This window comes from Lytechinus pictus, chromosome 7 (assembly GCF_037042905.1).
Source record: "Lytechinus pictus isolate F3 Inbred chromosome 7, Lp3.0, whole genome shotgun sequence".
In the NCBI taxonomy this organism is placed as follows: Eukaryota; Metazoa; Echinodermata; class Echinoidea; order Temnopleuroida; family Toxopneustidae; genus Lytechinus; species Lytechinus pictus.
This window is the reverse complement of record NC_087251.1, coordinates 20,263,550-20,324,497: the sequence shown is the minus strand read 5'-3', so window position 1 is coordinate 20,324,497 and position 60,948 is coordinate 20,263,550. Positions and strand designations below refer to the sequence as shown.

Here is a 60,948-nt window from a genome sequence, read left to right as displayed (position 1 = left end):
TACAAAAATAATCAATATTACTCGAGGAGAAAGTGGTTAAATATTCTTTGAGAAAGAAAGTCTCACAATTCACGAGATTTTGCAGGGACATGAAATCAGCCACGAGAGGACTTGGATAATTTTTGCTCATTTAATTGCTCATTAACACAGGGGCTTGCGGACTGAAATTTCGCCTGTCCAGGGCCCTACAGTATTTTGGCTAGCTGTGCCCCCCCCCCCCCCCCTTTCACAATGCCAATTAACCCAAAATATAATATATGTCCGGATCCATGTCAGTGATGGTTTACCTATCCAGGATATAAATTCCCTGGCTTCCCGAGTTTTTGTGAAAATCATCGTGTGCATGGTTTTACCATAATTAATAGCTCCATGGTTTACTTTTACTATCAATTTTATCAGGTTGCCAGCGATTTACACGTGTACGTCAATGAGGAAGTGCAATGGCCCAAATGTGTTTGACTCTTGAACCAGTCGTTATTGACACAGAGAGTAGCAATGAGTTTGTCAGCAATCTTGCGCTCACATGCACAGCATGCAGGAAACACAATTAAGCGTGCGTTAAGCATGAACTGATAGACTATATACCGGTAGGCCGCCCTTTATCATTTTATTGCGATCATCGAAGTACCATATTACAACACTGGAGAAAATGTATCCAAAACGCGAAGTTTTGATCATATTATTCCTCATATTTGTATTTCGATTTGGAGAATCAGGAAAGACACATGTTGTGAAGATTACAGACAAGAATTGGTCAAGGACGCTGGAAGGGGAATGGCTTATCAAATTGTACGTACCGGTACCGTAGTCTCTAACGTTAGAGATGGTTAAAAAATTATTTATTTTCACTTCAGTCCCAACCATGTAAAGTCATGTCAGTGTGAAGGGGCTTTCACAATTGGGCGCTAGTGTAGTTTCGCACCTCCCCGTTTAATGGTTTTCAAACATGTACAATCTCACCCTAAATAATTCACAACCTAAAATACTTGCATCTGAGCCTCCAAAGTCCAGTAGAAGTTGAATATTTGCCGTTTTGACACTTTTTTTTACAAAGTTTTAGGCCCTACACCTATTTCGGAATCACTCGGTCGCTTGAAGCTCAGCGCTGCACATAAGTAAGCAGTCGGTACGCGTCATAGTGCTATCTCATGGGATCAATGCATCTCGCGTGCGAAGGATTCATATGCACATGGTGCACGCGAATTTTTCACACCCTTTTTACTAAAATAACTATGCCATTCCTCTTAAAATAATGTTTCTAATTGTGCTATGACTAGGGTGTCTGGAGAAAAAAATTATTTTTCTTATTTCAAGAAAACATCACATTTTCTTTGTGAATTTGAAGAGAAATGACCTTCAGACTGACAGAAATGTAAAAATTTTGAAAAAAATCCAATTATTGGCTGCAAAAAAGAAGAATGAAATTAGGTAAATTTTCAGCATTTCTCTGCCATAGACTGTGTAGTTAAGAAATGGACACACACAAATCCAAATTTTTAGCTTCCGAGAGCTGTTATAAATTTATTATTAATGCCAAAAACTTGTCCATAAAGAGTCCAATAGGATTTTTTATGCTCTATCTGATGGTATGATTTTCATAAAGATTTGGAAACCAGATCACAATGAAAAATTGCGACAAAGTGAAAAAAATTGTGCAAAACAGAAATTTCATTTTCCCATAGAAAACGCATGGAGAAATGGCAATCTCAACACACACAAAAATAAGGGTTTGCAATTTATCTCTAAACCCTTATTTAAAATGATCATATAAACTTGTCCTTACTGTCAAAAGATGCCCCTGAATTTTCTCTTTCCATACATGCCAAACACAAGTTAATAATCAATTCAGATCACATTTTTCTAGTAGCCTGAACTTCCCTGAAAAAATGTGCCATATTTTCCCCTAAATTAGCCTGTTTTATGCTGACACTTTTCAGTGTGGCTTCAGACACCCTACTATGACACTTACCGAATCATATGGATCGTTTCTTGTCTTCTCTTTGGTGTGTTTTTAAGAAAAAAAAAGCATTTTCTCGTGATCTTCACGTAGATACCGCAGGGTCATTGTGGTTGTAAACTTTTGCTTAAAGAGGGCGCGCGATATTATTCACAAGATGTTTGTTTACGGTTCTGCAGCTTGTACTGCTAGCTGCATTTTAGACGCTCAGCATTATTTTCCTCTTTCTGTTTTTTTTTTTGCTGTCAAGCGGTATTTTCTATTGTAGCGCCATCAGCGATGATGAAATGTAAAGAGTCGCCTTGAAATGAAAAAAAATTATGTCACATTAATTCGTTAGTTTGTTTCCTATTTTTTTGCACTTTTTTCTTCTTCCTCATCTATGATCAAAGGTGAATACCTTTTTTTGATATCTGCTCTAAAAGCTGGACATTTTAAATATTTTGTTCAAGTAAATAAATCAACAGGATAGTAATCAAAATGCGATAGAGCTGCCCGAGCTGAAAATTCTGATACAAGGACTTGAAAATAAAACATTCTGAGCACTTTTTATAACCATGATGAGGAGACCTATATATATTTTATGGCCTCCTTTTCCCTCTCTCTCCTCTACTTTTCCCCCTCCCCTGATCTGTCTTTTATTGTCTCTCCTTTCCTTTCCCGCCCCCTCCATTCCCTTTCTCCCTTTTTCCTTTCCCTTCTTTTCTTTCCTTTCTCCCTCCCCTACTCTTTTCTCGCTCTTTCCATTTTTCTTTCTCTCTCCCTTCCCCTCTTCCTTTCCTTTGTTTTCTTTCTATTTTATGGTCTCCTTTTCCCTCTCTCTCCTCTACCTTTCCCCCTCCCCTTTTCCTTTCCCTTTCCCTCTCCTTTTTTGTGCAAACATTAACACGAATATCTTGCTTCCTACACACACACACAAACGCCCGCAATCTAACACACGTAATGCGAAACAATCGGGACATTATCATTTTGTTCATATATATATATGTATATTTTCTCAATGAACATTTTCATCTATTTAAAGCTTTGAAAATTATTAAACAATGATTCCATAGGCGAAATCTCAATGATCATTAGGAAGGTACTTTACCCATTTTCATTTTATGTCATTGTGATTATTCCATACTAAGGCAACATATTTTGGATATAATAATACGTGAAGGATATGTTCCTCTTCTGTTTTATACTTTAACAGAAAACATTTTGTTCAACCAAATTATGATTTGTATTTCCAAGTTCCATGTAATATTTTCATTGGAAAATCTCTTAAAGGTCAAGTGCACCCCAGAAAAAATTGTTTGAATAAATAGAGAACTATGTTGATTTTTGGTACAATTTCCTATTATGCGCCGACGACTTGAATCGAGAATGTTCGATAGGAAAATTTCGCATTTCGATTGTTGTTTGCGTAATTTCCACCGCAGTACGAAGGATGACTAAGGAGGGACCGAGCGAAGTATCCTGGTTGAGATTTGGAGGTAAGCGATAAAAACACTTTAATAAATAATTTATAATTTTTTTTCAAATAAACTTAGACCATACGATCAAGATTAACATAGTGGACAAATATTGAAAGGTTTGGCGTAGTTTAGTCCCTCACATTCGTGTGATGAAAGAAAACGTCAAAATGCACTATGAAATCACATGTGTTGTGCGAGGTTAGTATACTAACCTCGCATGTTGTGTGAGTGAGTCCATAGAGATGTATACTAATAACGCTAGAGGGCGTACTTCGTCAAATCGCTGTGATTACGCGGAGACCGGCCGCCATTACTCGATAGGTCTTTGAAGCCTGCCATGCGCCACTCACACGTATTGCGAGGTTAGTATTAGTATACTAACCTCGCACCACGAACCGCGTTTGGCAGTGGATTTCTAACTAGTGGGTCGCGCATGCTGGGATCTCACTTCTTGGGTCCACAACACACGACTTCTATGGCTTGAATTTTCTGTGCGCGGCGGCATGTAATGAACCCTTGGGTGGCCATGCGCGTACAGTACCTATGGGGCATGTACAGTGATAGCACAGAAACGGAACAAAATGATGGCATATGAGCTCGAAAGCAAATGGAAAAGTTAAATAGTTTTGAATATACTGAATTAAAGTTTAAATTAACAAAAAATCTAACAAAACGAGAACAAAAATGCCTATATATATATAGGAATATCAATAGCGCATATACAGGCCAATGATGCATCCAGAGTTGCTTTTGCTTTGGTCATATTAAACATTTCGATAGGTCGCTACATTTATTTCTATGACTTTTATTTTCTAATGATTTGGAAAGAATATTAAAAATAACATGTAGGCCTAGGCATATCCATGATGCTGATAATTTATTTCTTCTGTTTTTTTTTAATAATTGTCTTATTTTTTTCCATGTACTAGATCGACACATAGACATCAGAATAGGCCATAACTCCTTTTCCCCATGGGTTTAAACGTCGAACCGTCATCACAATAAATCGTGAGTCATAAAAATGACATTTTATTGATAATATTTGAAAATGATTTACGCATTGGTCCAGTTAATTGATGAATCTATGAGTTATATGATTTAGATTTCCAATATTGGCAACCATCCGATCATTTTAATTACTTTCTTACGTGCAAATCAATGTAGAAAAGTTTGTTGACAGCAAAATTTGCATATCAAAAACGCGCATGCAGTTGTACAATTTTGTAATGTACAGGAGGCCTAATGGGGGAAATTATGTTTACAGTATTGCCTTGCAAATAACATGATAAACAAATTACAATGCGTGTTTAAAGCAATGTAAAAGAGTTTCTCTTTGATTTTCTGGAAAATCTAGACTTGACAATATTTCAATATTTCATTTTCGGTGCGATATAGGCCCCGCAGATTTAGGGAATTTATCATGTTCCTATGAGAAAAAAAAAACAAGTGCACTGAAAACCCAATATAGTTTTACCATTGATGGTGTAACGGAAGGCTCACCATGATGTAAAATTAATACGATGCCCTTTAAATACTCTATACTTGCTAATAAAATAGTAGTCAAAGATCAAAACACTTATATAAATTATTGTACATTAAAAAAAAAAATAGTATATACTTCATACAAATTAATGCAAGTTACATGTACTTGGCCATTTATGCTCAATTTTACTAGGCCTACTGGGTTTTTACGAGATAAGAATGTTCATCTGTAAACTTGTAGGGCCTATCCGATTTATATTACTTTGTATTATGTTTGAATGAAAATGAAAAAAAAAAATGAAGTGAAGTGAAATGAAATGAAACGAATAGAGTTGAAATGAATCAAAATTACAAAATTATATCCATCACTTGGTCATGAGAACACGGAATAATGTGGACGAAGGAATGTGCCAAAGGATGATGTATCATTAAAGCCAAAGATAGGGAAGTTCAGAGAAGATGGGCTAATTCACTGTCTTTTGAAATAATTGTCAAAATTTACTTTTAATGTTGTATGTTTTATTTTTTTCTACTTATTTATGTCATATTATCAATATTGTTATCTATATTATTAGGCATGTGGCAGGTAATCGTAAATGCCGCTGTATAGAGAATTTCATCCCGAGAATCCAGATAAAAAGACAAATGAATAGCACAGGGGTTCTCAAACTTTTTCTTTGAAGGGCCAGATGAGACTCCAAGTAAACCTGAAAGGGCCAGGGTGAAGTGAAAACTTAGAAAAAAATGTGCGCGAAGCGCAAAGACACTTGCGGTCGGGTCCGAGATGCTCTCTTGTTCAATCTGGTCCTTATTTTGGGAGCATTTAATCCAACAAATTTTTAACAGATTCATATGGAACGCAGGCAAAATTAGAAAAGATTTAAAAAAACATCGAGAGTCAATATGATAACAAACTTGTAGTACTTTGTTAAAAGGAATATAGATTGTACCTATACATACCTGGTATTGGGAAGACAGATAATGTCTTGAAGTATCAATATTTTTTTGGATTCAAAGTAGAATGAATAATAGAGCATGTCTGTTGTAGACTATAACAAGGATGTCAGTCTCCTATAGAGTCACTTTCAATATGGGAAACGTAACAGCAAGTTGCTTGCACCTTGGCACAAAAGGTGTAGGCCTAATTGCCAGACGAAGGCACTGGTGCAAATGTTCACTGGTCAAGCAGGGGCCGCGGAAGCGGGGGGGGGGGGTTTGTTCAGCCCCCACACTTTTACAATTTTTTGCAAGGTGCAGCCACCTCCCCCCCCCACATTGAAAACCGTTCCGCGGCCCCTGTCAAGGTACTTCGGTATGAGTTAGTTCTTTAAAATGTTCAGAGTGGAAAATACACTTTCGCACCTGTATGTAGATCCAAACATGGTGAGAACAGCGCTGGTCATCTAATATAGATCGAACAGACAGAAAAGACTCCACTAAACTTTGTTTAAAAGTCAAATTAATTTGACTGCCATTACTTTTATTACGGTTAGGTCTACATGGATACACAATGTAATCATATTGAGCTATGTTTCATATTGTGACTTAAAAGTTATTTTAAAAAACCCAGCAGAGTCTCGCGGGCCGGATTGAGAAGCTCAACGGGCCGGATCCGGCCCGCGGGCCGTAGTTTGAGAACCCCTGGAATAGCAGAATCCCCATGTAATCACACTAATAGTTTATTGAGATGCAATTTGTCATTCATATTTTCAATTGTAATTAGGTTTGATTCCTTTCTTCAAGATAAAAGCCGGAGACAGCATCCCTTTTCAACAGCGTTACAACGTACGAGGAGCTATGGGTACATCCGGGTGCTTTTGCGAATCTAGACCTATCGAGCAATGGCCGACCATCTTCCGCGCAATCACAGACGTTATGTACGCGCGCCTATGGCGACTCCGCACTCTAGCGTAATTAGTATACATCTCTATGGTACGCGTACAGTACGTACCACCCACTGACAGTGGTACCACCTAGTGAAGTGCAAGAAGAGCGAGTTTTTCTATGGTATCTTCAAAAAGATTTTTTCCCCTCTTTCAGCTTGCACCAAGTATTACGGTAGTGGTTGTGCAGAGTGGTTGATGTTTGTTGTGTGAAGGTGTGTGTGGGGTGTGCGTGTGTGTGCTTGTTTGAATGAAATAAGAAATGTGAAAAATGTGAATACACGTAGATTTAGCGATGAAGTAAGAAATAATAATGTAGAGCCTTGTTTTGAACTCTAGGTCAGAGAACTTTCCTTCAGTTTACAATTGTATGCTATGTTGATTTCATGCTAGTAGATTACATTTTTCAATTTTTCACACGCCGTACCATCTCCATCCATACCACCTGGGACATGCAATGTACATTTCATCCTTAAAAAAACCACTCTGCACAACCACTACCGTAATACTTAGTGCAAGCTGAAAGAGGGGAAAAAATCTTTTTGAAGATACCATAGAAAAACTAGCAGACTCCTGCGCAAAAAATGCTTTATCAAACAAAATAGAAATTCATAATCAAATAACATTATCAGAAATTATGAAACTTATTTCAAAAAGTTGTAAGATAATTTGGCAAGAAAGATGGAATAAAACTAACTCAGCACTGAAAGAACTGCAACCATCAGTGCTATCCACATATGAATGTAATCTAGGGAGACAGGAAACTGTACTCCATCGTCTCCGTTTTGGAGTCGCTGGTCTTAACCAAGATCTACTAAGATTAGGGATCCATCAAACAGGGCTTTGTGATAGATGTCCTGAGGTAGAAACTGTCAGACATTATCTTTTACATTGTCCAAAATATACAATTGAACGATCAATGCTCCTTGCAGAATTGAATGAATCACAGCCTCGACAAATAATGGAGTATTTAAAAAAAGATGATCCAGGGATACAGAAAGCATTTGTACGTTTCGTTTCAAGAACGAAACGTTTTAGTAAGGAGTGATATGTGCTATTATTATATTGTATTGTTTATAAGAAATATGAAAGGATATGCTCGTATATAAAGTTCTATGTGAAAAAAAAAAATATATATATATATATACATACATAATATGTATATATAATATGTTCTGCACTTTTAACTAACCGAGCCCACAAGTGTTTTCGCCTTGTTGTTGTTGTTGTTATTGTAAAAAAGTATTAAAAAAAATATTAATGTTTAACCCATCTGTAAGCACAGGTACACTAGCGCCCCCTTGTCTATGCATGGGTGACCTAGGCATTTTATGTCCGAAAAATCGGCACAATGTACCGTGCTGACCGGTATGATTGCATCTTAGAAAGGGCAGGGCAAGCGCAACTAGTTGGAACTGGGCTGAAGATAGCGGTTTGTTTTTGGTGAAGATTTGTTTATATGCCATTTTGACAATAGTTAAGACAAACTTTTGTAGACCGGTATACTATATTCATCATTTTTATAATAGAAGGATGCACAAGAAAAATATTTCATATATGCATGTATACATCATATTGGTAATAATATGAGAAGTGAGATTTTATAGATAAAGTCAATGGCGACAATAGTCAAATATGACTAATTGCCACTCAAACCAACATAAGAAGAAGAGAAGAGCTCTTCTTGCACTTCACTACTGTAGGTGGTACGTACTGTACGCGTACCGACTGCTTATGTGCAGCGCTGAGCTTGATCAAGCGACCGAGTGATTCCGAAATAGGTGTAAAACTTTGTAAAAAAGTGTCAAAACGGCAAATATTCAACTTCTAGTTCTACTGGACTTTGGAGGCTCAGATGCAAGTATTTTAGGTTGTGAATTATTTAGGGTGAGATTGTACATGTTTGAAAACCATTAAACGGGGAGGTGCTAAACTACACTAGCGCCCACAATTGCCCGTGCAATTTGAGTGCAGATCGTTTGCGAGCATTTTTTTACTTAGAATTAGATCTAGGCCTAGGCCCAGTCGTCATAATACAGGGGCCGCGGAACGGTTTTCAAAGTGGGGGGGCTGAGCCAAAAGTGGGGGGGGCTGACCATGCTAAAAATCACAATCATATGGTCATTTTTAAGTTTTTGTACACGGTTTTGGAAAAAAGTGGGGGGGCTGAAGCCCCCCAGCCCCCCCTCCCCCCCGGTTCCGCGGCCCCTGTAATATATGTTGCACATAATCGCAACAGTTGCAAGCAGTCGCCAAACGGGCTTCTAGAACATAAACTTTTGTGAAAAAGGATCTGTTTTCTTCTTCTTCTGGAAACAGTACAGTCCACCGTCTGGTGTATTGTCGTACTGGTGAAGTGCAGCGTGCAAGTGTATGTACATTATTCGATAAAAAATTGCTTACAGCGTGCAGCTACTTCAATAAAGAGAGTTTCTTTGTCAATTGTCATTAATGTAAATGTCTGATCTTACTTTGTATTTTACTAGTTTTGAGTTGATATACATTGCCACACCTCCTCTGCCTCTTCTTTCAACATGTAAGTATTGTAACATGCGATAATTAGGTATATTGTATATGTCTGGGAAGTGGGAACAGCCAAGTTTCAGAAACACCAATAATTAAAAATGAAAACGTGTTTAGGGAATTTAAAAATGTTTCTACAGAGTCAAAATTTCTACTAATACTTCTTGAATTAAAATGTACAAGACTGAGATTATTGCACAGTACAAAATGTATATCATCATTCTGAAATAACTTATCATTTGATTCAAAAGCTGATACAAATTCTTGGGAGGTATAATAACTACAATTTCGAATATCATTTCTGTTATTTATTTGGTCTATTTCATCAAAATTAGAGGTCATTTAAAAAGGTAGGTGACACCTGTAAGGACCAAGCGTGAGGGAAGGTGTCGGGGTGTTGTGCAGAGTGCATGTAGACATGTTTGAACAATTCTAATATTGAAGGGAACATAACAGTTACAATGTGGTCTCAAAAATGTTTTGTTTTGTATGTGTGGGACTTCGGGTGTCTAAATCGTATCTACACACGAATATACATATTATATATGATAGTACATCAATAATGTTCTTTTCATGCTCAAACATTTAACAAAATAAATTGAGCAAGATACAAAATAACATGAATTAAATATATCAAGTACGCCTAATGTATCAAGGATAAAAACAATTCCAGCACTGAGGGGCCGAACAATGGATCCGTTTCCAATCCAAAACTCATTAAGATCCAATCTTTTATTTTTTAAAGTACACATTATCTGATATCATATTCAACAAGTTCAAAGCATTAATGGTAGATGATCCATGTGAAAAAAAGATAAATGGATTTTGCTCGAGAAGTCGTAAGTAATAGTCCATTTTGCAGATGCCTTAATTATTAAAGACAAAAAATTGGAAAAATATAAAGGAGCTTAGGAAGAACAGCTGAATTACATTCTATGGCAATTATTGAGCAGAACGTCATACAGTCAAACATAAAAAAATAAAGAAGACGCTCTAGTAAACCGTAAGTGCAGTATACAATTTGAAGGTGGTAAAGATTTTCCACTATTGAAAATAATGAGACTAAATTAATAAGAATTTGCTTTGAGCTTGCGAACACAAGAACACTATATCGAGCCAGCGAAAAAAGTCAAACAATTAAGTTACGCAATTTAGTTTAAAAGGAGGCAACAAAACTTAAAGCTCAATAGTAACTACATGTTTCATCGAATTGTGAGACAATTTAGTTACTTGGCAGCTGCTCTATAACTGTATAATGTAATCTGCAAGTTCCATACACCTGAATTCAGTTGATATGTAATTTAATTGATTTGTGGATTGTTTAAATAGACTATTGAAATTAGTAAAAATCAACATTCCATAAGAAAAAGAATCGGGTAAGAGATTAAGCACGAAATAGTACAATTCAGAGGGAATCACTTGACCGTGTTAACATCGTCTCTATAGTGACAGTCACCATCGATACTCATAACATGCATTTAAGGACACAGTTCATCGGTCAATGATTAGATTTAACTTACACAACGACCAAACATGAAAGAATGTGTTTACAGTATATAGTAAGAACAGCCGTATTATCATGCACACATATTAGAGCTCTCCTGCAAAAGGATGTCTTATTCACTTCGGAAAACGATTTATTTGAAATAGTGTTTACCTGGTTTTATACATGCTTTTGTGGAGAATGATATTACAAGGTGCATAGTTTCACATATACCTTTGAAAATCGAGCGCTGTACCATTTCCATGAAGAAAAAAAAAAGAGTGGCAGTTGAATAACGTTCTTATCAATGATTGAATTTTCAAGTGAATCTAACCTCTTCTGTAAAAGAGTCGTATTAGTAATAGAGATATCGACGTTATACTCAGTAATGCCATTTATCTAGATTATGTGATATTCTGTGATATCTACCACGACTTTTGGGAGAAAATTGTACAACTTTTTAAACATTATGGTAGTTTTAGTGATTTGTTTTCAGTATCAGTAGTTACCACATCTTATATATTCGCTGGCGTATATAATATGGTAATTTCAAAAAATGGTATACACACATTGTTCATGATAGTACTTTATACTTTTATATCAGATGCTTCAGTATGCATTTACTCAAACCAGAGGATATGGATTATGAGCTTCTCACTCTTTTATCCAATTTTATACTTTAGTTGACTGGAAAAGGCGGAGTTTTATAGACATTCTTGCAATAATATAGATTTCAGTGCATTGGTCCTTCACAGATTGATTAGGAAATTGATAAAGAAAACTGAAACAACTAAGACTTTAGGCTGATTACAATGTGTGTATCATCACAAACATCTATTGTTTGTCAATACGTAATAATGGTTATAACACTTGTTTCATGAATGAACAATATCGACATGATATCTTCATGACTGTCGCAGACCTGTAAACAGTCCAGTTCATTTCGAAGATAATATCAAACAAAGAGAGAGATTCAAAAATATATGTATCACTACTGTACATGATGTACATGTAGATGATAATCTACGGAGTATACAGCGCATACGATAAACGTTGCTATATCAGCTTAAAATTGCTAGAAAGATTGTTGACTGATCACTAGAGTATTATTACTCCGATCATGGAATATTTTCCTTCAAAATTTAGAAGAAAGGTACGATTTTTTGACGTAACTGTCGGTATGTTAATTTCTGTATTCTTTTTAATATCAGTATCTTAATATTTTCATATCATTTTCGCTGATCTCTGTTTACAGAACTACTGGTCGAGTAATGCATACATTGATCCAACGGACAAGGTCCTGTATATCATTTTCGTGTTGGAAATACATTTTTTTAAATGTATATTTTGCTATGATGTATATTAAGGATTTATGAAGTTATAGAAAATAAGTCGTTGTTCTAAATGATTGTTATAGAGAAGACAGGTACTCGAAAGTATTATTAATTCCGAAGTTAGAGGTTAGGTATGAATATTCTCCTCTTGATAGCATCTAGACTTTTTCAACAGAAGACTGTGTAAGAGCACGTTAAACATGTCACTTCAAGATAATCGGTATGAGTAAATTCCTCCGGCCTGTCGCCACTTCCCGGAGTAGAATCTTAATTTTGTTCCTTTGTTGTACATTTCTTGGACTTGCTTGATCCATTTCTTTTTTTCTTCTAGATCTGTTGGCATGAGGTCATCTGTGATGAAGTATCTTTCATCTTTCAGGGTCTTGCATGATATCTACTTTCTCTCTGTACGACAGGAACTTCAGAAGGATGTGCATTGGACGACCATCATCCTTTTTGCCATCGCGATGAGCTCTTTTGACTTTCGTTTTCACCTTGAATTTGGAGTGAAGAATTTCCTCGACCATGGTGACGGGATCTTTGCGATCTCCTTGAGGTGCTTCCGGGATGCCAACTAATCTAACATGATTTCTTCTAGAGAACCTTTCACTTTTATTTACTGCTGCTTTATTGATCTGGACTTCTGAGCAGAGCTCAGTGATTTCCTTTTCCATGGATTCTATTTTGCTCTTCATTCTATTTTGATTTTCCGTCAGGTCATCCACACGCTTACGCTCAAATTCAAACGATGCTTCCATCTTTTACTTCCAATTGCTGTAATTTTCCAACGAAGCTTTCCACTGCATTCAGTCGGTAGAGCGGGGGATTCGTATTCTGGTGACCCGGGTTCGATTCCCACTTGGTGCGCTAGTGCTCTTTGGTAAGGCATTAATCCTCAGTACCAGGTCCTTCGGAGAGGACCTTAAGCCGTCGGTCCTCTGGTTGCTTGCTTACAAGCATTCATGCTTTCTTAGCAATCGGGTAAAAAACCACCACACCACCACCACCATGTATGCTCAAATCTTGCCGTTGTTTTCGTAAAATAGTCGTCCAACGTAAAAGATGATCTAGTGTCGGCATGGGGAGAGTGCAATGTAGAAGGCTGATCAGTCCCAGAAATGGCGCCACGCGCCATGGTGATGACGTCATCGTCCTGTGATTCTCCATCGCTGTTGTCTGGCGTCGAGGCTGCACTTCTCACCGGGCTTGTAGGCCGTGTATTTGATATTGGCGGGCTGTTACGTGTAGAAACTGGGACTGATTGGCCCTTACGAGTAGATTGTACATACGTTTTTGGCTTTGTAGCAGCTTGTCTTTGAGGCCTTTTACCCTCTGGTGGATCCATATCTGATCTTAAAGTCACAAATGTCACGATGCTGATGAAATAACTTAAGCTTGATGATTATGAAGTCCCAAAATAAGAAAAAAATAATGACGATTTGAGACGAACATTGAAATAGATTGTTTCTATTCCATAGCGCCCTCTTTTTTTGTGCTTCTTTATCTCGGAGACGTCCGGAGTACTTCCATATTCCAACATAAATGATAACATAACTTTGCTGACATTACCAATATTTTTAGTATGGCCATACAATCGTAATAATTTAACAATAATTTACATCCAATAATCATTCATATGAATTTAGAGCTCAATTTGAGACATTTGTATTTATTTTGGTCAAGTCAGTGCTCTGCAATTATCCCGAGTCTAAAAATGGATTATCAAAAATATAATTATCAGGTTGAGTAACCTCTCTTCACTTCATCCTTCTACTAGTACTCAAACCATTGCTACTCAAGCCATATTCAGCTCATCTCATCTGGTTTACAGTCCTTTTCAGGACTTCACTCACTTTCAAGAAAGAATACTTCTAATTTCCTCTTTTCATCCTATCTCTTTCAGTTTCAATCTTTCTGCCTGTATTTCCTTCCCTTCTTCACATTACACATGGTGAACCATAAACCTACTCCACGTTATGAACTCCACCATGCAAACCTACAAAGATCATCTAGCGTATTTTGTATGTAGACTCTAAGGGGATCACTGTCTAGCAAGCCATCTATAGGCTTTTGTTGTAATTCCCATAGACATTTTCATGATTTTATTGTATATCTGCTTTGCATTTTATGAATTCTTAATAAATTGAATAACTACAACAAAATAGAAATAAAAACACTTGACAATTCACCACGCCGACAAGCCTTGATGCCATCTATGTGTGCATTTACCACGGGTGCTGATTTTCTTCAAATGCACCACCCTGTACTGTATATGCATGAATGACGCCTATGAGGTCATTAATGTTATGTTTTGACCTCATACTAGGAGTGGCTTAGGCCAGGGACTAGCATAAATGTAAATTGTGATATATCTTCTCGAAATAAAATTAGACCTCGAGACTGAAGACGTAATGCCATTGAAAGTAGCACACATACAGATTGATGGAGCAATTTTCTTTTGTAAGTATGACAGAGTGGAACCGACTCCCAAGCAAAGTTAGATAGAATATCACCAGAGGTATTTTAAACCAAGATTAAGAAGGTAACAGGTTAAGATCATCACATTGAAGAGTAAACATCTTCTGGGCTTGCTAATACATTTTGCACTCTACTATACCTGAGTCTGCGTGGATTGCAAATTATATATATATTTTCAAATGCCTTTGTGGAGATTGAAGTAATTTTCCAGACCAGATTGTGCAAAACATGCATATTTAAGTTGAATAGAGTCCCATCGAAGTACAAAGAGCTGCTACAATGTGGTTTTCATCGGTAATATAATACCCTTTTTTTGTACAATAACAGTTTTCTTTTCATTTGTGTTAGAATGAACATCCAGGATTCCTGATAAAAGTTGTTGCTCAGACTTTGTTAAGCTGTCTTACATAAAGAGCAAGAAAATTCTTAGTCCAAACTGATTTTCTAATCTAAATATGCTTAAATTTCTTCTTTCTTTTTTTCCAGTTATGCTCCATGGTGTCCGGCATGCAAGTCCATTATGCCTGTTTGGAAGGAGCTGTCTGATTGGAGTCAAGAACTTAACGCTAACATTGCTGAGGTTGATGTTACAGAGGAACCAGGATTGAGTGGACGTTTTGCAGTTACATCCTTGCCAACAATCTTCCAGTAAGTGCATATTTCTTGGGGGGAGGGTGAAGGAGCGAAGAGCAAAAAGCAAGAACATAGAATGAGAGGGGAAGAGTAGCCTATTATAAAGAAGTAGATCAAGTCAAAAAGAGAAGAATTGAGAAAAATCAGAGGAGGCTGTTCATGTAGAGGGTATTCGTGCAGTTTTGTGAATATGATCCCATTAAGAATAAATACTTACCTGAAGAAAATATACTGTTTCCTGGAAGTCTTCTCAAAATTAATTCTTTTATTTCCTGTTCAATAGGATTAATTCATTTCCTGTCCCTTTCAACATGGGGATTACACATCTACAGGAACTGTTTTCCTTTACAGTAGTCATGTAATTTGAAGCCATTGAGGTACATGTAAAAGCCTGCAACAAAACTCTAAGGCTCGAAAATCACAAAGGTGGTTTTGAAAACTATCGGTTGAACCCATGGTTTATGGAGATTTCCTGTACAAATTACGCTTCATTTACTGTATTTCTTCAATAATGTCCAATGCCGATGCACCTCTTTTTCACAGCTAAATTGACACCTGCTGCCATGGTTATGCACACTATTTTATTCACGATTTCACTGTTTTTAATTGATGAATCCACTGTTGCATCAACAAAAAAGGAGCAATGAGAATATGTCTTACTCTTGAGATTATTCCAACCCAAGTAAAAGTTATTCTAGTATAATATCTAGAGTCATATTAAACGCGTGATATCCTCTCTACAGTTTAAAATTGATTGAATATTGGATAAGTGATGCTAACAAAGCTGTGGAAGTTTAAAGTGTTTTGTGGAACATTGATTTGCATAAATGCCTATGAGTGAGCTGGTGCTGTCAAATCCTCATGTAATTATTGATATGTTGAAGTATAATTTAACCGAGTGATTGTTTTAGCCTATATCAAAAATTTATTTATTAAAACACATAATGACTATTTCACTCTCTTTTTCATTTTAATGATGTATTACAGTTCCAAAGATGGAATTTTCAGAAGATATCTTGGACCGCGCACCAAAGATGATCTCATTAGTCTTGTGGAAGAGAAAAAATATGAGGAAATTGAACCTGTAGCTGGATGGCAGTCTCCAAACTCTATTTCGTAAGAATTCAACTGTTATCCTACTTACTGACATTAGTCTGGTCTGTTAGCGAAATTATGTGGACAAAAGCATGAATTTTTCTCCAGACCTTTGTATATCATGCTTTTGTCCATGTCCAGAAGTAGGGTATTTTTTTACGCTAACAGACCAGACAACATATTCAACGGGGATTGATGTCTAGTTTGTGTGGGTCATACAAAATGAAATCAAATAAACCATCAAATATCTGTCAGGATTGTAATACAATTAAACTTGCATATTTTAGAATCAACCTTCCATTTAGTCAAATGTTTGCCCAAGTTGGAGCAATTTTTTTAGACCAGGTAGGTGTTTCATAAAGCTGACTTTAAGAACGACTGGTGAACCTTTCTTACGCGCTAAAAATCAACAATGAACATTTTAATGTATATGTGTACCATATACCACAAGAAAGGATCACCAGTCGTTCTTAAAGTTTCTCTTAAGTTAACTTAGAAACAGCTTTATGAAATGGCCCCCTGGGCCCTATAAAACAAAGGTTAGCAATTAATCGCTAATTTAAAGAGCAATTCTGATTGGTTCCTAGTCGAGTCTACTGAGCAAAGTGTGCATGCAACGATGATCCTGATAGGCCAATTCATTTTGTGATTGATTGCTAACCTTTGTGTTACGGGCCCAGGGGCCCGTTGCAGAAAGAGTTGCAATCAATCTGCAATCAATCGCAACTCTAAAAATCATGCGTAACTTGATTTTCTACCAAGCAACAGCGCGCATTTGGGACTTGCGATTGATTTTTTTACTTGCGTTTAAACGCAACTCTTTCTACAACGGACCCCTGATCATGCAAAACTTTTTCGAAGTAAAAATTCTGTTAGGTTAAACAGATATTTTGTGGTCAAAATAGATACAATAAAAGCTAAGTTTCAGGTCAGAAATCTAAATGTTCCAAAAAAATCATCTAGAAAAAAGGAGAGAAAAAAATAAAGTGAATTCAATCCCATGCTAGATAGAGAGAATGCAGAGAAAAAAAATTGAGATACAAAAGTTATAATACTACATTGCATTGTGGGCTTCTGTGTAGTTATCAGTAAGATAAATTGTTAAGTAGTATTTACTTGTTGTCGCACCGCAGATTGTTTGACTATTATTAAAAACAAGAACCAGATATGTATAACACATGTTTTGCATAATCTGTTTTTTTTTAATGATTAATGGGAGGTTAACTTATGCAAGTTCTACCTGTATTTGCATTGGCATTTGATTATGATTTAAAGTTACACCTGATTAACTCATAAAGTACTCCTTCCTCATTCCATAGCTTTGAAATGTATTTGTTTAAAATATCATTCTTTTACATTGCTTTTGTTTTGCAGTATGTCAATTCTATCTTGGGTCTTTAAGATGTCAATGCTTGTAAGGGTAAGTCAATAAGTGAAGATCAAGTTATGTTAATGTTAATAAAGCAATTCTAAAGTGGAAGTTCACCCTAATGTCATGTTGTTGAAAGCAGAAAACTTAGAGAAATAATTGATATAGGGTTGACTGAAATTCATCAAATAAAGTCAAGAGTTGAGGATTTTTTTTGAAGGTTCAGATTTGTGATTTGACTGATTTCGCGTGTGAACAGCCTCCCCCCATATGTCCTGTCATACAAATTTCTTCAAGTGCCCCTTCCCTCATAAAATTGAAAATGATTGAAATGCATTTGATTTGGTATTACGTAGTTCACACTGTCACGATTTACGCCATGATTGAAACGGTGGTCTTTGTTGTGGAGTAATGGTACTTATTGAATCAGATCGTATCTGATCAGATCAATCGTAACAATCGTATTCATCTGAGAAAACTTTTGAATGGTTCCAAAATTTTTGCGATGAGTTAACAATATGTTAAATTGAAGCGTTCGTAAAGGATCGCACGTGGGAACGAGGTATTATGAGACATCTCATTCCTCCCAATGAAAAACATATATGTGTAGAAATCTTGGTGTTATGTTTGATTCTAATATGTCTGTCAAATCAGGGGAGCGTTCCATAAACATTTATGTCCGACAACTTGTCAGAGCTGACAATTTTCCCTGATTCTGATTGGTCGAGAGGCACTGTTAAACTATGGTAACTGTTGGATAAAGCAGGAATTGTCGGATAAATAATCTCACAAGTCCTTTTATGAAACGCTCCCCAGGTCTCAAGTATATGTTGATCTGTACAGTATCAACTACAGAATTTAGGGTTCATTAGGGAGTATGTCACTAAGTCTTGCACAGAGAAGATTGTACATGCAAATACTAGTTCCCTTCTTGATTTCTGTAATGCTCTACTATATAACAATCATCGTTAGATCACCTTAGGAAATTACAACATCATGCTGCCAGTATAGTTACCATGTCCCCTAAGAGGAATCACATAACCCCTATACTCATATCTCTTCACTGGTTACCTGTTGTACATAGCATAATTTTTGAATTGCTCTTACTTGTTTTTCATTCATTACACGGAACTGCACCACAATACAATCCCTCTCGCAACCTTAGGTCTGCTAGTTCATCCTTACTTGCTGTACCACAATCTCATAATTCATGGGGATCGATCATTTCAACATGCTGGGCCATTTCTATGGAATATAAACTTCCATAAGACATCCGCAATATTTCTTGTCTCACAACTTTCAAAAGTTATCTGAAAACCTGGTTATTCTCACAAGCTTATTATTCTTCCCCTTGTTTAATAGGTTTCTATTTTCTTCTTCCTTTCTTTTCTTTATTGCGCCATGAGCATCTTTTTATCATGGATACCGATGTATTACAAACGTTCACATTATTATTTATTTCTATTATTATTCTATCACTGTGAACCATAAAATGATATCAATTTCTTGACTTTGTATTGTATAACAGCATGTATGTAAGAGACTACTAAAAAATTATCAGCATGACCCTATACTTTTCGGACATATTTTCACAGTGCTAATAAGGTATTTGGCAAGGTGTTTATTTGCTTTTGCCACTCACTACCCAGGTGTAGTAAATGGGTAGTCGGTAGAAAGAAATCCCTTCAATGCTTGAGCACCCGATAAGAGTAGCCATGCTGAAGCCAGGGTAATTGTATGCAGCGCTTAGTAAACATTGTTTCCAAAAGAACAACACAATATCAAATTAAAGATGAAAATAAGGAAAAGAACATAACATTTTAATATAAAGCGGAACATGTTTGGAGGATCACACCTCATCATCAGTCTAAAATCTAAAAGCACTGGTATTTATACATTTTGGATATCCTGGAAATTTCAATGTACCTGCATTCTTGAAATTACCTTGATATCCTAAATGTATAAATACCAGTGACTCCGTCTGTTTATGATTTTAGGCTGATGATGAGGCGTGAACCTCGAAACATGTTCTGTTTATTAAAGTGTTATGTTCTTTTCCTTATTTTTGTCTTTTAGTAAACATTGTATTAAGCGCTATATAAAAATTTTGCATATTGTTATTAGTTTTCTAGGATATTCTCCCTTGATACAAAAATAATTTCAAAGCACCAAATATTTTAGAATTTTTCCATTTTTCCAAACTTTGATATAATATTTGCTCATTTGTTCATCCTAGGTTACCCATACAATACTAACAGAAGAGTATGGCTTTCCCTCTTGGAGCTCTTATGGGTTTTTTGCAGTGATGACAGTTATGCTTGGTTTAGTACTAGGAATGGTAAGTAAAGCACTCTCTCTCTCTTTTTCTCTCTGTACTGTATAAGGGAATGTACAGTGCAGCACTAAAATTTATTGTTGGGTCAGAGAGAGACCACGACCTAGAGAATGATACCCAAGACAGAGTGAGTGTAACACTCATGTCCAGAATAAGCAAAACTGAGATAAGACACAAGACACAACTATGGTCTTGAGACTGTATCATGATGCCAAACAACGCTCAAATCTTACATTGGGCTGTTCGATAATTTTCAAAGTAATGCCACATAATATCATTGATGAATGCAGGAAAATTATAATGAATCCACTAATATCCCATACCCCAGTCTTATTTCCCAGTATGGAGTACCACCTCTTCAAAGTTGAAATTTCTACAGGTTCGAAGTCTCTGGAAGGAGGTTGCCATTTTCGCAGGGATAATAGAAAATTATGACATCAGCAAGACTTAAGCGCTTTTTTTCCGATTGATTAATGCTAGCTAATTTGTCAATTTTAAAATGGTAGATGAGGGTGTAAAATTTATCATTAAAACTCATTAAATAGTTGTTTTTTTTACTATGATATAACCTTTAACAAATTTTGAATAACATATTAATGAGTTTTATATGTATATTTGATTTGTTATTAGTAAAATAGAATATATAACAGGCAAATGTAGATATCTACTTACAGATGTGGTTCGTCGCTGTCACAATTTTGATCTAAACCCTGCGAAAATGGCGACCTCCATCCGGACACTTCGAACCCAAAGATGCCCCACTTTGAAGAGGTAGTACTCCATACTGGGAAATCCAATTGGAGTATAAGTGGATTCATTTTGATTGTCCTTTATCAATGATATTATGTGTTATTAGATATTGGGTTTCATATTCCTTTAAGTAATGTGTTACAGATAGATCTTAGACTAGGCATAAATAAATGTCTATCACATAGAGTAGGAAAGTGCATTTGCCTGTTCATAAGGAAAACAAAATCGTGTGAAGTGTCTTTGAATGGATTCCAAGAAAATCACAAACCATCTCTGGAATCCATTCAAAGACGCTTCATACGATTTTGTTTTCCTACTCTGAAAGATTACAAAAACTTGATCTTTCTCCACTTTACAACCAGCTTACTTATTTGTCTATTAGTCTCGTTATAAAATGTCTCCGCTTGAAGGATATACCTGCCTACCTCTTGCCAAGTCCAAGAGTTTGCAAAATGAATAATCTCCTTTTTGTTCACAAATTTTCAAGAAGTAATGTTCTGAAGTTTCTTGTTTCATGCTTTCCCAAGAATATGGGATTCAATACCATCTGACATTAGAGATCTTTGCCTAGAATCCATAAACCCTATCCTCGAAGCTTTGTTTCCCCCCATTGAGAATGCAACCTGATTTTACAGTAATAATAATCCTTAAAAATTTATGATAACAACTTTGTGATGGTACAACTATTAGTTTTATACTTATATGCAGTGAATTTGTCCTCAAATGTACATGATGAACACTCACCTTACTGATTAAATTTATAATTATCCCCCTTTTCCACTCAACTCTATTTCTTTCTTTTTTATTCACATTGTTATATCAAATTAAAAGATAAGGATAATTGTATCCCCCGAATAGAGTTCGGAGGATACTGTGGATTTGGCCTCGTCGCGCCGCCACGTCCGCCGCAGAGATTTCCTTGTGAGCGCTCTATCAGCTGCATTTCTTCTCCGATCATCTTCAAATTTGGCATGAAGGTTAAGTATGGTATAGCGAAGAAGCCTATCGATCTTGGTGTGGGCAGAGACATCGTTGCAATGGTAACAAGAGTTTTTGTGAAAAATAGCAGAGATGTCCTTGTGGGCACTCTACCAGCTGCATTTCTTCTCCAATCATCTTCAAATGTGGCATGAAGGTTGACTGTGGTATAGCGAAGCCGCCTATCGATTTTGGTGTGGGTGGATACATCGTTGCCATGGTAACAAGAGTTTTTGTGGAAATAGCAGATGTCCTTGTGAGCGCTCTACTAGCTGCATTTTTTCTTCGATCATTTTCAAATGTGGCATGAAGGTTAAGTGTGGTATAGCGATGTTGCCTATCGATTTCGGTGTGAGCGGAGACATCGTTGCCATGGTAACAAGTTTTTGTGGAAATAGCAGAGATGTCCTTGTGAGCACTCTACCAGCTGCATTTCTTCTCCGATCATCTTCAAATGTGGCATGAAGAATGAGTGTGGTATATTGAAGCCGCCTATCAATTTTGGTGTGGGTGGATACATCGTTGCCATGGTAACGAGTTTTTGTGGAAATAGATGAGATGTCCTTGTGAGCACTCTACCAGCTGCATTTCTTCTCCGATCATCTTCAAATGTGGCATGAAGATTGAGTGTGGTAAAGCAAAGCCCCCTATTGATTTTGGTGTGGGCGGAGACATCATTGCCATGGTAACAAGAGTTTTGTGGAAATAGCAGAGATTTCCTTGTGAGCGCTCTACCAGCTGCATTGCTTCTCCGATCATCTTCAAATGTGGCATGAAGGTCCATTATGGTAAAGCAAAGCCGCCTTTTGATTTTGGTGTGGGTGGAGACATCGTTGCCATGGTAACAAGAGTTTTTGTGGAAATAGCAGAGATGTCCTTGTGAGCGCTCTACCAGCTGCATTTTTTCTCCGATCATCTTCAAATGTAGCATGAAGGTTGAGTGTGGTATAGCGATGTTGCCTATCGATTTTGGTGTGGGCGAAGACATCGTTGCCATAGTAACGAGTTTTTGTGGAAATAGCAGAGATGTCCTTGTGAGCACTCTACCAGCTGCATTTCTTCTCTAGTTCTCCGATCATCTTCAAATGTGGCATGAAGGTTGCGTGTGGTATATCGAAGCCGCCTATCAATTTTGGCGTGGGTGGAGACATCGTTGCCATGGTAACAAGAGTTTTTGTGGAAATAGCAGAGATGTCCTTGTGAGCACTCTACCAGCTGCATTTCTTCTCCGATCATCTTCAAATGTGGCATGAAGGTTGAGTGTGGTATAGCGATGTTGCCTATCGATTTTGGTGTGGGCGGAGACATCGTTGCCATGGTAACAAGTTTTTGTGGAAATAGCAGAGATGTCCTTGTGAGCACTCTACCAGCTGCATTTCTTCTCTAGTTCTCCGATCATCTTCAAATGTGGCATGAAGGTTGCGTGTGGTATATCGAAGCCGCCTATCAATTTTGGCGTGGGTGGAGACATCGTTGCCATGGTAACAAGAGTTTTTGTGGAAATAGCAGAGATGTCCTTGTGAGCACTCTACCAGCTGCATTTCTTCTCCGATCATCTTCAAATGTGGCATGAAGGTTGAGTGTGGTATAGCGATGTTGCCTATCGATTTTGGTGTGGGCGGAGACATCGTTGCCATGGTAACAAGTTTTTGTGGAAATAGCAGAGATGTCCTTGTGAGCACTCTACCAGCTGCATTTCTTCTCCGATCATCTTCAAATGTGGCATGAAGGTTGAGTGTGGTATAGCGATGTTGCCTATCGATTTTGGTGTGGGTGGAGACATCGTTGCCATGGTAACAAGTTTTTGTGGAAATAGCAGAGATGTCCTTGTGAGCACTCTACCAGCTGCATTTCTTCTCTAGTTCTCCGATCATCTTCAAATGTGGCATGAAGGTTGCGTGTGGTATATCGAAGCCGCCTATCAATTTCGGCGTGGGTGGAGACATCGTTGCCATGGTAAAAAGAGTTTTGTGGAAATAGCAGAGATTTCCTTGTGAGCGCTCTACCAGCTGCATTGCTTCTCCGATCATCTTCAAATGTGGCATGAAGGTCCATTATGGTAAAGCAAAGCCGCCTATTGATTTTGGTGTGGGCGGAGACATCGTTGCCATGGTAACAGGATTTTTTGTGGAAATAGCAGAGATTTCCTTGTGAGTGCTCTACTGGCTGCATTTCTTCTCCAATTATCTTCTGATTTGTCATGATGCTCCATTATGGTAAATCAAAGCCGCCTAATGATTTTGGAGTGGGTGGAGACTTGTTTGCCATGGAAACCATATTTTTGTGGAAAATTTGGTAAAACCTGTAACGTCTGCTTTTTTTCCAGTTTGTCATAACAGTTGGCACACAGAAGCAATATTAGAAGGTGAAGCGAAGGTGCCTATCATTTTTGGTGGGGGGTCTTAGGGTTAGGTTTATAAAATATATCCAGATTACTCTATAATTGTATTCCCCAACAGGTGATACTGGACATATTTTAGGTTCTGCAGAGTCATGCTGCTACGTCATATTATTGTCATCATATTTGGTACCCACAGGCAAAATGTGGGCAGGGTCATTGTCGCCATGACAATTGTATTTATTTGTCAAATATCTGTGAGAGCTCTATATATCGCAATGACGGATGATGCGGTGGGTTCGGGGGATACATATGCTCGGCTGCGCGACCCACCGAGCATGTCTAGTTATAATTATGTATTTTATATTGTAAATAGCTCTTACTAAAATCTAATTTGTTTTACATGTTCCTACATGCTCCTCCTTGCTTCAATGTTTTTTTTTTAGATATATCTAAATGTGTTTTGATGACATTGAAATCTTTGTATTTTTATTCATTTTAATGTTTATAATGGTGTCCTTCAAAGCTACCCAGTGTCACATCTTTTTTCTCCCTCAATGCAACCTGGTGGGTGTTTCATGAAAGTTGTCAGCACTGACTAAATTGTCAGTGCTTACTATTTTTTGTGAAATCCTTGCTTTTGATTGGCTGAGAAACACTGGCCTCTGACTGTTACTATGGTAACTGTCAGAGAAGGACAACTTGTTAGTGCTGACAACTTTCATGAAACAGACCCCTGATTTTCCTTTGTTTAATGGGTCAATCCACGTCAAATCAACCAATTTTTGTCTCGCCTGCATAGCAGAGCGAGACTATAGGCGCCGCTTTTCCGACGGCGGCGGCGGCGGCGTCAACATCAAATCTTAACCTAAGGTTAAGTTTTTGAAATGACATCATAACTTAGAAAGTATATGGACCTAGTTCATGAAACTTGGACATAAGGTTAATAAAGTATTACTGAACATCCTGCCTGAGTTTCAGGTCACATGACCAAGGTCAAAGGTCATTTAGGGTCAATGAACTTAGACCATGTTGGGAAAATTATTTTCAAAATCTTAACCGAAGGTTAAGTTTTTGAAATGACATCATAACTTAGAAAGTATATGAACCTAGTTCATGAAACTTGGGCATAAGGTTAATCAAGTATTAGTGAACATCCTGCTCGAGTTTCAGGTCACGTGACCAAGGTCAAAGGTCATTTAGGGTCAATGAACTTTGGTCAAGTTGGGGGTATTTGTTGAATTACTATCATAAGTTTGAAAATTTATGGATCTAGTCCATGAAACTTGGACATAAGGTTAATCAAGTATTAGTGAACACCCTGCCTGAGTTTCAGGTCACATGACCAAGGTCAAAGGTCATTTAGGGTCAATGAACTTTGGCCAAGTTCGGGGTATTTGTTGAATTACCATCATAACTTTGAAAATTTATGGATTTAGTTCATGAAACTTGGACATTAGGTTAATCAAGAACCACTGAATATCCTGTGTGAGTTTCAGGTCACATGACCTTGGTCAATGGTCATTTAAGGTCAATGAACTTTGGCCGTGTTGGGGGTATTTGTTGAATTACCATCCTAACTCTGAAAGTTTATGGATCTAGTTCATAAAAATTGGGATATAAGAGTAATCAAGCATCACTGAACATCCCCTGTGAGTTTCAGGTCACAAAACCAAGTCAAAGGTCAGTTAAGGTCAATAAACTTAGGCCATGTTGGGGGTAATTGTTGAAGTGCCATCATAACTTTGAAAGTTTATGGATAGAGTGAATGAAATGTGGACATGGGTGTAGTTGACAAGTCTTAAGTCACCGTTCAAATGTCATCTATGGTCAATGAACGTGGTATTATATCATTATATGAATGGTGTTTTTGTGAATGATTATTTTATAGTAGTTTTCAAAGTTAGCACTGCTGCTATGTTAAATTGCGTAATGCAGGCGAGACTGCCAGAGGCGTTCCACTTGTTAGACAATTTGTCACCCGACCCCCTTCGATTTTCTTTAAACTCGCACCAAATGTTCCCCCAAGTGTCTGACGGAAAAAAATGAAATATTTTGCCCCAAGGTCAAACGGTTGCTAAGTTATGGCCTCCCTTAGCAACCAATGTCTTGTCAAACAATAAAGTTTAAATAAAATTAGCTATTTTTGATTGACTGCTGGAGCCAAGTTTGATGACGCAGTGTTCTAATTTTCTGTAAATTGGAAGAACTTTATAGTCTTAACACACACAATATAATTAGACGTGGATCTGACCAGCCGTTATTGCGCACAAGGTCGCCGAACATGGTGTTAAGCATCCAAGTCAATGTTTTTGGGTGCATGTTTGGAGGCTCATAACTTCCAAATTCAATTAGCTTAGAACCCAATATTATGCATATTTGAAGACTATGACTTGCTCAACAGACCTACAAAAAATTGGCCCTACCATGCGTGTCAATTTCTTGTAGGGCGCCCTCAGAGTTGGATTTTTTCTAAAAGTTGCCAAGTTCAAGGTCACAAATCACCCCTCGTCCCATCCAAGTGCGACCCCAATTTCTGTATACTGATAGACATTTACCTATATTTTCATGGGATACTTAAAATTTTTTGTGACCGAAATGTTTAATAGCTGGTTTACGCATTCGAAAATGGTCGTAAACACCCCAAAATCGATGTAAAACGACACGTACAAGTTTTCAGCACATTTCAAATTAGGATAAATCCAAAATGAAAAGGGAGAAATCACTGGTATTGTCTGTAATGGTAGTCTGTAATGAGTACTAAAAGGATATGCATCACAAATAGTTTGTCTTATTTGCAATGACCTTGAAAAACACAGCTGAAAATCATCCAAAACAATAAATCGGGTCAATTTTCCGTAATGATAGGGCGTTAAAATGTGTTTACACCCACTTTCACTTGTTGGTCATTTCAATACTAATGGTGACTTTAAGCTGATAATTGCAAATCATGTTCCTTTCTGGTTCTATTTTAAGCTCCAAATAATATATAAAGTCATATCTTTATCTTTTGACCTTGACATTGATCTAAAAATAGCTATAAATGCCCTAACATTAGCATATTCACAACACGTGAGCTTTACAACACATTTCAAAATTGATTTTCTCACAGACTGAATGCTTGATCATATGGATATTTGCAGTATTGGTAGTCCATAATGAGTACTTTGAAGATATAGTATTAATTAATTGTTCTTACATGACAATGACCTTGAAAATACAGGTGAAATCCACACAAAAATTCAATAATCCGCCGATATCCCATTATTATAGGTTGTTTACACCCACTTTCACTTGTGTGTCATTTCAATACTAATGGTGACTTTAAGCTGATAATTGCAAATCATGTTCCTTTCTGGTTCTATTTTAGGCTCCAAATAATACATAAAGTCATATCTTTATCTTTTGACCTTGACATTGATCTAAAAATAGCTATAAATGCCCTAACATTAGCATATTCACAACACGTGAGCTTTACAACACATTTCAAAATTGATTTTCTCACAGACTGAATGCCTGATCGAATGGATATTTGCAGTATTGGTAGTCCATAATGAGTACTTTGAAGATATAGTATTAATTAATTGTTCTTACATGACAATGACCTTGAAAATACAGCTGAAATCCGCACAAAAATTCAATAATCCGCCGATATCCCATTATTATAGGTTGTTTACACCCACTTTCACTTGTTGGTCATTTCAATACTAATGGTGACTTTAAGCTGATAATTGCAAATCATGTTCCTTTCTGGTTCTATTTTAAGCTCCAAATAATACATAAAGTCATATCTTTATCTTTTGACCTTGACATTGATCTAAAAATAGCTGTAAATGCCTTAAAAATTGGCATATTCACAACACCCGTGAGTTTTACAACACATTTCAAAATTGATTTTCTCACAGACTGAATGCCTGATCATATGGATATGTGCAGTATTGGTAGTCCATAATGAGTACTTTCAAGATATAGTATTAATTAATTGTTCTTACATGACAATGACCTTGAAAATACAGCTGAAATTTATACAAAAAATCAATAATCTACCAATATCCCATTATAGGTTGTTTACACCCACTTTCACTTTTGTCTCATTTCAATACTAATTGTGACTTTTAGCTGATAATTGCAAATCATGCTCCTTTCTTGTTTTAAGCTACAAATAATACATAAAGTAATATATGTATATTTTGACATTGACATTGATCTAAAAATAGCTGTAAATGCCTTAAAATGTGAATATGCCCATATTAAGGCATTTACAGCTATTTTTAGATCAATGTCAAGGTCAGAAGATAAAGATATGACTTTATGTATTATTTGGAGCCTAAAATAGAACCAGAAAGGAACACGATTTGCAATTATCAGCTTAAAGTCACCATTAGTATTGAAATGACACACAAGTGAAAGTGGGTGTAAACAACCTATAATAATGGGATATCGGCGGATTATTGAATTTTTGTGTGGATTTCACCTGTATTTTCAAGGTCATTGTCATGTAAGAACAATTAATTAATACTATATCTTCCAAGTACTCATTATGGACTACCAATACTGCAAATATCCATATGATCAGGCATTTAGTCTGTGAGAAAATCAATTTTGAAATGTGTTGTAAAGCTCACATGTTGTGAATATGCTAATGTTAGGGCATTTATAGCTATTTTTAGATCAATGTCAAGGTCAAAAGATAAAGATATGACTTTATATATTATTTGGAGCTTAAAATAGAACCAGAAAGGAACATGATTTGCAATTATCAGCTTAAAGTCACCATTAGTATTGAAATGACCAACAAGTGAAAGTGGGTGTAAACACATTTTAACGCCCTATCATTACGGAAAATTGACCCGATTTATTGTTTTTTATGATTTTCAGCTGTGTTTTTCAAGGGCATTGCAAATAAGACAAACTATTTGTGATGCATATCCTTTTAGTACTCATTACAGACTACCATTACAGACAATACCAGTGATTGCTCCCTTTTCATTTTGGATTTATCCTAATTTGAAATGTGCTGAAAACTTGTATGTGTCGTTTTACATCGATTTTGGGGTGTTTACGACCATTTTCGAATGCGTAAACCAGCTATTAAACATTTCGGTCACAAAAAATGTTAAGTATCCCATGAAAATATAGGTAAATGTCTATCAGTATACAGAAATTGGGGTCGCACTTGGATGGGACGAGGGGTGCTTTGTGACCTTGAACTTGGCAACTTTTAGAAAAAATCCAACTTTGAGGGCGCCCTACAAGAAATTGACACGCATGGTAGGGCCAATTTTTTGTAGGTCTGTTGAGCAAGTCATAGTCTTCAAATATGCATAATATTGGGTTCTAAGCTAATTGAATTTAGAAGTTATGTGCCTCCAAACATGCACCCAAAAACATTGACTTGGACGCTTAACACCATGTTCGGTGACCTTGTGCGCAATAATGGCTGGTCAGATCCATGTCAAATTATATTGTGTGTGTTAAGACTATAAAGTTCTTCCAATTTACAGAAAATTAGAACACTGCGTCATCAAACTTGGCTCCAGCAGTCAATCAAAAATAGCTAATTTTATTTAAACTTTATTGTTTGGCCAGACATTGGTTGCTAAGGGAGGCCGTAACTTAGCAACCGTTTGACCTTGGGGCAAAATATTCCAGAATTTTCCGTCAGACACTTGGGGGCACATTTGGTGCGAGTTTAAAGAAAATCGGAGGGGGTCGGGTGACAAGCATCGGTTGATTTGATATGGATTGACCCTAATACAATAGTCCATAAATTTCTGATGCCTCATATTTAGAAATATAATTGTGGTTTTTGTTATGACACCAACTATTAGTTTTACACTTATATGCAATAAATTTGTCCTCAAATGTACATGTATCATACATGACACACTCATCATGACACACTCATCAAGACTTTAAGCTGGGATTAAAGCTGGGATGCTAAGAATTGACAAATTTTGCTATCCAAAGTATAAAAATTTGTTTTAGTATGTACTTATGCATGTAATTATGTACATAATGTATGGTATTTTCAATTTTTCTTTCAAAATGCGCACCTGGTAAAATACACATTGTCTCCTTTCGGATAACATAAAATGAGATATCTTCCATCTTACTTGAAAATTCTTTTAATATTTGTGGCATTAGGACATTTACTATACATTCGATGGATAAACAAATTTAAATCGAAGAATTTAAGTTGCGTAAAAAACTTCAAACTATTGATAGATTTCACAAACTTTTATTTTGAGGAAATCGCGATTTTATGTTTCACTGTGCCATGTATGTGTGTGTAATATTCAAATTTGAAATGCATATTTATGAGACTTATAATTTGAAACTTCAAATAAAACAATTGCATATCAAAGATGAACATTTTAACATATTCCGTCAAAATATCAAAATGCGTGATTTTCGACATTCTTTCAGATTTTACGCTAAAAATGACACTTTCACGCAAAATTGCGCTTGGCATCCGCCCGTACGCACTTCTTAGGTATTTTTGCAAGACTTTTAGCTGGGATGCCAAGCATTAGCAAGCATTAACAAATTTAGCCGTCCAAAGTATAAAAAATTGTTTTGGCCGGTCTACTACATGTACATGCTCCTCATTGCTTCCATTGCTTCAATGTTTGTTTCATAACTAAATGTGTTTTGATGAGATTTAAATCTATGTCTTTTAATTCATGTTCATGTTTATGTTTGTAAACTATCGACTGGTGATGGGAGAACCTTTTATAGGAACTAGTGTCCTTTTGGCTATCCTTGGCCTTCGGTCGATGGGTCTTTTGATTTTCTTGAATTTGTAATTTCTTGTATTCCTTTTGCCAGAAATAAAATAAATAGATAAAAAATAAATAAATATAGAAAGATTCAAATATTCTCATTTTTTATGTAATATTTAGATCCTAGTGGTGATAGCAGACTTCTTTTGCCCTGTGAAACCCCCAAAGCGAGAAACTCCAGACACCCCACTATCGCAGCACGAAGACATTTCAGAGGAAAGGAAAAAAGAAGAAGAGGAAGAGGATAATGAAGAAGAAGAGGATAATGAAGAAGTTAAGGATGAAGGGAGAAGTGGTGATCAGACGGTTCGGAAAAGGAAATCAGACAAGGACAATACACAGTCAGAAACAACATCATAAGTCTTTTTTTTTTCTACTTTTATTTTTTTCCCCAAGGTACATGAACATGTATGTGTCATTTGAAATACAGTATTTTATATCCATTTCTGAACTATATTTGTAATAATGGGTTTCCTGATGACACGTAAAAAGGGAAGAACAGCTCTGATGCATTGCCCATTAATTGTAGACATTTGCATTTGATCTCAGCTATGGATTTTTACTGAGAATTTGATCTATAAAAGACACTTTTCCATTTTGAAAGGGAATCTCTCCCATTTGAGACAGTTTTTATAGCTTTGATTTTCACTTTCCAGGGCCTGGTAACACAAAGGTTAGCATGTGATCATAAGAGCTGATTTTAAAGATAGATTTTATTGATTATGATGTACAATCATATACACTTGGCAAAAAAAGTTCTTGGACACTTATAAAAGTTAAAATATTCCATATAGATATTTGATTAAAGGCAAATTATTGTATGTCAACATGACCAGACAATATTCCTCTTCCAGTATGACATGACATTTTCATGTGAACAGTCATGCATGGGTTGTTAAATGCTTTAAACAATAGCAATGTCAGTAAAAGAAAATTGCAAGAAATGGACCATTCAAATGCTAATGATCATGGCCACCCTGTAGGCATACATTCAACAATTTCAACAGGGGGTTATCATTTGAATTGAATGCTTAGGGATGCATCATGAGATGCATAATGAGATGGATCATTTGGAGACTCACTTTCAAGATGAAGCTTTCCAACCAAGAGCGTGCAAGAGCAATAAGAATGCATTCTGGGCAGTCATTTAGACGAGTGGTTCGATATTTCCAAGTTTCACCAACAACAATTTCAAATTTGAACCAGCGGTATTTGGCTACTGATGAAGTTAGAGACCCCCCTAAGAGTGGTCGACCTAGGGCCACCACCCCTGCAGAAGATAGGAGGATAAGGATGCTTGTGTTGAGAAGGCGATGTGTCACTGCACCAACTATCGGATCTGAAATTCATCGACTAACTTTGACTTTAAATTCCAGTGGAATAGTGATGCCCCGAGTGATGCGTCCAAGGTGGATAATTTTCTCTTCTCTCTTAGAGTGGTATTTGACTTTAAGTTTGCTTTTATCGTTTAATGGATATTTATGCCACATAAACTTTCACAACTGAAAGAATGACTGATCATTTTCTTGCAATTTCCTGTTACTGACATTGCTATTGTTTAATGCCTGTAACCAGCCATGCACTGACTGTTCCATTTCTTGCAATTTTCTTTTACTGACATTGCTATTGTTTAAAGCATATAACCACCCATGCATGACTGTTCACATGAAAATGTCATGTCATACTGGAAGAGGAATATTGTCTGGTCATGATGACATACAATAATTTACCTTTAATCAAATATCTATATGGAATATTTTAACTTTTATAAGTGTCCAAGAACTTTTTTTGCCGAGTGTATGTCTGATCAATCGCTAAGATTTGTGTTAAGGGCCCTAGAACATTTAACTTTTTTTACGATGGGAGGTATTGTTGCCCAGAAGCGGTAATTTTTTTCTTCTTTTCTTTTAACTAAGTAGACCTTTTTTTTGCTTTGTAGCCTTAAATGTTTGTTGTTCTTTTCCTGTGCTTTAAAAGCTTTATATCAACTCAATATCAGTAATATGTTATATATAACTATAGCAGCTTCTTGTTGATTACATACAATAATTAGAAACTTGAGTGAATCGTTTATTTTAATTAAAGTTACCTTGAACAATGATATTCTGCACAATAGCTTTTTGGTATGGCTTATCACTTTAATCATTTGCTTATCAATAAGTTAATAGAGTTTGATTAACTTTCCTTCATGGAATACTTAGAATTTTTTTGCTCAGATTGGTTAGAGGTTCTTAAAATTTTCATGAAGCAAAAATGAAGAGCAAGAACATTAATAACATATTAATAACAGAAATGCTGTGAAATACATTGTAGCCCAGGGGCAGCACCATGTCATTTTGAGTGGGGGGGGGGGGTAGAAAGACCAAAAGTGACATCAGACTTTCTTCAATTGAATAATAGGCATGTTATAGTTCACTCAAACCTGTCTTTTTTTACCCTCCTTTCTCCTTTTTTTTTTCTACCCCCCATCTAGTTCTTTTCTTGTTTCTTTAACTACACGTACTTTTGAAAGTCATAGGCTAAATGTCACTCCTGCCGCCCCCCCCCCCACGGCACCACCCCTGCTGTTGCCAATTTTCACGAGTATTGCTTCTTCCGTATTGTGATAAGCAATTCTCAAAAATCATGCACCTACACCTACACATAAGCAGTGGGCACTTACTGTACTAATATTTTGGGACAGCAGAAATTTGTTTGACTGGGGAAAAATTTTACATAAAAGAATTATATTGCTGTATTATTATTGCACATGCTTTGCATAATCGGATCTAAAATAATCATTTTGATGCATATTCGACTTAGGGAAGGTCAACTTGAGCAAGTTTACCTATATTGCCTATTTCAGTTGCCCTCATTTACATCATATGTGCAATTTATTGATTGTTTGGATGGGTTACATGTTATATAAGTATGCAAATGTTATTCCTGTTAAAAGGAATTGTGTAGTTTTTATGTGTATTTCTGTTTTAAGAAAATTGTAGCACTAGATTAGGTCATTTATTTTCATTCCAGTTCTTAGTTCATCATTCATAATGAATTTAATTCAATATCATGCATATAAATTTGGATAATGCTTCTAAATGGGAAAGGGATTATGTTTGTTATTTGGTAAGTCCAGAAAAAGACTTTTGGAATGGAGAGAAAGCAGGAGACAAATTACTAATGTGTATATTAGGATGTGGGTGGATGTGTCTGTGTGAGAGAGTGTGTGTTCAGTATTCTACCTTCACATGTGGTAAAATCATGCAAAGAGCTAATGGTAAATAAGTCTAGCTACCTTTTAAAATTCACAATGTTCTCTTGAAGAATTCATCCAATTTGAGGAAAGAATGATTGCATCCCCATGCCCGTTCGTTCCCTGGGTAGGACTCACCACGTGTTCGCTCATCTGTTTCCAAGTTGTCAATACCATTCTACAATTGTCTTTACATATTTTCTCATGCACATGCACTGTTGTGTGCTCTGTAGAAGTTTTAAGTAATATGTTATCAACATTTTGTCAGTCATGTACATGTATCTGAAATAATGAATGATCATTGTCTTCCCCTTTTTTGGAAGGAAAATATGAACAAATTGAAATGAAACAAAGTACTTGTGATGATACCTTTATTGTTGTACATGGTAGATTAATTCCAAAGAACAGTGATGATAATTTGCTATTTTTAAGTGCTGTAAATCATGGAATAAGAGCATCGGATATAAACTATTACATATCCTCTTATAGAAGGATTTCAAGAGCAGTGTTAACCTTTTGGTGATGGTATTGGGCCAGTTTTTACATCAGTACATCATTTGGTTGTGGAATGAACTGCACTGGATATTGAGTCATATTATGATTTGAGTAAGTTTTGGAGTTAGAGACGGCAATCCAAATTGCGCTTCCAACACCAACACTGAAGTTTAAATCCCCAATCAGACGCAATCAGTCTTGCCCCACTCTCTACAGACTCAATTTGTGGCATGTCAAGATAAATCTCCCAACAAGGATTCAGTTCTGAGTTCTGTTGTAAAACTAACATATGGAACTACATCACCAGGGGCAGTTTCAGGGTAGTTTGATGAAATAAGAGGTATGATAGGTTTACACTAATCAGACCTCTTTATTCTTTACATTCTTTTTTCTTTCTTATCTTTTCTCACTCCCTCCTTTTTCACTTCTTGATAAATCATAAGGGGTTTGCCTCTTCTTGTGGCCCTGTTTTGTCACTCTTCATCACCCTGGTCTGTTGATAAGAATCTGAGAAGGGTTTCATATAGCTGTTTGTAACATTGTGCATACCTTTATGAATGATTAGAAGCCTTGCTGATTCAGTGAGATTTTTTGTCTGTTTGGGCTGGGGGATAGGGGGAGGTGAGATGATCCTATCTTACAGGCTGCTGTCTGCGGTACAAATTCAAAATTTGACGAATGAGTACCCCCCCCCCCCCACCCAGATCCTTGCCCATAGTGAAGTCAAGTCTCTTTTGTCATGGCAATCTTATTTCCTGTCAAAATATAAATGAAATCATGTGTACTCTGTTTTAAAACATCTAGAAAAGCTTTAGGGGCTTATTGAAACAGATTTTAAACATCATTTCCAGTTGTAGTGAAGTCATGCATAAATTTCCAGACAAATTGCAAGAAATACCCCTGGGTATAACTATTCATTTACTGTTCTGAGAATTATTGATGTCTGTCTACACATTTCATTAAAATGAAACAAATATTCATCCCATAACTTAGAATTTGTACTGTAAAGAATACAGAAATTTGACGTTCTTACATTGGTTTCACACACAATTTTAAAACCATATTCACGTATTTTGGTGTCTAGTCAGTTATAAGGATTTTTCCTTAGAAGCACATTTTATGAAAATAAACATTGGATTAAGAGTAAGACGCTTATGCTCTTGGATTTTTTTTATTGAACTTGAGCATCCTTTTCATTTGCACCAACCTGTGTAGTTTGCCAGTGCATTTTGCAGTGGAATCCAAATGAGGCAAGGTATTATGCAAAGAGCGTATCCACCAAGAATCATGAATTGAGTTCACCCAATTGTTTGCTGATTCCACACACAAAAAATAATAAAATTAAAAAAGAGTCGCTTAATCTTCCTGTTATTCTATTTTTGTGTGTGTGTTATTTTGCCCTTCCTATGTCATCAACACATTTTAAACATGTTCAAAATTTCCGCGTGAATTTGAATAAGGTGTACGAACCCAAACACGAAGGATAAATACATTGGTCATATTTGCTCTACGGCGGCAGTACGGCGAGTCGAAAACTATGAGGCGCCGAATGTACCAATATTATATAGAACAATTATTTGTTATATAATCATTATTTATTAAATAATAACTATTATTTATATATAATTTACATTTTATTTGTAAATAACTACTATTATATAAAATATCATTTCTAATTATTTATATATAATTCCAAGTAATACTTCATTATTTGTAAATAATAATAGTTCGACATTCCATTATTTATAAATAATGATTATTTGTTTTTCATTATTTATAAATAATGATTATTTGTTTTTCATTATTTATAAATAATGATTATTTGTTTTTCATTATTTACAAATAATGATTATTTGTTTTTCATTATTTATAAATAATGATTATTTGTTTTTCATTATTTATAAATAATGATAATTGGTTTTTCATTATTTATAAATAATGATTATTTGTTTTTCATTATTTACAAATAATGATTATTTGTTTTTCATTATTTATAAATAATGATTATTTGTTTTTCATTATTTATAAATAATTTGTTGAGTTTTCCATTATTTATAAATAATGATTATTTGTTAAATAATGAAAACGTCTACTTCATTATTTATAAATAATTTTTTCGAGTGCACCATTATTCTCATTATTTATAAATAATCATTATTTAATGTTCGAGTTTTCCATTATTTATAAATAAAGATTATTTGTTAAATAATGAAATATCTACTTCATTATTTATAAATAATAATTTTGTTTCAATATCCCATTAATCATTATTTATAAACAATTGTTACAGTTTGCCATTATATACAAATAATCATTATTTATATACAAATAACCATTATTTATTAAATAATGCCATTATTTATTAAATAATGCCATTATTTATTAAATAATGCCATTATTTATTAAATAATGGAAAACTCGCTATAACATGCAAATGTGGGACCGCCCATGATATGAATATTCATGATGCGATTTCCTTTTTCGTGATTTTTCTTCACAAATTTTTGTCCATTTCCTCTTCATAATGACATTTCTTGAAGCAATTTTCTAGGGATATGGTCTGATTGTAATATTCTTCATTTTCTATATAACTTCGTCTTCGTAGAAATATCAAAAAGTGTAATTTTATACGATTTTTCCTACAGTTCACAATCCCCATAGGCGCGCGTGTACGGTAGGGACAACCGGTGAATCGACGGAGTGCTCTTCATCGAAATACTACGTTGGTTGGTCCCCGGAAGTGGCGGGCGGAATTTAGCCCGAATCCTCGATGGAAGTCGATCAAGTGCATATGAGCTGAGAGAGTGAAATATCAGTGTACTTGTACAGGCCCTTCTACTTTTTATAAATATTTCTTGTTGCTTTTTTTGTTAAGTTAATTTTTCCTGGTGTAGAGATAAGTTTCAGTTCTAATAATGCACTTCAAATACATTTTGGAGTGTCTGTTTGAGGCGTTTGGGGCGATTTCACCCTGGCCCCAAAATGCTCGCAACGACAATACGGGGGCATGATGACCCCTAAATTTTTAAAAACTTATTTTTCTATAAAATTATCACAAAATTCACCAAAAGTGTGCACGAAAGCCTTCGTATTTCACTTTTAAAACTCCAAAAAGTGCCCAAATGACAAGCTTGGTCGCTTGGCTGTGTCGCTTTCAACTTGAGAACGTTTACGCGTCTGCTTCCCCCCCGGCGCGGGCCCCCCTCCTCCGAAAGAAATTATGTATACGGCCATGCTCTAAAGAGCCTGGTACATTGATTTATGTATACTTCATTTTCATTATTTTTATCTCATTATCATCATGGCCTTACGCAGAATTTTTTCCGGGGGGGGGGGTGGGGGGAGCAGGACGCGCGTAAACTTTCTCATAAAAATCTTGAAAAAGCGAAGCGACCAAGCTTGTCATTTGAGCTTGGTCGCGTCGCTGTCTCGCTTTCAAGATTTTTTTGAGAAACTTTACGCGCGTCCTAGCTGCTCCCCCCCCCCCCCGGTAAAAATTCTGTGTAAGGCCATGATGATAAAAAATAATGAAAATGAAAAGTACATATAAATCAATGTGCCATATGCTCTTTTGAGCATGGCCGTTCACAGAATTTCTTTCGGGGGGTGGGGGCAGACGCGCGTAAACGTTCTCAAGTTGAAAGCGAGACAGCGAAGCGACCAAGCTTGTCATTTGGGCTTGGTCCCGTGGCTGTCTCGCTTTCAAGATTTTTTTGAGAAAGTTTACGCGCGTCATGCTCCGGCCCCGGCCCCCCTGGAAAAAATTCTGCGTAAGGCCATGTTGATAATGAGATAAAAATAATGAAAATGAAAGTATACATAAATCAATGTGCCAGGCTCTTTAGAGCATGGCCGTATACAGAATTTCTTTCGGAGGAGGGGGGGGGGGATATATCGAAGCAGACGCGTAAACGTTCTCAAGTTGAATGTGACACAGCGAAGCGACCAAGCTTGTCATTTGGGCACTTTTTGGAGTTTTAAAAGTGAAATACGAAGGCTTTCGTGCACACTTTTGGTGAATTTTGAGATAATTTTCAATAGAAAAATAAGTTTTTAAAAATTTAGGGGTCATCATGCCCCCGTATTGTCGTTGCGAGCATTTTGGGGCCAGGGTGAAATCGCCCCAAACGCCTCAAACAGACACTCCAAAATTTATTTGAAGTGCATTATTAGAACTGAAACTTATCTCTACACCAGGAAAAATTAACTTAACAAAAAAAGCAACAAGAAATATTTATAAAAAGTAGAAGGGCCTGTACAAGTACACTGATATTTCACTCTCTCAGCTCATATGCACTTGATCGACTTCCATCGAGGATTCGGGCTAAATTCCGCCCGCCACTTCCGGGGACCAACCAACGTAGTATTTCGATGAAGAGCACTCCGTCGATTCACCGGTTGTCCCTACCGTACACGCGCGCCTATGGGGATTGTGAACTGTAGGAAAAATCGTATAAAATTACACTTTTTGATATTTCTACGAAGACGAAGTTATATAGAAAATGAAGAATATTACAATCAGACCATATCCCTAGAAAATTGCTTCAAGAAATGTCATTATGAAGAGGAAATGGACAAAAATTTGTGAAGAAAAATCACGAAAAAGGAAATCGCATCATGAATATTCATATCATGGGCGGTCCCACATTTGCATGTTATAGCGAGTTTTCCATTATTTAATAAATAATGGCATTATTTAATAAATAATGGCATTATTTAATAAATAATGGCATTATTTAATAAATAATGGTTATTTGTATATAAATAATGATTATTTGTATATAATGGCAAACTGTAACAATTGTTTATAAATAATGATTAATGGGATATTGAAACAAAATTATTATTTATAGATAATGAAGTAGATATTTCATTATTTAACAAATAATCTTTATTTATAAATAATGGAAAACTCGAACATTAAATAATGATTATTTATAAATAATGAGAATAATGGTGCACTCGAAAAAATTATTTATAAATAATGAAGTAGACGTTTTCATTATTTAACAAATAATCATTATTTATAAATAATGGAAAACTCAACAAATTATTTATAAATAATGAAAAACAAATAATCATTATTTATAAATAATGAAAAACAAATAATCATTATTTGTAAATAATGAAAAACAAATAATCATTATTTATAAATAATGAAAAACCAATTATCATTATTTATAAATAATGAAAAACAAATAATCATTATTTATAAATAATGAAAAACAAATAATCATTATTTGTAAATAATGAAAAACAAATAATCATTATTTATAAATAATGAAAAACAAATAATCATTATTTATAAATAATGAAAAACAAATAATCATTATTTGTAAATAATGAAAAACAAATAATCATTATTTATAAATAATGAGAACAAATAATCATTATTTATAAATAATGAAAAACAAATAATCATTATTTATAAATAATGGAATGTCGAACTATTATTATTTACAAATAATGAAGTATTACTTGGAATTATATATAAATAATTAGAAATGATATTTTATATAATAGTAGTTATTTACAAATAAAATGTAAATTATATATAAATAATAGTTATTATTTAATAAATAATGATTATATAACAAATAATTGTTCTATATAATATTGGTACATTCGGCGCCTCATAGAAAACAGCCGTTTTAACATTTGTTTGTACCAGCTACATGTAGGTGGTTTTAGCAAAAATGAATAAGACGGCTGTTTTCGACTCGCCGTACGGCCGCCGTAGAACAAATGTGACCGTGGTATTACTCTCAGTTTCATTGAAAGCGATTTTTTACAAAAAAATGCCTTTCGCCAGCCATCGCAAGGCATATTTAAGGCAATTCGGTTAGGTGTGAGGGGGCCCTTTCGGAAGAAACCAGAAAAGAGTGGAGAACCTTGAGAAGTAGGCAGGATGAGAGGCTTGAGTAGAAGGCTGGTATGAGTTGGAGAGGCGAGATAGGTTTGAGTAAATTAAGAGAAGCTGTCTTGAGTTGGACGGAAAGTGAACCTGCCGAGAACGTGGAGTCTTCTCTTGCTCTGCAACTCCACTCGCCGACTCGAGCCAGCTTCTCTCAGCTCTCACTTTTCCCACCTCTTCAAGTCATACCCGCATTCTACTCAAGCCTCTCTTCCTGCACATTTCTCAAGGTTTTTCGCTCTTCTGGTTTACACTCCTATTAAGAACTACACTTATTTCCGAAAGATACTCTACTTCCACTCTCTCCACTTTTTTTTTGTCCTTTCCAGGACTTTACACATGGTGTACCGTAAAACGATATTCGCGATAGATTGGGAAATAAGAGTTTTCACTCGGTTTTGTTGAAACCGAGTGATAAAGTCATTTTTCTTCTTCCCTTTTGTATGTCTGGAAAAAACTGAATAACCTGATAAATCCAGCAGTCATTCAAAATGCTAGTTAAAAAAAAAAGGAGAAACACAACAGCGACTTGCGGTTGCTTGAAAAAAAAGTCCAGTAAAATTCATCTTCATTTTTCAAACAATTATCTTTTGATATTGTTTAAATACAAGACTGTCTTGAAGTAGTTATCTATGGATTTGTATAGGAAAACAAGCAATCAATCTTGAACCAATTGTGACGATTTAAGAAGAAATGAGATTTGAAGTCGTTTTAAATCAATTCCAGAAGGGAAATTGGAAAGGTGAATATGCTTAATCGCTCTGTGTCTTGTAGGATTATAGGAGGAAATAGATCTATATGTATTTCATCGTTATATACATCTGAAATAAATCGCTCGGAGTCTTATGGGATTATAGGGGGAAATAGATCTATATATGTATTTCATATAAACTGACATTTTAAACAATCTTAAGTGATTTTTTTTTCTCTCGCCTGCATATTGGCAAAAGCGGAGCAAGACATACAGGCGCTCCTTTTCCGACGACGGTGGCGATTGTTCTGTCGTCAACATTGAAATCTTAACTTTTTTTAATGTCCTGATAAGTATAAGGATTTATTTCGGGAAATTTGTACATAAGGGTATTCAAGTATTACTGATCATTTGCTGTGATTTCCAGATCACAAGGCCAAAGGTCAGGTCAACAAACTTTGACCATGTTATGACATCAACATCAAAAACTTTACCAAGATTTCGCTTTTTGTCTGGCCTGCATAGCAGAGCGAGACTGTAAGTGCCGCTTTTCCAACGACAGCGGCGGCGGCGTCGTCAACATTAAATCTTAACCAAAGATCAAGTTTTTGAAATGTCATCATAATTTAAAAAGTATATGGACCTAGTTCATAAAACTTAAACATAAGGGTAATCAAGTATTACTTAATATCCTGCCTGAGTTTCAAGTCACATGATCAAGGTCAAAGGTCATTTAGGGTAAATTAACTTTGGCCATGTTGGGGGTATTTGTTGATTTCCATCATAACGTTGAAAGTTTATGGATCTGGTTCATGAAACTTGGACATTAAAGTAATCCAAGTATCACTGAACATCCTTTGTGAGTGTCAGGTCACATGACCAAGGTCAATTAGGGTCAACGAAGTTAGATTATTTGGGGGAATCAAAACCAAATCTTAACCAAGGTTAAGTTTTTCAAATATAATAACTGAAAGTATATGGATCTAGTTCATAAAACTTCTATATAAGAGTAATTAAGCATCATTGAACATCTTGCGCGAGTATCAGGTCACATGACCAAGGTCAATAAACTTTGGCCGTGTTTGGGGGTATTTGTTGAATTGCCATCATAACTTTGGAAGTTCGGTCACACGATCAAGGTTAAATGTCATTAAGGGTCAATGAACATAGTATTTTATTCATCATATGAATGGTGATTTTCGTGAATGATTATAGTCGTTTTCAAAGTCAGCACTGTTGCTTCGCGTAATGCAGGCGAGACTGCCAGAGGCGCTCCACTTGTTAATTTTCAAGATATTTTTTTGAAAGTATAAGCCCTGGGTCACTGAAACGTACATCGTTTATTGGCAAACAGGTGGATATAATTTCAGGCCACTAGGACAAGGTCAATTTCAAACACTGGCGTAAATCATTGCGTCACACCTATTGTTCAGGGCGGTGATCTATTGTTCCACCCACCCCTGCACATTGCAATGGTAAATTGCCAATTCGTCTACTGCCAACTCGTACCACATGGTCTACCTTCATTTAGTCTAATGCCATTCCGTCCATCAACATTTCGTCTATCAACCATTTGGTCCAATAATCACTTCGTCTAAACACCTGTTCGTCTATGACCATTTCGTCTAATAACCAATTGGTCTAATACCCATCTTCTTTTCATTAATTTTTCAAAATTTAACACTTAGTCCACTTAGACCGAATGGTAAATTGACTAAATGGCTATTGGACCAACTGGTTATTAGACGGAATGGCATTAGACTAAATGAAAGTAGACCATGTGATGAGTGGACGAACTGATGGTAGACCAAATGATAGTAGACGAGTTGGCAATTGAATGAATTGGCATTCGACGAATCGGAAACCGTCATAGGTGTAACCAAGGAATTACGCCAGCTAGTGATTTCAAAATTCACATCTAATTATTCCCTTACTCCTTGAAGCCTATACAAATGTTGTGAAAAGAAAAGAAAAAATTCAAGGTCAATCGAGGTCAGCGAACTTAGGATTTATTATCAAATGAATTCCCATCCCTTTCTCTCTCTCTCTCTCTCTCTCTCTCTCTCTGTCGTTGAAATGTTCTTGTATTCAAAGTCAGCTATATCGAATTGCATAATGCAGGCGAGTCTGTCAGAGGGGTTCCACTTGTTTCGATTAACTTTTAAGTTGGATATATTTAAAACCCTTATACCAAGCGGATACCATGCAAGGCCACTTTGAACAGCATGCACAGTCCAAGATCCAAATCATATATGGGGCCTATCTGATAGTTAATGGAGGTTTGTTTAACACTGGCGTAACCGAAGACCACACTTTCATGGGGTGCCGCCTTGCCAAATCATTCACCAAATAAAAACTATTCTAATCCTGCAACAAAAACTGATCTATCATAATATTTGCCAGGAATGCGGAAGAAGTATGATATCCAGCATTCCAAAGAAGCGTGATCTGAAATTTTATTTTAGGTTTTACCCCATAGATTTGATGATCAGAATACCACCCGTACGTAGTTCTTCATAGATCCTAATTGACAATAACTCATTCCTACCTATACGAGAACAATAATATTTCCATCCTCTGTTTAGAGAACAATAATGCCAAGAAATCAAATTCTTCCGTGTATTCATTAGTTCTCACTCAGTAAGGATTGCCTGGTGTCCCACTCTGTGTTCAGTGTGGAACACGTTGTGAAATGAACATTTCAACAGTGTGAATCACATTTCAAGTAGTCTACGTGAACACGCTGTGAACATGTAGTCACACTGTCGACATTGACGAGCCAAAAGTTCATGAGTGTTTCCCCAAGACCAACCACCCTAAATATTCTGGACCACTTTACACAACGTTTATAGATTCGTATAGACATCTCCTGTGATTAACAGTCAAGAATGTTAGAGGGTAAAGAAGAAGAAGAAAAACAAGAAGAAAAAAGAGAAGGGGTAGAAGTAGTAGTAGTAGTAGTAGTAGACTACTAGTAGTAGTAGTAGTTTAGTAAAAAACGAAGAAAGAAAGAAAGAAAGGAAAAAAAAGGAAATTCATAAGAACAAGAAAAAAACGAAGAGGATAGGGAAAAGACGAAAGACGAAGAAAATGAATGAATGGATGAATGAATGAATGAAAGAAAGAAGCAAAGAAAGAAAGAACGAAGAAAGGATATTTAGAAAAGGTAGAAGGCGAAGAAGATGAATAATTAAGTAAAAAGTATGAAAGAAAAAAAAATCTTTTAAGCCCTTCATTCATATTGATTTTTCTAAGTGTTGAATGTCATCTGCTATATACATTCATATATTTTGTAAATCGTGAAAGATGGAAAGAAAGAAAGAAAGAAAGAAAGAAAGAAAAAAGGAAGGAAGGAAGAAAGAAAGAAATAAAGAAAGGAATGAAAAAAGAAAGAAATTGATTTTTATTCAATTTAATTGACGAAATATCCGAAATAAGAACTTTTCATTTCATTTAATGGTAATTTCTAGAAACTACAATATTCATGAGAAGTGTCTCAGGTGGCGGGTGTGCAATTTACTCATTCATATCATATCCCGAAGTAATAAAGGCTGCCGGTTTTTTATGTGTGTCAATAATTATTAATAGATTAGGTGCATGTGATATGCTTATCCTGGAAATAATCTGCGATTAGTTGGTTATTCTACTAAGGGAATATTAAGTAACACGAATAATGCCATTAACCTTTGCGATATTCAAGAATGGGAATAGCAGATAAAGGATTTATTTAATCTCTATTCATTTAGGGTATACCAGTTCAGGACTCACAAGATTACGAAGGAGAAAAAGTAATGTAAATTCATTATTTTTGTGATGATAGTGACGAACGCGTTTACAGATGGGCTTATAATGGATTTACTTTGATTAAACTCAGGTGCAGATAATTATAGATTAAAAATATAAACTTTGACAGGGACTGTCAAATTATAGTCATTATAGTAAGATGACATTTAAAAAGTAAATGGCTGAATTTACTTACAAGATTACGAAGGAGAAAAAGTAATGTATCTTAATTATTTTTGTGATGACAGTGACGAACGCGTTTACAGATGGGCCTATAATGGATTTACTTTGATTAAACTCAGGTGCAGATAATTAAAGATTAAAATATAAACTTTGACAGGGACTGTCAAATTATAGTAAGATGACATTTAAAAAGTAAATGGCTGAATTTAATATATCCACAACTCGCACGCAGGTGGATTTGGATCTTAATCCAGCCACGCCATGCACTGCTTGGATTTGTCCCATTATTTCTCTTAATTTGATTCCAGTTTCTTTCCGAAGTAGAAGCTTGAGGTTTTCCATTTGGTGCCAGGTGTTTTTAAAACAAGTTTTGACGATGAAAGGGGATTTAAACTTTAGTTGTTATTTCTTTAATGGAGGCCAAAATCTCTCGATTCTGCCATTTTACCAGACTCTCAAATTGGTGAACTTCAAAGATCCATGTAAAATAATATGCACATGACCATAATTTGTGTAATTTATTCAAAACCGGTACCAAAGTCATATTGTGCAAGAATTATATAGGCCTACCAAAATCATCCTAGTCCTCCATAGACAACGAAATGGTTTTTAAAGTGGGGGAGGGAGGGGGCTAATCTTGCTAGAAAAAAGGCTTAAACAGATGGCATTTTTTACGTGTTTGTACCCGTTTATTAAAAAAAATTAGGGGCAGAATTCAAAGCCACCCCCATCTGCCCATGGACTTGGGGGAAAAGGAGGTGCTGCGTATATTATTTAACATAGGTACCACCCCCTGAAAATCAGGTTGATAAGCAAAAAAAAAGAAGGAAGGAAGGAACGAAGGAAGGAAGGAGGAAAAAAAGAAAGAAGAAAAAAAGAGAGAGGAAGGAAGAAAGAAAGAAAGAAAGAAAGAAAGACAAGGAAAGAAAGAAACTAAAAATAACGGAGATTAATGAACGTTACCTTTTTTCTCTCTTTTTGCTTGTCATTTTTTTTCCTGCCAAGCCCCCTTCTTCTTGCAGTGAAACTTTTCTTTTGCTTCTCATTTCTGTCTCGCCTGCATAGTAGAGCGAGATTATACAGGAGCCGCTTTTCCGACGACGCGTCGCGACGGCGGCGTCCACATTTAAATCTTAACCAAGTTATTGAACTGTCATCAGCACTTAGTTCATGAAACTTTAGGGTTTAGGGTAATCAAGTATCACTTACCATAATATCATCTTGCACGGGTTGCAGATCACATGATCAGTGGCGTAACTACGGGGGGCATGGGGGGGCACGTCCCCCCCCCCCCCCCAAATCGGCTGACCAAAAAAAACGGGGAAAGGAGAAAAAGAGGGAGAAAGGAAGAGAAACGTAGTGGGAAAGAAGAAATTATTATTCATTATAATGTTATATTAGATCATAATTATGTTATGTTATATTCTTTAGAAACATTTTTATCATAACTTTATGAAACATAATTTGCTCAGGGCCTATGTCTTCATTGTTCCTGGTGCTCGCATTGTCTATTTAATGAGATATATAATCCTGTTGCTCGCATCTTTTGGTTAGTGAAATACGTATGGTCTTATATAGTGAATTCCTACAAACAAGCCTTAGAATGCCCCATTTCAGGTCTGAATCATTTAAATTTTCAGCTCGCGCTTCGCGCTCGCAATATTTGATTAGTGAGATGCGTATGATAATCATGATTACAATGACTACTAACAAAAAGTGCTTCATGTGTTCAAATGTAATTTAAAAAAATCAGCAAGCGCTTGGCACTCGCATTACATGACTATGGTGGGATATGTATACACTTAATGGATTCCTTAAAAATTTGTGCTTAAAATATTCCTGTTGGGGGTCAATATATACAAAAATTTTAGCTCGCGCTTCGCGCTCGCATCATTTGGATAGTGAATTCATGAATTCCTACAAACAAGCCTTAAAATGCCCCTCTTTAGGACTGAATTTTCTAAATTTTTGGCTCGCGCTTCGCGCTCGCAATATTTGATTAGTGAGGTGCGTATGTTATTTATGATTACAATGAATACAAGTGCTTCATGAGTTTAGATGTAATTATAACAAAATCAGCAAGCTCTTGGTACTCGCATTAGATGACTATGGTGAGATATGTTGTATACTCTTCATGGATTCCTAAAATATAGTCCTTAAAATCTCCCTGTTTGGGGTCAATATATCATACAAAAATTTCAGCTCGCGCTTCGCGCTCACATTGTTTAGCGAGACAGGTAAATATCATGATTACAAAAAAAATATCATAATGTCCCTTTTTAGGTCTGAATATAAAAAAAATTTCAGCTCGCGCTTCGCACGCTCACTAAGTGACTCAAATTTTTGCTGGTGCCCCCCCCCCCAATGCCGTGACCCACGGTACGCCACTGTACATGATCAAGGTCAAAGGTCAATTAGGCTCAATGAACTTTGACCATGTTTTGTGTATGAACATTTAAATCTTAACCAATGATAAGTTTTTGTCTCACCTGCGAAGCAGAGTGAGACTATAGGCGCCGCTTTTCCGACGGCGGCGGCGTCAACACCAAATCTTAACCGGAAGTTAAGTTTTTGAAATGACAGCATAACTTAGAATATATGGACCTAGTTCATGAAAATTTGGACGTAAGGTATAACTGAACATCCCGCCTGAGTTTCATGTCACATGATCAAGGTCAAAGGTCATTTAGGGTCAATGAACTTTGGCCAAGTTGGGGGTATCTGGTGAATTACCATCATAACATTCAAACTTAATGGATCCGATAAATGAAACTTGGACATAAGAGTGATCAAGTATCACTGAACATCCTGTGCGAGTTTCAGGTCACATGATCAAGGTCAAAGGTCATTTAGGGTCAATGAACTTTGGCCAAGTTGGGGGTATCTGGTGAATTACCATCATAACATTCAAACTTCATGGATCCGATAAATGAAACTTGGACATAAGAGTAATAAAGTATTACTGAACATCCTGTGTGATTTTCAGGTCACATGACCAAGGTCATAGGTCAATGAACTTTGGCCATGTTTGGGGTATATGTTGAATTACCATCATAATTCTGTAAGTGTGTTGGTCTAGTTCATAAAACTTGGACATGAGAGTAATCAAGTGTAACTAAACCTCTCATGTGAGTTTCAGGTTACATGACCAAAGTCAAAGGTCATTTAAGGTCATTAAATTTTGGCCATTTTGGAGGTAATTATTAGATTGCTGTCATAACTTTCACAGTTTATAGATATAGTTTATAAAATGTGGATATAGGGGTAATCAAGTATCACTAACAAGTCTTAGGTGGCATGATCAAGGTCAAATGTCATTTATTGTCAATGAACATAGTATTGTATCATTATATAAATGGTGTTTTTTGTGAATAATTATTTTAAAGTCGTTTTCATAGTCAGCACTGCTGCTATATTGAATCGCGCGATGCAGGTGAGACTGCCAGAGGCGCTCCACTTGTTTGAAATTTCATCACAATTTACAAAGTGTGTTGACCTAGTTAACCAAACTTGGGCATATGGATAAGCAAGTATCACCAATTGTTTTGCATGAATTTTAAGTCACATGATTAAGGAAAAGGTCATTTAGGGTCAATGATTGGTTTGCTCAGAAGTGTCATCATAACTTTGAAAGATTATCGATCTAGTTTATGAAACTTGGACATAAGGGTAATCAAGTAACACTGATCTTTTGCATGAGGAAAGACCTGCGGGTCACAGTTCTGTGTGCGCGCCCTCCTCGGCGACCCAGATTGGCTGGCTCCTCCAAAAATGCGCCTTTGAATGTCTTGGGCGCTATACAAATGCTGTGCAATATCATCATCGTCATGAGTTTCAGATCTTATGATCGAGGTCAAAGTTCATTTAGGGTCAATGAACTTAGTATGAATGGTATTTTTGCAAGTAATCATTCATCTTAGTTGTTTTGTAAGTCAGCACTGCTGCTACATGAAATCGCGTAACGCAGGGGACACTGCCAGAGGTGTTCCACATTTTTTTTAATGTGAAAAGTGGGTAGATTCCGTAGGTATTAAACCATCGGAAGTTACGTAAATCTTGCTGACACTAGAAATATCACTGAAGGTGATTGATACCCGCGCCCTATGCCGTTACCTTGACAGCGCTGTTTCAAACACACTTGGAAAAATCATATTGCATGCCGATCTTTACCCAAGATGAATGTTTGTGCCAAGTTTCTACAGTAATGGTTAAAAAAATGGGGAAATAGTTTTCCTGGGTTTGGGGGCAATAACATGCTGTTACCATGGCAACACGATTTCAAGCACATTAGGAAATGGGAATTGCATGTTTTTACCCAAAGACCAATGCTGGTGCCAACTCTCATGAGCATGCACGAGCCATAAACCGATGAGGTATTTTTATCTGCAATGAGTTTTCCACGGTTTTTGTTATACTATGCGGTTACCATGGCAACACAATTTTTGATACATGCAAAAAATAAGTCTTGCACATCTTTACATCAAGACCAATGTGCGTTCCAAATTTCATGAAAAAGGGTTACGAACTGAGGAAGTAGTTCGAAACGCAATTTTTCCCCTAATTTTTGCCGCATAATATATTTTTACCATGGTAACACAATATCTGACACACAAAAAATGTATCTCGTACACCTTTACCTCAAAACCAATGTGGGAGCCGAATTCCATAAGAATTTGTTGAAAACTGATGAAGTAGTTCGAACCGCATGCAAGATTTTCAACAAATGTTCAGCATTTAATACATTATTACCATGGCATCACGATTTCCGACACACGCAAAACTATGTCTTGCCCATCTTTACCTCGAAACCAACGTGTGTTCAAAACTTCATGAGGATTGGTTAAAAATGAGGGAGTAGTTCGAAGCGCAAGATTTGCAACGGACCGACCGACTGACTGTACGCTGATTCCAATGGCCCCTTCAAACTTAGATCGTTTGGCGGGGGTATAATAATGTAAAGATTTGACCAACCACATGGATACTCTATACAATTATTTTCATTCACGTGGTCAATGCTATGGAACTTGGAAGTACCACTTGGTAAATATTTTCCTACAAAATAGGAAAAGAAATTGAACATTCATGATTTTTCAACAGCGCATTCTCTCTTTGTTTATGATTCTTAAAAGAACATATCTCAAGCATTGATTTGTTGATTTTATTCAAATGCGGAACGTAAGGAGAACAATTAAGTATAATATAATCAAACTACATTAACAGGATAGCCAATGAAAATCTAGATTGCTTGTTTCCGACGGGATCGTTGCTTAAGTAAACGATGACAGGCAACTACACTTATGAAAATCATTGTAAAAATAAATTAAAGTTACAACTACGTCAAACAAAAATCGCAAGTTTGATAGTTTACAGGAAATATGATGAAACAATGGTTATTTAGTTCAGATCTTCATAGGACGTCTATACTGTGTATATGAGTAGACAAGCTTCAAGTAATTTTAAAGCCCCAAACCAGAGGTAAAAGTCAAATTTTTACTTATCAAATTGACAACTCTCTCTATACTGTATATTGCATAAACTACAAGTACAACTAAGTTCCATGAATATTAACCGCTTGCAAGCTGAATATTTTGCTTTGAAAAAAAATTATAATCAGTTTTTTTTTTCTTTTAAATGGCTTTACTTCGCTACTACATGAGCTTTACCTTTCATATTTGAGAGCTACGCATTGACTAAACCGATTGCGATTATTATGTATACACACACACACACCCTCACATTATATATATACATTGTATAGCACTGTAGAAACATGCATTGAATATAAGAGTAAATAAGTGAAGTTTTAATACACACATCCTCACACACACGGGTGTATATATGGGTGTATATATATGTGTGTATATATATATGTATATATATATATATATATATATAAATGTATATATTATTTGAGATCAAGAGTATGGAGAGGGCCATAGCAAGGTCAATACCAGTCTTCATCAAGCTTTCGGGCACATGCCCTTCATCAGGATCTAAACCAATATATAAAATACAAAATATAGGTCTACTAATAACAATGATAAATACAATATAATGCAATACATAACGGAGATAAATAATTATAGTCCATAAATAATAACCAGTTATTTATATAAGGTAATGATGAGTCAATATGTAACGAAGTATAGAATATATACTGTAGTTACCCTAAGGTCCTTTAGTATACAATGCGTATCAAAAAAATTATACATTTGTAATATCCTGAAGATTTTTCCACATTTTAACATTGGTACAGATACATTTAAGCAAATGACGATATAACTGTCGAAAAATATTTCCGCTTGAGTGAGCACCACTTACTTTTGAAAAGTTATTGAAAATTATTTGCGCAGAACTTTGAAATAGTTATGCGAATAAAAGTAGACCTTAACCCTGAAAAACACGTGGAATTTAGCTAGTAAAATTGATTTGGAGATATCTTTTACCCTTTTTAACTTGTTTCCTTGCCCAAAACACTTCGAAGAATGCATTGCGCCCCACCCACTCCCCCACACACCGCGGCCATCGTGACGATATTTGCTTTACACTAAGCTGTGATTTACATGAAGAGGCTTAGGCTTGATTTTAATTTTGTTAATCATTGTCAAGCTTGGAAAAAAGTGTGGAGAAACATGTATTAAATGAAAAGTGAAATGTAAACCCACTTTAAATGATAAAACCTTAGTGAAAAAATGCTGGAGATGTCTGACATAAACTTTTGTACAGACTTAGTTCTGTCCTCAGATCCAGCTGGCACAAAAAGGGTAAAGGTTGTGCTACTAAGTGTTGAAATTTCAATTTGGGTGGCAAAATTGTTACAAAATGTATGTAACTGAATGTAACCGTTTGATTTCAAGGGACCAAAAGTGCAAGGGAAATGTATGAGAAATGTTTCGCAGGGTAAGTTTGATTTCGCCCTTTCCCCTTGACACAGCGTGAAAACGAGCATTTCTGCGCAAACAGATTTCTGCGAGCTTTACAAAAATGGACAGTGCTCACTCAAGTGTAACATTCTGTCAATACTTATACTTTCATTTGATAGATGAGACCCAAACCAAAGATTATATGTGAAAAAATTACCCACATGTTGTATATTTTTTAATTCCCAGGGCTTTTTCAAAGTGTAAACTTTTTGATACGCACTGTAGTGTATTGTTGACAGTTAAGTGGGTACGCCATTCGCTCCATCCTATGCCAACATCTTCATGGGCGAGCTTGAGAAGGATATACTAACCAACTCAAGGCATGTTATCATTGGTGTCATTGCTGTCTGAGTCCCGGCGAGGTAGCGAAGCGACCAAGCGCATTTTAGAGCACACTAATTGACTTTCTAGGCCATAATATTGGAGTCCAAAAGTGCCACTTTAACACACGGGTCTATGGGAAATGTTTGATCATTTGATAGTCTATCAAATGACCAAACATTTCCCATAGACCCGTGTGTTAAAGTGGTACTTTAAAAAAAATCATAAAAAAATAAGGAGGAAATTCGAGGGCTGAGTGTTTACTACCAGTGGGCAGGATATATGTCTGACATTCCATATCTGACCAGAAAAGGGTACCTCGGCCGGCTAATTTTAAAAATAAATCGGCATTTATGAAGACTACACCTGACAGGATCAAATTCATCACTTAAGAGAGTAAAATGGCCCTAATTCGTCCACCAGTAAAAAATAGTTCCAAACTAGTAATATATCTTTCCAATTTGGAAAAAGGAAGTTCAGTAGGTACCCTCCCTAGAGTCAGAGTGAGATTGTCAATTACATCCATTCATTTTTGACAATCAGCAATATCAAATTTAAAAATTGAGAATGGGTTGGCTCGAATGAATATCTTTTGCCTGTCAGTTGTAATTAGGCCCGTGTAACCTCAAATCCCCGTACGTCGCTGAACGAAAACTCACTAATATTTGATGTCGATAAGCTGACTGATTGTCTGTTCGAAGATACTTACTGTTTTGTTCATTAACATCTTTTGATGAGTTTAAGCATCGGTCTGGGGAGCGTTTCATCAATATTTTCATCCGACAAGTTGTCAGATCTGACATCTTTCAATGATTTTGATTGGCAGAGAGGCACTGTTCCTATGGTAACTGTCGGATAAAATGGGACTTGTCGGATAAAACGTCCGACAAGTCCTTTCATGAAACGCCCCCCTGGTGTAAAGTTGCGAATTGTATACTCAGTCAATATAGTCAGTGGACCAAACATACACACTAAGAAATCCCGGCGCAAATGGGGTGTACGATACATGCGTACACCTTGCAAAACCATTGAGGTGCAAGTTAGCTCTTATGCGAGAGTATGTGTCTGTTGTACACCCATGTACTCTTTGCGCGCACCCCACCAGTCTCGCTGATAGACGTATGGTATATATACAGTTGATTTGTGATCGAAGATAACCCGAAATAACAATGCACTAACGTCACACTTTACCTAAAGTGAAATGATTTGTTAAATATCTAATATTTATGTGATGATTATTGTTTCAAAAACACATTTGATTGCGTATACATTTTGAAAAACAGTAAATAGAGCTACTTGAATCACAACCATCAGCACAAGTAAAAAAAAGAATCAGATCATGTCGCTAGGGACCTCATCCGGTCTCAGCGCTTCGACTCGCTGGCTTAGCGGGAAAAATCTTGACTACAGACATGATATAAAACGAGGTGAGTTCGATTCCCAACTAAGGTAACTAAAAATTCGAAACAGAAAGTGAATGGATCGGAAGTCTCGACAATCTTTTTGTTATTTTAGGTGGGGGACTGGGGGTACATTATGTACCCTAAGGGGTAGACGTGTACACCCTCTAAGGTGCAGATGGACACCCCAAATAGGGGTGCAAACATATTCGGGGTGTACGTGTGCACCGCTAGGGGTACTCGTATAGGGACAAGCCTGTGCACCCCTAGGGGTGTAAAAGTGAACCCGAATTTCTTAGTGTGTATTTGCGTTTTGTCAATGATTAGTGTTTTGCTTTATATTCAAAGGATAAGCGTACTAAATATATGTATAGCAATTAATTCCAAAGCGATTTCCATTGACAGTACATTACAAACACACGCATTTAGACAATATGATAATTCTGACAGAGACAAATATGAAGATAATAGTAGTGCCCAGGTTAAGTTTAGACAGTAGCTAAAAATAATTCTATTTACTCCACTAGGCATACTAAGACTGGTTTGGGTCTCTGTAGACTTGAAGTCACCATACTCATCGTGACACAAATCTGTCTCTTTCAGACTCACAAGACTCATATTCCTCAAATACAATGGGTTCATACAGTGATACAGATTGACACCTGATAGCAAGAGCCATCTTTTAATCGATGTTGATTCGCAGTCACAGTTCCATGGGTTTGGATCAAGGTAGACGGTCCGCGAGAGAACAGGTAGACTACTTGGCAGAATAGATACGAGATGGTTGTTTCCAAGTCGTAGAATGAATCCACTCCTTTGGTTGATGAACGCGTACTCACTGATGTGATGAATCTGATTGCTTTCTAAATTAAGCTCTCTGATGTAAATGCTAGCCGCAAAAGTGTCAGGAGGGATACTTTTAATGTGATTGCTACTCAAATCAATATAGCGGATCCTTGGAATACCTTGAAACACTTTTTGTATTACAAACTTGATTTCATTCTTACTAAGATCCAGACTTTCAAGGTCAGGGGCTGTTATTTTAGGAAAATCGATAATACCATTATCACTAAGGAACAGAAAAAATAACGTAGATAAATCAAAGGTGATGTTTTCAGAGAACTTATGGAACATAGGGATGTTGTTCATTGACAACACCAGAAGAGATGTACTTTTTGCCGTCAATGAATATGATGGAGTCGTCAGATTTGAGTGAGATAAATAAAGATTGGCCAGATTTGTGAAATACTCACTGGGTAGAAGTTGAATCGGATTGCCTTCAAGTGATAAAATGATAATTCTACAAGGATTGAACACATCGCCGGAAATATATCGTATCATATTCCAATCGAGGTACACATACATTAGATGACATGCAAAGTCACATTGCTCATAACTTGCATTGAAGCAAATCGAGGTTCTTTCCAAAGATAAAATGCGATTGTTGGAACAATGGAATGTTTCAGTTGTCAAGGGAAGGTTCATATTCGTTAATCTGCTGCGTGAAAGTTCGGCTTCTGAAATATGCGGTAGTTCATCACTAAATCGGAAACGAAAATTAGAAATCATATTACCATCGATATTAAAATATTCTGGTTCTCCGATTTCATTCAATGATGTTAGAAGATTGTTTTGCAAGTTTAACTTTGAAAAATATTTTGAACTTGAAATCGAAGCATTGCTGATGAAATTACTTGCTACACTAACATATATATACGACAAGTTGGTTAGATTATTCAAATCTTCTTTCCGGATACATTCCAAGAGATTTTCACTGAGATCAAGATAAATAATTCTAGGTAAATTCGACAAGTCAGGGATGGTCATCAGATAATTGCCTCGCATATCAAGAATTTTCAAATTAAAAGAACCCTGAAATGCTTCCTTCTTGACCATCCAAATCTGGTTGTAAGATACATTTAAATGGCTAAGGACATCAAGTCGCGTGAAATTCTCAAGAATTTGAAGTTGGTTATGAGACAGTGAAAAGTATCGAAGTCTGTTGTGTTGATCAGAGCGTCCCCAATCCACAGTCTGAACTTTGTTATGAGACAAAGACAAAATCTCTAAACGAGGGAGTTTCCTAAGAAACGTAATATCTCCAATAGAGTTTTGATCGAGGTACAAAAACATGAGACTGTGTGGATGATCATGATCATCATTCATCATACTGTCGTTAATGCAATTATTATCAATGTGAAGTTCTTCGATCTTATTGTTGATCAGATACAATGTTTGAAGGTAAGGCATAATACGCGAATGAATAATGAATATAAATGCATGGCTCACTGGAGTCGCCTTTTTTTCTTGGCGAAAATTTTCAATCAAGGAAAGTGTACGTATGATACTGCTTTCATTATGAAAGATATTCTTTATATGATTTCCGTCAAGAAACAAATCAGTGATGCTGCTGTTCTTGCTAACCCATGATTCTGGAACAACCGAAAGATTGGAATATCTTATGTCTACAAAGTACAAACTTTGAGGAACGGTAGTAGAAGGGAAGATCGCCTGAATTGGGTTTCCCGTAAGGATAAGCCTTCTAAGCGAAATCAGTCCACTGAGGTCAGGTAGGAAACGAATTTTGTTATTACTTAAATTTATATCACTTAATTCACGTGCCTGAACATTTTCATGAAGGTCGAAGTTTATCAAGCAGTTAGATGTGGCTTTGAGACAAGTCATAGGTGGTGACAATGGAGATAACTTTGTAATGAAGTTGAAAGATAACTTAAGAATTAATGGTTTGACATTGGCGACGTCGTGAAAATCCCCTGGTTCAAGATTACGTATGAAGTTTGATTCGAGGTGGAGGAAAAAAAGATTCGGTAGATCACGTATGGCCGATATGTCAACAAGACGATTATTCCTGAGTCTGAGATCATATAGACGGCGAAGTCCCTGAAAAGCTAGTGGTTCCAAACTAGAAATTGTATTGTAGCCAAGACTCAATCGGCGAAGATACGAAAATGAGAAGAATGTGCCATCCTCAATAATGCTGATCTTATTATTATCTAAGATGAACTTGTCAATATCACTTGAAACATTGGAAATTGGTACTGAAGTCAACAGCATTCTGGAGCAGATGACAGAACGGGTCAAGCATGAACATTCATCGGGGCAAGTAGCAATGCATACAACAGAATGGTCCAATAAAACAGAAAAGGTAAGAAGTAAAAATAAAGCACTAAAGCGCCCTGAAAGCCAGCAGAGAGTAAAGGACTTCATCCTGAGATCATTCCTCTTTCAACAGCGCAGATATTATGTGTCCAGTGACAGTATCGGAGACCCTTGCCCATTGAACTGCCAAATAGAAAAAGTTGCATGGAGATATAACTTGGGAAAAGCTGGGGTTTTTAGTAGGTGTGTTTTCAATGTTATTTTCTATAGAGGGTGATCGACGTACCTAGATAAGGTGACGACATTTCATTTTAATCGAATTTTAGGCGTATTCAAGAGTTACACATGCCACAGTGCTTTATATAGCTTTCCTTTTTTCTTTCCCTTCCTCTTTTGATTTTTCTTTTATTTTTAGTGAAGTACCAAAGACAAGGTTTCATTATCAGTATATCTCAGAAGAAAAAGCTCAACGGCATTGTAGAGCCAAGATAAGCTAAGATCAGCAAATCCACATTTAACATTTACTTGAAATCCAAATCCGGGCATGTAAATGCCAAAATTTTTGAGGGGGCTCGATATGGCGTATTGCGCAAAATTAATAAGAAGTTGCGAGCGAGCGAGCAAATATTTTGACATTTTTATTACAAAAATCAAAGTTTGTGATATGTTTGTACATAACACTTGGAAAATAAAAGGCCTATATTTCTTTCTTATCCCTTTCCTTTTATCTTTTTTTTCTTGGTCGTGAAAAATTGGGGAGGGGGCAAAACGCCTTTGTCCTAACAGTAATTTCTTACCTTTATTCTTGCAAACAACATAAAATTTTAATAATCTCATAATCTTGCGAAGCGCGAGCTAAACTTTTTTGGAGTTTCATGTATTTTGTCCTGAAAATTGAACATTCTGGGCATTTTTTTAAAACCTGAACAAGATGCGTATGTAACTAGATAATTACTGCGAGCCAGCTTTTACCATCAAGATACAAGACGAGATTTAAAATTCTGAGTAGCAAGAAATCCATATTTCCGATTGGCTGGATAAGGTTTCAGAACAGCAGAGAGTAATTGAAGAGATTACCACATGGTGAGTGCCACGAGCAATGAAATGTTGGAATTTGAGGGGGTGTGTAGTCTATGTGACCAATAAGAGCGCAGTTTTCTTGTTTTAATTAGCTGCTTAATTTACTTGCCTATGAAAATTAAGATGGTTGCTGACCTATCTAAAATATATCCTCTTATAAAGCCTATATCATAATTTTTATTAAAGCTTAGTTTTTTACAGCTTTATCATAATCCAAAAGTCATTTGGGCTTAAACAAAAATAATTAAGTGTAAAACACATCTTTTGTTGCATGAAAATAATTATTTTGTATCATGTTTTAGATCATAAGTTTCACCTATATTACAAAATATTTTTAAATATCCAGACACATGCCTAAAAGAATGATTTTTCTTCTTTATAAAGATACCAAAAACATGAAATTTGGTCGATATTCAGAGCAGCAATGGCCGAATAAAAAGAGGTGTTTTCGTCGCACCAAGCTCTTTAACAATGCAAAAACCCTCTTGTCATGAATATCACTGACTGGAGGTTCTTCAAGTGATAGTTACGATGATTACCACTGGCGTATACGGGGGTATTCATACGAGGGGGACCATTCCACACTCACTGGCATACGAAAATTATGTTTTGCAAAAATTTGTGGATATTGGTGTGTGAGAAATTACATGTAAAATGGCTATGCCTACTCTAATTAAATATTTTGTGAAAGAAATGGGGATAAAGAATCATGAAAAAAAAGATGATTATACAGTGCGTATGGAAAAAAAGTTTTCACTTTGAAAAAGCCCTGGGAATTAAAAAATATACAACGTGTGGGTATTTTTTTTCACACATATTCTTGGGTTTGGGTCTCATCTATCCAATGAAAGTAAAAGTTTTGACAGAATGTTATACTTGAGTGAGCACTGTCCATTTTTAAATGGATCTGTACCAATGTTTAAATGTGGAAAAATCACAGGATATTACAAAATAATGTTTAATTTTACAGGATATTTTTCAAAGTGTAAACTTTTTTTGATACGCACTGTTTAGTCAACATATCTATGGCAGTGCGTCCAATCTTCGCGTGTGTCCATACTTCGCGGACGGTCATTATCTAAAATATTAGCCAACATCCTTAAAATCTGACATCAACGTGCAAAGCGACCTAAAATTACAATTTGGCGTTAGTTTCTTTCGGATGAGTTCCGTGTTCATGAAAATATTGACAAAAGATCGGCAAATTTGTCACCGTTATAGCGCCCGTTCCGAAGAAATTCTGAAATTCTCAACAAGCATCACGATATCGTCATTTTGCAAGCAGATATCATTCAAAAAAATGTGAGTTCAATGTGGTACTGACTGATTCTATAGCATCTTTTCGTCAATCTGATATAAATATCTCACCTTTTGAGCTTGAGATTTTGTTTAAATCTCCAATCCGCGAAGTTAGGTCACACTTTTTCAGAACGGTTTTCCAGCACAGCGCCCATTCGTCGATCGGAATGGAATTTTTAGATCGCGATACCGGCGAAACCCCTTGACCTACTTCACATTTTCGTTAATGATTTTTTAGTTTACGATCTTGCCGTCAATGTGGTACCTATACATGGCAGCGCGTCTTTAGATGCGTCTTTTACAGTGCGCTTCCTCCATCTTCAGCGCATTGATTTCTTTGAAAGGTGAGTTTCACGATCCTTATGCCCATGAAAATACTTTTTTTCACGACTGTTTCAGAAACGGATTTTGAATTCTCTATTTTTTGTCATACCATGGGCACTGACGAAGAGTGTGACTTTCATTTTTGAGAGCTACGCTCCTTTTAAAATTCTACGATTTTATTTCTACGGCATTTACTAAACCATCTGTGATTATTTCATTCCATATGTCGAAGCAGACTATATATATATACATATATATATATATATATATATATATATATATATATATATATATATATATATATATATATATATATATATATATATACATATATTTACACAAAAGAAGAGGGCCCTTTGCATAACGTGTATTACAGCGCGTCATGTTCTATGTACACTTGTAAATAATTCAGCATCAACGCAAGACGTAGCTTCCATGTATCTCTTTATTACAAGCTTTCGGCCAATGGGGCCTTCATCAGGCCTATAATGCATTGAAACAAACAGAACAAACCATACAAATAAGGTCGAAATAACAAAGTAAATGTGTAACAAAGGGTACAGAACAGAAGGGTTACACTAAGATGACAAAATAACAGAAATTAACAACAGAGGGGGTTGAGTACAGAACAGAAGGATTATAGTAAGATAACAAAAAATAACAACAGAGGGGGTAATGACTTGAACGAGATGGTGGAATACAATAGAAACGATTGGGAAACTTAAGTGTGTGAAAGGACAAGGTATTTACCGGCATTGAAATATATTTACACATATATATATACACCCGTGTGTGTGAGGATATGTATTAAAACTTTACTAATTTACTTTAATATTCAATGCATGTTTCTACAGTGCTCCATCATATGGCTGTGTGCGTATGGGTGTTTTATGTGTTAGGGTGAGTGCGTTTATGTGCGAGCGAAGCCAGGAAACAGAAATAATGACCTCTCTAAATTGAAAATCTTGTGATAGATTCTGACATGTCATTGAAAAAAATTATATCATAATGCACCTTATTTATTTTCTTTTCTTCTTGTACTTTTTCGTTTAATTGTGGAACTTTGTTTGTGGCAAGTTTTTCAAAGCCCCATCTTAATATATGCCTGTATGAGGGTGTGTGTGTGTGTTTGTATGAGTGTGTGCGAGGGAGGGATAATGACTTTTGATTTTCATGGAAATTAATAATAACAATAATGATAAAATAATGATAGTAATGATAACGAGAGTTATGATAATCACTATAGGCTTATATCATAAAGAGAAAATCCATTACATTGTATTTTCTTCATTGAAAC

General features: G+C 36.0%; 1 protein-coding gene across 1 annotated transcript; it reads left to right on the top strand.

Annotated features, from left to right (window-relative positions):
* Positions 1–567: 567 nt before the first annotated feature.
* Positions 568–31,243, top strand: LOC129265416 (thioredoxin-related transmembrane protein 1-like). The gene is made up of 6 exons (XM_064101386.1): positions 568–789; positions 15,087–15,248; positions 16,221–16,349; positions 17,703–17,748; positions 19,934–20,035; positions 31,004–31,243. The coding sequence occupies exons 1-6, from the start codon at positions 650–652 to the stop codon at positions 31,241–31,243; spliced, it is 819 nt and encodes a 272-aa protein (XP_063957456.1). The 5' UTR covers positions 568–649.
* Positions 31,244–60,948: the final 29,705 nt, after the last annotated feature.

Bases quoted from the DNA above. Each gene is read 5' to 3' on its own strand.
- LOC129265416 (XM_064101386.1), top strand. From the start codon at position 650: ATGTATCCAAAACGCGAAGTTTTGATCATATTATTCCTCATATTTGTA. The intron at 790-15,086 runs GTACGTACCGGT...CTTTTTTTCCAG, and splicing joins GGGGAATGGCTTATCAAATT to TTATGCTCCATGGTGTCCGG. The intron at 16,350-17,702 runs GTAAGAATTCAA...TTTGTTTTGCAG, and splicing joins CAGTCTCCAAACTCTATTTC to TATGTCAATTCTATCTTGGG.